Source organism: Rhamphochromis sp. 'chilingali' (genome assembly GCF_963969265.1).
Source record: "Rhamphochromis sp. 'chilingali' genome assembly, chromosome: 3".
In the NCBI taxonomy this organism is placed as follows: domain Eukaryota; kingdom Metazoa; phylum Chordata; class Actinopteri; order Cichliformes; family Cichlidae; genus Rhamphochromis; species Rhamphochromis sp. 'chilingali'.
In genome coordinates this window covers 35,255,391-35,327,479 of record NC_137931.1, presented here as the reverse complement: position 1 = coordinate 35,327,479, position 72,089 = coordinate 35,255,391, and the positions used below count along the sequence as shown (strand labels likewise).

Below are 72,089 nucleotides of genomic sequence, written 5' to 3'. Positions count from 1 at the left end.
CATTCAGCGTTTCTTCCACTAACTGCAGTGTTTAATATTCAATCGCTGTGGGCTGCAAACGTTTAAGTTAAAGGTGCGGGCTTTAGTCACCACAGGCAAGATAATCATTGTTTCGTGCATTCACTGCAAAATGATCTACATCCCAAACCAAAAAAGAATTGATTAATGGCGACTAGTGGTGACTGTACCTCATATTTGTTGTCATTTCCTCTGTGCATATGAAACACATCAGTCACTCTGAGCAGCTGAGCTTTGTGGGTCCAAGTAGAAGTACTGAAGCTATGTTTTAGTCCGCATTCTGCATAAACACCTCCTCACCCCATGCTTCTCTTTTCTTAGCAAAGGAGATGAAGACGAGACATACAGAGAGAGGAACGGAGGCAACGTGACCATCATGTTTTGGCGTGTCAGAGGTGTTACGCTAATAGCAGCGCATCCAATCATCGAGCTGCCATAGGATCAATGCTTGTGTAACATGGCTGAAGACTGATTTTGTCCTTCAAGGGTAAAAACACCTGTGCATCCATGATCATAGCTAGCTTCTTCTCTCCTCATTCCTCTCTCCTGCTGATGCGGGAGAGGAGCTGAGTCATCCTTTAAGGTGGCAGACTGAGATTGATTTCAGGGTCACAGACAGGAGGATGGAGAACACAGGAAGTGTGGAACGCTAAACGTCAGAAAAGCCCAAGGAACGCCGTCGAAGGGAGCTTCCCTCAAAACCAAGGCCGACATCATCTATATCTTGCTGCCATGGCAACATAAACACCTTGGATACCTGTTTCCGCAACTGCTAAAATTTTACACCGGCCTAATCTAATAAAATATTGAATACACACTGAAACAGAAACCGATAACACTGCAACACTGCATACAGTACTGTATGCTGCTTCTAAATATTAATGTGCAATATACAGTGGGGCAAAAAAGTATTTAGTCAGCCACCGACTGTGCAAGTTCCCCCACCTAAAATGATGACAGAGGTCAGTAATTTGCACCAGAGGTACACTTCAACTGTGAGACAGAATGTGAAAAAAAAATCCATGAATCCACATGGTAGGATTTGTAAAGAACTTATTCGTAAATCAGGGTGGAAAATAAGTATTTGGTCAATAACAAAAATACAACTCAATACTTTGTAACATAACCTTTGTTGGCAATAACAGAGGTCAAACGTTTACTATAGGTCTTTACCAGGTTTGCACACACAGTAGCTGGTATTTTGGCCCATTCCTCCATGCAGATCTTCTCGAGAGCAGTGATGTTTTGGGGCTGTCGCCGAGCAACACGGACTTTCAACTCCCGCCACAGATTTTCTATGGGGTTGAGGTCTGGAGACTGGCTAGGCCACTCCAGGACTTTCAAATGCTTCTTACGGAGCCACTCCTTTGTTGCCCGGGCGGTGTGTTTTGGATCATTGTCATGTTGGAAGACCCAGCCTCGTTTCATCTTCAAAGTTCTCACTGATGGAAGGAGGTTTTGGCTCAAAATCTCACGATACATGGCCCCATTCATTCTGTCCTTAACACGGATCAGTCGTCCTGTCCCCTTGGCAGAAAAACAGCCCCATAACATGATGTTTCCACCCCCATGCTTCACAGTAGGTATGGTGTTCTTGGGATGCAACTCAGTATTCTTCTTCCTCCAAACACGACGAGTTGAGTTTATACCAAAAAGTTCTACTTTGGTTTCATCTGACCACATGACATTCTCCCAATCCTCTGCTGTATCATCCATGTGCTCTCTGGCAAACTTCAGACGGGCCTGGACATGCACTGGCTTCAGCAGCGGAACACGTCTGGCACTGCGGGATTTGATTCCCTGCCGTTGTAGTGTGTTACTGATGGTGACCTTTGTTACTTTGGTCCCAGCTCTCTGCAGGTCATTCACCAGGTCCCCCCGTGTGGTTCTGGGATCTTTGCTCACCGTTCTCATGATCATTTTGACCCCACGGGATGAGATCTTGCGTGGAGCCCCAGATCGAGGGAGATTATCAGTGGTCTTGTATGTCTTCCATTTTCTGATGATTGCTCCCACAGTTGATTTTTTCACACCAAGCTGCTTGCCTATTGTAGATTCACTCTTCCCAGTCTGGTGCAGGTCTACAATACTTTTCCTGGTGTCCTTCGAAAGCTCTTTGGTCTTGGCCATGGCGGAGTTTGGAGTCTGACTGTTTGAGGCTGTGGACAGGTGTCTTTTATACAGATGATGAGTTCAAACAGGTGCCATTCATACAGGTAACGAGTGGGGGACAGAAAAGCTTCTTACAGAAGACGTTACAGGTCTGTGAGAGCCAGAGATTTTCCTTGTTTGAGGTGACCAAATACTTATTTTCCACCCTAATTTACGAATAAATTCTTTACAAATCCTACCATGTGGATTCATGGATTTTTTTTTCACATTCTGTCTCTCACAGTTGAAGTGTACCTCTGGTGCAAATTACTGACCTCTGTCATCATTTTAGGTGGGGGAACTTGCACAATGGGTGGCTGACTAAATACTTTTTTGCCCCACTGTAACTTAATTAACTGTTGCTGCTCTACATGACGGATGTACAGTGTCATTCCCCAAGTGTTGCAAGCGATTTTAACATGGCTGCAAACTAGCAATGCTTCCAGGTGGACTTTGGCTCCAGTCTTTTGATTAAATATAATCCACGATATTATACCTTTGCAGTAATCTGAGCCTGTTTTCACACAGACAAATGTCTCCACTGTCTGCTCAGACTTGTGTGTGTGTGTGTGTGTGTGGGTGAGCAAGAGATGAGAGCGCAACAAGGATGATGATGACCTCGAGCTGCCAGTCTGTCACAGCGCTGGACAAATGTTTTTTGACATCTTATAATTAAGTATAAGTCAGTGCGCTGTTTGCTCAGGCTGTTTAATCTGTTGCTTCCCTGGTCTTAACGTTCCTGTGATTACTTCATGTTCCTTCGGTCCTCTCTGCTGCAGCTGCCCTCTTTACTCGCTCGCATTTCTGCAGAGCTCAGCTTTACTGAGATCTGTGACTGATTTTCACCTGCACCGTCCTTTGCTGCCTCAGCTCGTTCTGTGCTAAAAGCTTTCATTTGATGGATGATCTCAGCTGTTGCGTGCTATCCTTGAGCTGCCACCGAGTTCTGTGTACTGTTTAATTTCATTTATGTTACTGTCGCCTGCAACACCGAGGCCTTTCATCGCTGTTTTTCTAATCAGGATGAGAAAATATTTTATTCTCTGTGACGCCCTCCTTTCTAACACTGCAGTGTTGTACTTCTCTTGTTGTCTTATACACACACATACACACACACCTCCCCACTTAAAATTAAACATTAATTTAACTTTATGACTGCACTATAAATAATTACTGTGATTTAATTAGCTAACCTAGCAGGGGAATTTGTACTCGTCTACAGGGTTTGGTTTAGCCCTGATTTAATTAATGAATTCATTCACAGCCTGAGCTGGAATCATATAGTGCGAGCAACATTCACGCACACATACACAGACCTGCTACTTCCTTTCTTTTTTCTTTTTCTGTTCCACAGCCCTTTTTGGAGGCGCTGACCCTCAACACTAAAAGGTTAGGGTCTCTTTAGTTCAGAGGTAACTTCACACTGCGATTGACACTGACACAGAAACACGCAGCCTGCACTCAGTTCAATCTCACTATTTTTATCTGTTTTTTGTAGTAATAAAACAAAACGTGAGGTCAAACTTCATCCTTGAAGGTTTGTGACTAACTGGGTTAGGCAGATGTCTCATAAAGACGGATTTCTTGTAAATGCTACATAGATTGATTTTTGTCCTTGAATCTGACTACAATATAAATACACTGCTTAAAAAACCTACAGGAGCACTTGTCAGTGTGAGTGGTCACTGATCTGGTCAGTGAACTAACAGAGGGCGTTGTTAATCAGTTTCACCTGCTTTGGTGTTTATTACATTAACAACAGCTGCACTAGAGGGTCATCAATGAGATAACCATAACAAAACTGGACAAATAAAGACGAGGAGGCCACTGACATTTACTTCTCCTCATCTTTTCAGACTGTTTTTCACTAGTTTTGAATTTAGCTGTAGGACCAGTGTCACTAGTGGTAGCATTAGGCCAAACCTGGATCCTACAGAGATTGCACTGGTAGTTCAACTCCTCCAGGATGGCCTGTCAATGCTATTGACAGAAGGTTTGCTGTGTCTCCCAGCACAGTCTCAGGAACATGGAGGATATTTCAGGGGACAGGCATTTATTCTAGGAGAGCTAGACAGGGCCGTAGAAGACCCTTAACTTATTAGCAGAACCGGTATCTGCTCCTCTGTGCAAGGAGGAACAGCATGAGCATTACCAGAGCTGCAAAAGGACTTCCAGCAGATCATTGGTGTGTACATCTCAGCACAGCAGAGCCGACTGGCCGTTGTCACAGAACATCAAATTGCCAGATCCACCACTCCAGATCCTTTTACTGATGCGATAGGCTCTGGAGAAACTGTGACAGTGTTATGCTGCCTATATCAACCTGACTGATTTGGTGGTGGGTCTGTGAGGGTTTGGGACGCTTATCCACAGAGGGACGCAGAGACCACTGCACCCTGACTGCTAGGTATCAGGATGAAATCCTTGGACCCACTGTCAGACCCTACGCTGATGCAGTGGGTCCTAGGTTCCTCCTCCTGCGCGGCAATGCACTGCCTTATATGGTGAGAGTATGCAGGCAGTTCCTGGAGGATGAAGGAATTGATACTATTGACTGGCCCCCATGCTTGTCTGACCTAAATCCAATAGAAGACCTCTGGGACATTATGTTTCAGGCTATCCAATGCTGCCACCTTGCACCTCAGACTGTCCCATAGCTTATTGACCTTCACCTTACTTTGCCTTGTTTTTGTCATGGTTGGCTGTGTGGCAGGCAGGCAAGCAGGAGTGGTGGATCCAAAATGCAGGACTCAGACACAGAAGTTCAACTTAAAGCGCAGCTTTATTGCTGGGAAAACCTCTTACTAAACTAAACTCACCAAAGGACAACAAAAACGCTGGTGGACTAAAACACTGAAGCAGAAATACTGAACTAGAGCTGGAAACAAAACACTGGTAACACGGAGGCAAAACACACACAGCTTGTTGAGGGTACGACGCAACACTGACTCAGAGAAACACAGGGACTAAATACACTGGGAAGTAACGAGGAGAATGAGACACAGAAGGAGAGCACAGCTGGGGGAAATTAGAACTGATGAGACAAGCAAAGCAGGACACATTCACATAAGACACGGACCTACAAAGTAAAACAGGAAGGATCACACAGAGACGCAAACTTGACACAGTGGAGACAGCAACTAGGAAACACAGAGACATAAACCATATGTCTCTGTGTGACTCTAAGAACCGAGAGGCACAGAGGGGAACTCAAACATGCAGACACAGACTTACACAGAACAGAGGGGACATAGAGAAACATGAAGGGCAAGGGATCGAAACTAGAAATTCACACCAAGTACAATAATACAAAAATCACAAAGAACTAAAACGCTGGGTCAGGAGACCCAGGACCCTGACAGTTTTGCACTCTTTATAATGTCTCTGTGAAACGTTCCTTCGTTTGGTTGGGATCAATTTCAGCCTTGAATATAAATTTAAGATTATAAGCAGTTCTAAAGTTTTTTTTTCCCATCAGCAGAAGCTAAAGTTTTAAGTCTCACTGATCAGATTTCAAGCGCACAGACATAATAAGAGGTTTTTTAAATAAAATGAAAAGAAATATGTGCCGCAAGAGAGGACTGTGATCAGCATTTCAGGCCCGGCCCTCATTAAAGATCTTGACTTATCTCCCTCAAACCTTTTAAATAGAGCAGAATTAAACAAGCATCTTTGTCTAGATCAGGCATGAAAGTCGCCTTTGTTCTCACCCAGCACAATACAAACATCTTCAGATGAGATAAAAGCGTCACGATTAAACACAACAGTTTGTGCATTCACACCATATTAATGACATGTAGGATAAAAGAACCTTTGCAGAGCTTTTTCTTTAAAAGGGTTGTTCTTTAGCATCACCCTAAAGGGCGAAACTTAAGCTCATGGTGGAGGAGATGTTTCGTGTGATTAATAATTAACAGGGCTTTCCTGTCTCGACCCAGAGCCGCACTGTAAAGGTCATTTGGTGGCCGACTATCTTCCCTGCTGTCAGCTTTTTTCTTTTCACCAAAGTCAAGTACCCATACTGATATTAAAACCAAGGACGCTCTCCATCCATTTTCCCTCCAATACCTTCGGTTTCTGAATTCAGTGCAGTCCCTGGCTTGCTTTCCTACACTGTAAATCCATATTATTTGTGTGTGCTGGTTTATAATCTCATTTAAGCACTGAGGTGAATAAGACCAATTTTTTTCCAACTTAGAATTCTGATTAAAATAATCAGAGCCATCATTATTTTCATGGAAAAGCCCCACTAATGTCATGTCATTGTGATATTTGATTAAATATCTGGAAATTACTGGTGTGAAATGAAAAATGTGGGGGGAATAAAAGCCCTGCAGGGGTTTCTGTATTTAAAGGAACCCAATCAGAGAGCACTTCTTTAATGTGGACTCTTTTGTGGGAGGTTAGTTTTAAAGAAAGTCCTTGACCCATTGTCCAAGACCTCCAGTTACGCCTACATCCGGAAGCTGCTGCAGGAGTGCATGAATTTACATCCGATTAAAAGTCAGTTTTATGAGTATTAGCTCCAGTCGCTTTAGTATGAACGAGGTGAGATGGTTAAAAATCCAAATACCTTAGTCTGTTTTGAAATCTTAGAAAATGATACAATCTAGGTATGAAAGCTATGAGATTTTCATGTAGTTTTACTTTTGACAGTTGTAACACACAGATTTTAGTTCTGAGCAACTGTTCCAGCTGTGCACAAACAAGCATTTTAAAATAGAATTTATTAGACAAAAGCATTAAATGCATAAGTGTAAAAATACTCCAAAGTCAGGGGAAGCTGTGCTGCAGGTCAAACTGCTCATCTAAAGTCAAACGCTAGCAGTCAGTGCCGCAGATGTTCCACAAAGATCTGTCATAAGTTTGCAGTGAATTTCTTTCCTTTTTCAAGTAAAACCTTAAGAAATTTTTTAATAAAGAAAAGTGGTTCTTCAGTAAACTGCAGCAGGGACTGACTGACCTCAAACTTTTAACAACAGAACCGGTAAGCATAAAGTAACTCTCCAGAAGTCCGGCCACATAGGATTTTAGAGCCCACATACTAAATATGCTTAAACGCCGCCCCCACCTTCCTCCCTCAAAAGTGGATGATGTATCTCATGGGGTTTGTCCTAGTATACACAAAAGACACTTTCTGAAGTAAACGAGGTTGGACTGATGATATTCTACCAGTTTTTCTAATTGCTGTAACCAGTGAAAGTGCTGTATTTTGTACTGATTATACAATTTCACACCACGGTAGAGGTAAAAATGTACGTAGCACAAAAAACTACTTCAGGTTTTGCAGTGATGTTGAATGTCTTTACAAACTCTTGCACATAACGAACCGCAGCTGCTGATATTTCCTTCCACCGGAGAATGACCCATCAAAACTCTGCTTTAAAAGCACCTCCAGAGGTCAAAAACTCCACATGGTTCCTTTTAAGATGATCTTTTACTGCGAAGAAGAAATCTCTCCTTAATCGCTGGTTATTCTCTGTGGAGGCAGTTAAGCTTCATACCTTTCTACTTCTGGCTGCACTAATTTGCAAAGCAATATGACATAATGCAAGAAGTCAGAAGCTGCTTGAGGCCCACAGTCACTGCAGTCCTGCTTAGATAAACACTGCTGCGCAGTCAGAAACTGTGCAATCACACACACACACACACACACACACACACACACACACACACACACACACACACACACACACACACACACACACACACACACACACACACACACACACACACACTTGTCTCTGTATTTACTGTAGTAAATATGGTCTCCTGCCCACATCCAAAGGGAAGTCTGTGTGTGTGTGTTGGTAGTCTCCAGAGTTCCTCCAAGCTGTCTCCTCTTCCTCCTTGCTGCTCCCCTCAGAGTCCCCATGGGTGCTGTTTATTTTCTCGTAGTCTGTCTATACTTTATTTACTCCTCCGTCCTTCACTCACTCCCCAAAGGTCAGCCTTTAGGGAAAAGCAAATGCCTCCGATGCGCCTCCTCCTCTTTCTGCTCACACGTTTTTTCCCTTTGGGTTTTCAGGCTCCCTCAAGACCTTCATTCCTCCATCCTTTCCCATTCTCCTCTTCTCTCTCATGAGAGCCACCGCTAATCCAGAGCTCTACCTTCTCTCCATTACTTTATTTTTCTTACTGCTTCAGCTGAGCTCTGCTGAGTCACCAACCTTTGTCTGAGCCTGCGGTTGTGGGACTGTCCAGCCTACGCACACGCAAACACTGAAGCACCAACATATTACTCATCCTGCCTCTGCCTGGCTACAGCACGGATATCCTTACTTCTATTCATCACATCAGATTATAAAGAAGAGTTAATAAGCTTGCTTGCATAGACCAACTGCAGAAAGCCATGGTGGAAATAAGATGGGTCAGGCTACAGGTCAAAGATGATGACACAACTTAATGTTAGCACTTAATAAATGTATTCTCACTGTATTTCATGCCATAATGTTTGAAGCTTGTACACAAGAAATCCACGTCTGGCTCTGACTTGTATTCTGTAGCACAATATGTTGCACACGCAGCATTTCCCATCATTTTTTGTCCTGTGCGTCTATTCCGACTGCAGGTGAGACAGATTAGAAAGCTGAAGACTGTTGACCTGTGCAGGGTGTAACCTCCCTCTCGCCCTATAACAGCTGGGATGGGCTCTCAGCAGTTAGGAAAATGGATGGATGGAACCTACAGCTCACATCACCCAGCCGGAGGCTTTTTCTGTCATTTTGTCACACACACACACACAGAGTTACTGTGTGCGGCGTGGTTGCTCTCCTCGTCAGTTTCACGCAGGAAGCGGGTACGTTGATCTCAGCTTGAAAAGCCTGCAGAACAAACTTCCAACACTCGCATGGACTCACTCACTTAATGACATATATTAATTAACAAAGATCCACTTCTCGTCTCGTGTGGCGTATTGCAGCACAAATGCAGTTTTCTGCCTGATCTTCTTACCCACTCAGAGATTATAGGACTCTGTAGAAAGACACAAAATCCTGCTCTCAGCTTTTGGGCTTTTTGCTAATGTGTTTACCAGCCTCTTTAAAGTGTTTCTCAGGTTATCATGAAAATTGTATTGACACTCATGGTTCCCAGAGGAAGAAGCCTTTCGACTGTTCTAATCTGACATTCATGAGGATGAATGGTAAAATCCTTTTGCTGATTGTTTAATCTGTCTATTTATAGGGAATAAATGGTCTGACCTTCAAAGACCCAACAACTCCCAGTTGGAAGGAAACAACAGAACAAGGACAGACCCACCCAGAGCTGAGACTAAGCAGCAGAACAAAAAGGCATCACGTGACACTTTTTTGCCAATCGGCTGGTGGATTTCAGACGAGAGCTCCCAATAATTTAGCACAAAGTCAGTCATCAAAAACAAGTCTAAAGCACCAGGACCTGACATTATGTACCCCTACTGGCCAAAGAAGATATCAGTGGTTAACAACAAACCCTCACCCAAACTGTCAATTCTCACGCCTGCGCTTTGGCTCTCAGGCATTACTGTACGCATTTCTTACTACAGTTTCTATCAAACTGTCATCATCCTGGCTGAGTCAATGGACATATGGACTTGTGTTTGTCTGGTTCCAGATGTAAAAGTCACAGAATGAACCTGCTTAGCTCGAGTTACCTGTTCACATAGTTTATTTAAAAGCTCCGGGACCTTACTAGCTAAAACTCTGCACACTGTAAACATATCACACGTCTGTATTTTGGAAAAACTTTGAGGAATTTTGTACATCTCAGGTGTGTTATTGAAGCTCACTGAAAACTAGAAAGAAATTAAATTTCACCATCATCAACCTGCCTGCACGCACACGGCGACAGAGAAGAGCTGTGTAGCTCATAACTCACAACTCTGTATGTGTGACGATATATGTCGCTGAATGAAAATCACTTGGCGCTGTCACAGGCTTTCCTCTTAGTAATTCTTTTTTCTGAATAGGCCTTTTGCTCCTTTCATGTTTTATTTGGGGAATAAATGCATATATTCAACATTTTTGGGGTTGGGACTGCCTCTCATCATCCCCATATATAGATATTCATACCTATATATATTTATATGTATAAAAACACAATGAGTTGTTTCTTACAGCCATATCAAGGTTGATTTTACTATGTGGGAAGGTAAATGAGGATTAAATACCTTCATCTTTATAAGCAGCAGTTGTTAAAGTGTGTATGACGGTTGTTGTGGATCTTTTAAAAAATATTACAAATTGTCATTTTATGGATTGTTTGCCTCTATAGGATGAACTGATACGCGATAGCCTTGGCAAGAAAAGGCAAAGGGTGATGAGGAGGAAGAGGAAATATTGTGAACAAAGATGCCCCTGAGACAGTCCAGCACATGGCAGCAGGGTGAGTAGGTATACTGTCAGAAACATAGTGAAATGACTGGGAAATGTGCAGAAGTTCCCACTGATGGGATTCACCATTCAAAAAAAACATGAGAACAGCAAAGCTAGGATGATTCTGGGCTTTAGGGTTTAGACAGACAACTAACCAGATGTATATGGGGTTAACGAGGAGCAGGAGAAGGCAGCTGGGATAGAGTGACGGCTGAATATTGCAAAGTATCAGAGGCCAGTATTGTACACCATTAGCTTGTTGTTTCCCTGTGCTAGTTTTAATTAGATCTAACAAAAGTGGATAGTGAGTCAGCTAATGGCCTTGACCCAAGGTGAGCTGAACTGCAGAGAGAAATAAAGTCTTAGTAAATACAGACGGCTTCTTTTTAGTTTGTATAGACAACAAGGTTGAAATAGCATGAAAGTAATTTTAAGGCTGATGTTATTAGCTACATATTCTGTCTTTGTCTCTTTCAGTTATGGTCGATAACTGTTTGAAAAAGGAGGTTTTCACAGTACTCTGAAGTCCTGTGAGAAGTTAAATACACCCTTACTTCAGGAATTAAGGGGGAAACTAGCAGCCAAGTGCTGCTGATCAAATGCACTTGAAGTGTGAGCACCTCTACAAAAGCAGAGGTTTTAACAGTCTGCAGGTCTGAACTATTCAGGTGTGTTAACTTAACACAACAAGCAAAGATATCAGCAATGATGCTAAAGGAGCAGCTTTTGGCCCCCATCAATGTTCAGAGAAACTGCAAAATGTTGGTCCATAATGCACAAAATCTAACACAGCATACAAGCACAAGCACCCTATCAACTGGAATCACTGACAATGGTCTGAGAACAATGAATAAATAAACAATGGGAACAATATAAATAAATAAAATGAGTATGTCTGATACAGGAATAAGCTGTAAATGTGGTTTCTTACATCCATTTTTTTTTTCAGAAAAGCGTGAAGTACAACTAATGAGACACTTCTATTACATCGTAGCTCTCCTTGGGGACCTTATTACCGTATATGAATGTAATACACTTCTGTGACTGAGTGGCATATTTTGGATCTCGGGAACATGGCTGTGATTGTATGACTTTATTTTCGTTGCAAGTGAGCCCTTCACACATGCATAGAGAAAATAAGGGTAAGCAGTCCTTTCAGTTTGACAAATGAGTAGAAAGTCCTAGAGCTGATGTACAGCCGCCTCAGCCTGCACAGAAGGCAGGTGCATTGCATTCATGTTTTATGTATAACATATTTATCAACACTCGCCCCCTCAATACTTTTGTACTGCAAAAACTGTTAAAAATATTCTGCCAGAAAAGCCCTTGATACCCATAGAGCAGACTTAATTTTACCAGGTATGGTGATCGTTGCTCTGCTGCGATTATGGCGAAGCTTTCAGAGGTCACCGTACTACAGGCTACTGCAGTTCAGAAGTTTGGATTTAAAAATGCAACAAGCAGTATTATATATACATCCAGTATTTGTGTGGAGAGCGTCAGCATGCATAGTCCACACATGCAGAGAGAAATCAGCACAGGAAAGCCCCATCGTGTGCGTCTAAGACAGCAAAGCAGACTGCAGATGGGATGAAACGTAGCACAGCTGCCATTTTCACCTGGATATGACACTCCATGACTGCCTCAGGCTTAGATTTATTCCCTGCTAAAACGCAGCAGTGAAATGTAAAAGATGTGTGAGGATGCCCGAAGGAAGACTGCAAGACTTCCAGCTCTTGTTGGCATTTGAGCCCATTTAGGAATTCTAGCATTTGAGTTAGGGATGAGTATAATGGGATAGCTGCAGTCCAGCCTGAAAACTGTAGATGTACAGCCTCTCTTAGTTCAGATCCACAACATATGGTAATGTTATATTGTTATGAATTCCCCGTGATGCATTCTGTTTTGCACATCAGGAGACTGCATGGAGATCACGGTCCACTTAACATCAACGGATCCTCTGTGGAGGTCGTCAAGAGCACCAACTTGGTGTTCACCTGGCGGACAGCCTCTCCCGGTCCCTCAATACCAGCTCCATAACTAAGAAGGCCCAACAGCGTCTCTACTTCCTGCAGAAGCCAAGAAAAAACCATCTCCCAACACCCATTCTCACCACAGAGGGACTATCAAGAGCTTCCTGAGCAGCTGCATCGCTGCCTGGTATGGTAACTGCACCATATCAGATCGCAATACCCTACAACGGATAGTGAGAACAGCTCAGAAGATCATTGGAGCCTCTCTTCCCTCCATCACAGACACTTATCTCTTAAAAAAGAACAAAAATACTTTTGAATTAATATCAGTAGAATAAAGTAGAATAAAGGACAAAAACAACTATCTGGAGTGCTGGCCATCTTCATCTTTGGGGTACCTTCTGGTGCAAGTAAAAAAAAAGATTTTCTTTGTCATTTCTTTTCAGAGATGACAAACATCATCTAAGATTTAAAGAGCACGAGCTTCATTCTGCACTCAGCATGGACTGAAAATTCAAGCTTTGTTGTAGTTTCAGCCACCTGGCACACCATCCCTCTCCCCTCAGTCTCACTGTAGAACAACAGTGTAGCAGCTGTTGCTCAGTTAGGCTGGGCTGGTGGTTGGCTAGAGTTTATGATTTAATGTGCTGCTCATTTGTTTTCTCCTGGAACAAGATACTAAACCCCAAATTGCTTCCCTTTGTTCCTACATGGAGACCTCTGCTCACTGATGGTTGTCATTTTGGGAATACAGGAAGCTGAACTGGAACAGGATAGTTGAGGACCAACATGGATTTAACACTTATTTACCAGGACTATTTATAAACTGTAAGAGAGCCAGAGAGTTAGTTCCCCATTTTCAGAAACTCAGGATCTAATTGAACAAACAGACATAATTTTAAATATAGGAATTATTTGTTATTCTTGAATTCAGTTAGTGACTGAAGTCTAGATCCCATGGACACCAAATACTGTTTCCTCCCTTATCTGCACTGCCAGGCCTTTACAGCAGCTACCTTAGTTACTGCTTGATTGCGTGTCTTTCTTCTGTATTTTATATTTAATAACTGAAAAGCTGCTCTCTCAGCTCCACGTTAGGTTGGGGATTGAAGAACATCACTTTTCTTCACCTTGAGAAACTCTTGGGTTGCATTTGCTTTATGCTTAGGTTCTTTATTTTCTGCACTGTGTCAGATAGTTTTGCAGCGTTTGGTTGAATCTGAGCAGAGAGTACAGCATGGTACACTTCACATTTCATCTTACTACTATTATCACATCATCACTCCATTAAATGGCTGCCTTCTGATGTACCTGGGGTTCTGTTAGATCTCAGAAAAACTGCTTTTATTACTAGACATCTTGGACATGGAATAATTTACAGAAAGACCGAAATTTAAACATGCCTTTAGAAGTATAATGAGGAATGCAATGAAAGATTTGTGGATGTTTCTTTTATAAAATCACTTAATGATTTAACATTTTATGTTATGGGTATATTTATATTGTGTTTTAAGCTGTGGTTTTAATTTTATGTTGCATTTGTAGCATTTTTAGATGCTTTAGGTTGTATGGCTGCAACCTCAGTCAGGGCTATCTTGTAAAAGATAATGTGATCTCAGTGGGACTTCCTGGCAAAATAAAGGTAATAATAATAATAAACAGTAGTGGCTATACATCCTTATAGTATAATATTGGCTCCAGCAATGATATGTTATTGCTTTTCATGTTTCTCTCCTTGCCCAGACTTTTCCCATCACTCTAGTACAAGATTTTTATGTATTTTCAGCAACCTGCAGGCTCTTTTAGATGTCTCCTGGTAAATGTGTAATGGGACCTCCGTGAGTGTAGCTAGTGGTTTGCATTTCATTGTTCTCTGTATTTGAAAAACACCTTTGTAGAACTTTTAGTAAATTATAGAGCTTGACAATGATACACTTGTCTCCTCAGCAGTGATCTTATCTTGGTCAGATAATTGTCAACTATGGAAAAAATTCTGTCTTCATCCACTTTACCTCCTTTGGTTTTTGAGTCTTTTGGTGTTGCTCAGCTCGCCATTCCTTCTTTTACGAATGAACTAAATTATTGATTTGGCCCTCCTAAAGCCTTTTCTATCTCTGATAGCTTCTTGTTCTCGTCAAATTCAGAAATTACAACGAAAAACTGTAAAATACAAACTCGACACTTTAACTTCAGATTTGATTTCTGCTTCATTTGTCATGAAATAAAAAGTGAATGGGCTTCATCTGGCCATGAAACTGCAATCAATGGTCCAATAAATAATGTGCCTCAAAAATGGGAGCCTGTGTATAAAAACTACTGTAATTTTCAAACATTTAATGCACAGTTGTTGTAATAATTAAAGATGAAAACCTGCACTTCAATCACTTCGTGTCTATTTGATTTAAAATCGATTGCAGTGGTGTACAGGGCCAAAACTATGAAAACCGTGTCAAACAAATATAGAACTAGCTGTAGATGCAAGGACGGCCTCGTACAAAAACCACTTGTCTTTGCAGATCTCTACAACTCTGCAGGGTTTTACTGTCCTTCGGCTCATTGTTTTGGCTTTATGGTCAGAAATATTTTCTGCTTTCATTCATTCTCACTGCTAGTTTCAAGTAGCAGCTCTAGCAACTGTTTACAAGTAGGCTTTGGTAAATCCACTGCAGAACACCTGCTTACTGTTTAATGAGAGACCCCTGGCGAGCTGGTGGAGGACAAAAACGGAGCTAAAGGTAGAATTTTTATAGATATTTCTATTAGCTGGGCGGAAATAGCCTACCTTAAATTGGATGTTGTTTACTACATCATAAGAAGTTTAGGGTATTGCCGAGGAAAGCGAGACTATAGTTTAAATACATGAAAATTAAATAAATAAATAAAAATCTTAACCAAACACAAACTGAATAAATCAAAGAGTAAAATATTGTAGTAGAAACGAATAATTTTGAAATGTGCTGAAATGTATTTCATCATTCATACATTTCAATTCAGCTGAGGTGGGCTGAATTTCTAAGCAGGTGACTCTTTTCCGTTTTTATACACGGAACGTGAATGCAGCGCAAAACTGCCCGAGTACGAGAGCGAAAGAGAGAGCAGATGAGCCCCAATGATCAGAAGCCGGGTCTTCTTTCAAACACACACACTCATACACACACTTCGCTCTACATCCCTCACACACAAATGCCAGCACACTCACACAAACGCGATCCAGTAACCACAGCTCCATCAGTCCAACCCGCTCGCTAGTGGCTGCCTTCGCCGACACGCAGAGCTGTGGCAGGAGCTCCTGCTGGCTCTGTAGCACAAAGCAGAGGTGAAGGGGAATCCGGGGACTCAATTTGGGAGGCAAGAGATAATTCCGCGACATTGCTGGGAGGAGCAGAGAACGGTGAGGGAAGGTGAGTGAATGCACTTCGGTCCAGCTGCTGCTGCTGCTGCGGGAAGAGGAGGAGGAAGAAGAAGCCCAGCATCTGGAGAAGCTGGAGGACCAGCACTGTAACATCATCCTGCACAGACTCGGAGGAGACGGCCAGCGGAGACCAGGGTACCTCCAGGCTCAGATGTGGAGGGAGAGCCGGTCAACTTGTACTCCTGGGTGAGTCAAGTGCCATCTTTTCTTGCAATCAAACAAACACTTTTCCACACTCCTCTGTGATCCATTAATGTGCCACGAAACGAGACCGTGCACATGGCGTTTATCATTTGTGTCCCTCTTCTTTTCTGCATGTGTCTTTCACTCGTTCTTCCACTTTGCTATATTCAACTCGCACCTTAACAGACAACCTGATGAGCCCAAGGCTGCACCTGTAATCATCCACACATCCCATCCCCTCAGACACTTCTCACTCTGTTATGGTGCATTCCCGGCTGATTGATTTGCTCTCTAACTCAGTTGGACATCAGGTCTCATTATCTCGTGCTTTTCTATTGTCAACCTCGGGATGGTGTGCTAGTGCAACCATGCAAGCAGAGCCACTGTGTGTGTGTCATTGGTTACCATTTGTCAATTAGGTTTTGATGATCTAAACGAAGGAAGGGGGGAGGCAGCCTTTGATCGATCCCTGCAGTTGTCTCGGTGTGAGAAGCTCGGTGCCTGTCCTCCGCCTGGCATGTCTTAAACCCTCTGTCGGTGTTTGCTCAGCCCTCTCCCAGCTCTGTTTTTACTGCGCCTCTGCTCTGTTCTTAGTGCAGTCTCTGGAAGACGGATGATTATTTTAGGAAAATTCTGAATATAGTTTTGCTTTAATCTCTTTCCTCCTCTGGTCCAGCAGTGCTTGCATACATACTGTAACTGGCTGCTTTGTTGCTGAAATTGCACATTTGATGTGTTTCTGTTTTTAAGATAGTACAGGAGGGAATTGTAATTCCTGTGAGTTTGATCATCTGAGTATTTTGGGGGTGACTTGTTGACAGAGGAGGATAATGAGATGCAACAAAGGTCCCTGAAAGTACTCGAGTCCAAGCCTTTCGGACTACCCTGTTTTTATACCGTGACATTCACATCTCTACATTGATTCAGTCAGTCTGAGACTGGCCCTTTCAATGATTTTTAACTGTAGTGTCACTGCATGCTTGCCCCAGTTAATCGGTCACCGTTAAACCAATAAGAGGCGGGTAGAGAGCCGCAGAGTCGGTAATTTCACCAACATTCAAATGAAAATCATTTAAAACACCATGTTCCCTCTTTTCATGCGCTGTGACTGAAGAATTATGTTTGGTGTCCTGCAGTGGGGTGCCTTAGCTTTTGTTCAGTCACTGGCTGCTTTCGACCTGTTGAAGTGTCCTTGGACACTGGGTTCATGTTCGTCACTGGGTTCATGTTCGTCACTGGGTTCATACAGTAAGGGTCACATTGCAAATGCTTAATCTGCTTAAGGTACTGTAGGTGCAGTTCCTTTAACATCTTACATTCTTATTAATCCCAGGATTATTACTGGATTTATGCTGTGCATTTCGTGCCTCCATGTATCATCTTATAGATCTCTGCTGAGAGCAGTTACTTTAAAAAAACAAAATCAAGAAAAAACAGCAACTAAAGTGAAGGCAATTATGAAACAGCTCTTAATGGTACCCGAGGTGCCACTTAGCCTCCTTATTTGACAGATTTATGTGTCAGTAATGAAATGTCTGCAAAGTTCCTCAGAGTGCGTTATTAAAACAGGCCTGTTAGCCTTGTCCTTTACTACGCCTACACTTACCTTCTCATTTTGAACCTTTCTGTTGCACATAAAGCTGTCATCCAAGCTCAACAGTCACATTGGCTCAGCTTAACAGTGCCTCATTGTTTTCAACTCCACAGTATTTATGAGGGCAATAAAACAGAGATGCATCCACTGTCAGCAAGATGAGGGCATCGCTGCTCTTACAGGGAGGAGAGTGCAGAGGGAGGAAAAGGGAGGAGGAGGCATGCGATGCAGGACTGAAAGGAGAGAGTGCTCCTGCGAGTGGCTGTCCGATACCTGCAGGCAGGCTGGCGTGTCATCTGTCTGCGTTAAGATGTCCAGCTGGAATGATCGTCGGCCTGCGTCCGCTGGCCGGCCTCCCACAGACTACTGTAATGCCATTACAGACATTCAGACGGGGCTGTAACCTTAATGCAGAGCTTAGAGAGCACGTGGGCGTTACAAGTCTTTTTTAAAAATGAGATTTCTTCATTTCGCATTTGTTGTGACATTAGTGCCTGGTTGACCTCGTTACCTTAGAGCAGTAGTCCTATTTTGCCAGATGGACCACAACAGCCCTGTCAGATCAGTCCAATCGCATCCTCGAACTGAGTGCAGTTGGGATAAAATCTGACCAAAAAGATGGATTTTATTCACCTTCTAGTTGAAGGGAATTTTATCAATTTATCTGTTACTATTAGCTAATTCTGTACTCTGTCAGATGGCTAATCCTTTATTTAACATGTTAAACCAAATATTCCAGCTGCCTATCGCCACTTTTAGCTATTTTAAATAATATTTATAGTAGGGATCTAATGATGTAGCTCGGAGATTAGACCTGCTAGTGCTCACAGAGTACTGGCTAGAATTTAATGAAACTTACACGCAATGATCAAGGTCAAGGTCATTCTGCTTGTCACAAAAAACACTCCTCTTAGAGTAATGCTCAGCTTGTAGTTTCCTGTGTGTGACTGTTTGCAATCCTCCTTGACTTTTTAATAGATTTAAATTTTCATTAGTTTATAAAATACCTCCAACCAATGACTGCGAAGCCTATTACTTTCTTTCTGTACCTCACACATTATAATGACCTGTGAATTGTGATGATAATGAGTCGGACGAGCTACTACATCAGTGACGTTCTGGATTAATCATTTATTCATTACTTATAGAGGGTAAGATTTCCTTTATTCATCCCTGTAGGGAAGCTAGTTCTCCTCTTGTAACCCATCCTTATATTAGTAGTAGTTGCCAGCCACCGTGCCTTGTTCGAGAGCACATGACAGGAGAAAAAGTCCTGTATGTTTTTTTGATGCTGGGGGAAACTGGAGCTCCTGGAGCTATGCATTATACTATTTCACTGTTTATATATTACATTCAACTAACTATTTTAAGATTGCTCGAGCAGCTTGACAGTCTTTACGTAACCGTGGTTGCTGCAGAAACACCTGTGTCCCCTGGATGGCAATTACTGATCTCAATATATCACCTTATGAATGTGAACTGATCTTCAAATGGCATCTAGAATAATTTAGTGAAATTAGACTCTTGCATGTGTGTGAGTGTGTGTGTGTGTACCTTTTTCCAGGGCTTAATCAAGGCCAAATGTGAGCGTTTTTATTCAAAATTATGCTCCCTGACCTGCGGAAAATAGGCTGAAGCTTTAGACGAATTAGTACGGCAGTGCAGTCATGAAGTGCCACACGCTGCAGTTTGTCATTGCAGGGCTGCTTATTTATGTGACTCTAATGGAGCCGCTAGTAACTACAGAGGCTTTCGTTAGATTTTTTTAAAAGCCATAGAATCAAAGCCAAAGAAATAAATCAACCCAGAACAATACAGATGCAATTTCTGTCACGGCCCACTCAGAAAATATATCTACCTTCAGTTTAAAACTACATTAGCTAATGTATTTTCTTTTTATTGCACAGCCTATTTATAATACCTCAACTTCTTGTATCATCTGTGTACTTTTGAAATTTTGCTCGTTTAAGCTGATGATGATTTTTCTAGAGTGACTTTGGAGGACACAGGCGAGATCCAGAGAGGAAGCGATGGCAGGAGAGAAGTGGTTTTTGCACTCTGGATGCTGCATATTTTATGTTTTCCGCGGCCTCTGGATGAAAGAATGTGTGATGAGACGGTCTTAGTAGTTACGTAAATAATAAGAGGAATCAAATGAGTCTCACGAGTGTCTGATTTTACACAGTTAAGAGGAGTTCAGAGATCACACTTTGTCTCATGCTTCTTGCATGAAGTCAGTTTGTTTGCCCAGCGCTCCTTAGGATGAGAACGTTTGTGGCGATGAATGCTTGACACCAGGCCAGCTGGATCTAAAAATGAAATCATCTATAAAACAACACAGAACAGAGAGATCAACTATTTAAACCTCTAATGTGTCTGAGCTGATACTGAACGTGTGTGTCAGAGAGCAAAGAGTCTCCATCACTGAGCTGTGCTAGGGCTTGAAGAGGAGGGTTTCTGGGGAGCTTATATACTTGTCAGACTCTCCGCCTCATTTCATTTTATGTATTTCTGCTGCTGCTGGCAGCTTAAAGTGGTGCGACCGGACGGCTATAAAACAAAATTTCTCAATATGGATCGACAATCATGGCTGAGATTGCTGGAGAAAATGGAGTTCAGGGCTCCTGCTCGGTGTCTCATCAGAGATGTTATCCTTAATAGCGTAAGAAATTATTTAAACAGGACTCTGAGGACTGCATATGGCAGTTCCTCAAAAAGAATGTCCTTAAATCAAGAATAATCCATCTGTCCAGTCAAAAATAATACATGATATATCATTAGCATAGCATTAGCAGTCTTGAATAAAGTAATAAGTGACACAGATAACTGTTTATTCAAGTTTTAAATTAGGTTTTAAATTGTATGCCAACTTCGTTCTGCTATTAAAAACGTAAAACATGGGCTCACTGTTGTGCCATCTTTGGGCAGTCTGGTATGAAAACTGTCCTTTTACATCTGAGATATAGATTCTGCATTTGACATCACTTGTTATAAGTTATCAGATGAAATGCTTGCAAAAGGAAACAACTAACCAGAGTAAATGTAAATGTATACTGTAATATTGGTTACCTGTCCTTTCTAACTGCTCAACCACCACCATAACACTTTATTCTCAGTCATAGCACTGAGAATAAAGTCACAGGAGTGATCAGCCTACCAAAATTCTCTCAGGAGGTCACAGAAGAACCAGAACAACATCTAAAGACCTGCAGGCATTGTCTGGCTCTGTTAAGGTCAGATGTCATGACTCAACCATAAAAAAGAGACTTGGCAAAAATGGCATGCAAGGAGAACACCACATCTGCCAACAAACATCTGGATGACCTCAGAGACTCCTGGGAAAATCTTCTGACTGATGAGACAGAAGCTGAACTTTCTGGAAGGTTTGAGTCCCGTTACATCTGCATCAGACTAACAGCGTTTCATAAAGAGAACATCCCAGCAGCAGTCGGTGGTAGTGATGGTGTGATGGTCTGGGCTGCTCGGTTTCTTCAGGACGACTCGCTGTAACTGAGGGAACCATGAATTCTGCTCCATACCAGAAAACCCTGAAGGAGGATTTCCGCTCATTACTTCATGTCCTGAAGCTCAAGGGCACTCAACAGTGACAAGTCCACCTCTGAATGGCTCAAACAACAAATGAATGTTTTGGAGAATCCAAGTCAAAGTCTGGACTTAAATCAGACTGTGCTGCTTCTGCGTGACCTTAAAGACGTTCATGTTGGAAAACCCTCCAATGTGTCTGAAGGTATCACAAACATTGCTGTTCTTGCCGCTAAGGGTGGAATAGCCAGTTATCAGGTTCAGGGGGTAATTACTTTGTACACAGTGCAACGGTAGGCTTGGATAGATTATTCCATAATAAATACATCTTTTTGAATTTTCATTATTTATTTACCTGTGTTATCGTTATGTAATATTAAAATTTGATGATAACCTGAAGAATGCCAGTGTGACAAGTAGGCAAAAAAGTAAGAAATCAAGAAGGGGGCAAACACTTTTTGCAGCACCTTAATTCAGTAGCATGGAAACACTCATCTCTGAAGGGCACCCGGTTGTTTTCATCTCACTGCAGAATCCTAAAGCATTATTTGTCTCCTTTGTTCAGGACGTGTTGAGAAACGTTTTGATTCTTCAAATGAAAAAGTACCCAGACTGTAAGAGATGTTAACTCTCTGAATACAGCTTGTTTTAAAAGCTGCCTTTTATCTATTTTACCCGTAACTCTCACATCATAAATTCACATTTAGCCCAAAGTAGAGTTCATGTTTTCAAAAGGATTTCAGAGTGTTTTTCTAAACACATCAATGGAAAATAACTTGCAGATAAAAATGTAAATTTACCTTTTCTACTTTGTATAAAGCGACTGATAGATTCCAGAAATATTATTACTTCACGCTTCGAGGGGCATCAGTCTTTCCAGCTCTGTCATTAAACTGCATTTGCAGCAGCTGAGCCAGGCGGTCGCGGCTTACTGTATCTGGGACCACTGCGTCAAGCCAGCTGTGTCCTATGGGCTGACTCAAGTTACACATATCTTTCATACCACAGACCCCGCACATGAGATCGCTTCATAATCAGCTCTCTTAAATTATGTAACTACGAGCACGATTAGATTAACGCATGAGTGTTTGCAGTCGCGACGTTTTCCCATTTTTCTTGCCCTCACATGCATTAAAACACATCACGATTAAACTGCAATACCTAATTAAACTTCCGCAGCTTTATCTTCAAGCACACCTGCACACCCTCATCCAGTCAACATCATCCACTAATTAATATTTAAATGCTTAATCAAATGTACCTTTTTTCCCCCCTTTATAGTGTTCCCTCAGTCCAGATACGGTTGATGACTTTGGCTTAATGAGACCTTCATGTGTAGTGGTCAGAGTAGAGTATCAAGGAAGGGATTAATTAATCAGTCTTCAAATAGGTCCTGATGTTCACAATAGTTAAGAGTGTGTTCGATCCAGCTGATCTCTGAAAACACTCAGTTAAGTGTTTGTGCGGTGATGCTTATCTTTATATATTTAAATAGTGGCAATGCACATTAATTAACACGAGTGCTTTGGTACATCATGAAAGATTTGGCCAGAAATGCTTATTTTCATCTACAGTCACATGGCACATAAACATCCATGCATCTGTATTCAGTTCAGTTGCATCTATATAGCACCAAATCACAACAACAGTCATCTCGAGGCGCTTTATATTGTAAGGTAAAGACCCAGCAATAATAATGTTAATGTTAATAATAACGTTCATCCATCCATCCATCCATTCGCTTCCGCTTATCCTTCCCAGGGTCGTGGGGGGCACTGGAGCCTATCCCAGCTGTCATAGGGCGAGAGGCGGGGAACACCTGTACAGGTCGCGAGTCTGTCGCATAACGTTCATACATGTTTATTCAATTCAGGGCTGCTAAATTGGATATATTAATATATCCCAGCCGGCAGTGAGGGAGCTATGAAGAAAGTAGCAAAGAGCTAAATCGAGAAATATAAAAACAAATAAGATACAAAAGCTGAGATGATCAGGAATGGTAAAACTGTGGCATAACCATACGACAGTTAACAATACATTGAAAGAAGGACATAAGCACAATTACTAAAGCAAAGACAAATTATCATCGAGTCACACGGATGTTGGCTTTTGGATAGTATTTCAAGACAGAGTGTACTTTCTGTAAGCAGTATTTACAATTCTCTGTAGAAAATGATAAATGGTTCTTTTCTTCTCGAGCACTCAAAGCTCTTTATACAACACGGCTCATTCACAGGAGCACTTTCTTTCTACGTCCAAGTGATTTCTGTCTAACAGTCACACTCCGATAAGCAACTCTGGGTTCAGCATGTTCCCCAAGGATACTTTGGCATGCAGACTGGAGCGTCCAGGGATCGAACCACCAACCTCCTAATTAGTAGATGACCTGCACTACCGCCTCTCCCGAGCCACAGCCACCTGCTTAAATACTTAGTAGATGTGTTTAATTTTGCTCAAACACTTGGATATCTGCACGTTTGGCAGTGTTTTCCCAGTTTAATGTATTATATTTTGTTGAAATTGTAAAATGATGATGCTCATTCTTATGTAACGAGCCTTTTTGCAGATTTTGATGGGGTCCGACGTTGTTGTTTCCAGCTGGTGAGCCCATAGTGCATGTCGTAGCGTAAAATTGTTCCAGATGTGTATAAAGTTTGCCAAGCTGAACTGGATTCAGTTGACATCTTGTGTTTTTCACAGGAGCTATGAATCTGTTATTATGTCTAAGTGATTGCATCACTGCAATAGATGGCTTTCTCTCTGCTACTTCAACATCTTGGCCCGGATCAGCTAATTTTGCAGTTATATCAAGATCAGTCGAGCAGAATATGAATACTCCGGCGCATCGCTTCCATGTCTACTTTCATCCGTGGAGCTTTTTTAGGTATTGTCTGTTTCTCTTACTCATCCTCATTAAATAATTGTTCTTTGAACCTACTAAAGCTATTTTAAATATCTGACTGAACCGTCTGTATAAATGAAGACTAAACACTCACGCCTCTTTGCATCTTCAGCTCACTCCACGACCTCCAACTCCCCTCTCTGTCTGCTCCGCGGATCACGCTGACAGAACTAAAGCTGACTTTTATCTCCTTTTCAGCTGTTGAACATAAATCAGATAATCAGTTGATCAAATCATTTTCCTGAAGTTGAGATCAGTGGAACAGGGAGATGAGATTGAACTGCGCAGTCAGGCTGCTCCTTCCTTTTATCCTCGCTTCACTTGCCTTATGTGTTGCGTCTTTTGTAGTATATTTTTGCTAGCTTGCGTGCACTTTAGTTGCTCCCTATAGAAACAAGAAATGGGAGCATTCGAACTGTAATTTAAACCTTGTTTATGCATGATTTCAAATCAGTGAACTTCACTTTCGGAATTGAATAACTGTTCATTCACGTGCTCATTGGATGATCCCATTTCCCGAGCTGATGAATCCTTCCTTCCAATGTGGAAACATTTTATTGTCCAGTTTTCGCTTAAATAGTGACTCGGAAATATGTGTAATGTTTCATTTCAGGTTGTATTTTTCAACACCTGCCGAGGACCACATATGCTTTTCTATTATGGCTTTATACGTAAAACCTTAGAACTGAGAGAGGATGTGCTTTCTTTTTACTTGATTACTTCTGGTCTGGGAACAATGAGTCTCCAGCAGTTTGCAGGTTTTGTGACAGCAAATTGGACACAGCAAAGCTAGCGGCCTCCCCCTGTTTTCAGTTAATGTAACCGGATGCTGCCTCCAGCTCAAACAAAATTAAATATAATTCTCAAAAGAACCTAAAAGAAGCTTTCAAGCATTTTTTAAAATTGAAATTTGGATCATAATTAGGAAGTGTCAAATAAAGGAATGGATTCGTGGATACAGCTTTAACTACTGGCTAACTTCTGCTCCCTAAATATATTCAAGAGACTCCTCATTTTTCAGATTTTGATCACCAGAGGTAAAAGAAAATTATTCCTCTTTAATAAATCAAAGGAGGTGACACTGAAGTCAAGTAAGACATATCAGACGTTACTGTGTTCATTAGAGCGTTTGAGCTTGTAGCTCGAAGGTGTTACGGCCGTGTGCCAGTGTAATACATAATTATGGAGATGTTAGTTTGAGCTGGTTTCCTTTTTCAAATAGTTTAACAAGATATAGAAATACCTCCACTTTATGAAAATGCTGAAGCTTTTTATAATGCTGAGAATTAAAGGTTAACTGATTTTTATTTACACATGCCTTGTTAATATTAGTCCACTTAAAACAGCAGCTATAGCAGAGTCCATAAAAGATGACCCTACTTGCCGTGCACTGAGAAGCAAGTGTGTTATTTTCATGCAGTGGTGGAGAGAGGGACAGTATATTTATAGGGGGAAGCTTTTTTCCAGGCTGTCATCTGAAAGGAAGAAAATCTCTCCCTGTTTTCTTCCTGCCTGATTTGAACTAATAAATGTGCAGCTGTAAATGTCCGTGTGTAACCGTGACAGATGGGTGTGATGAGATTGGGCTTAACAGACTGTGGTTCCTCTCATCTTCCCCCCCTTTGTGGGAGTGTACAGATTCGGTTTGCCTGTCAGACGTGTTTGATCAGAAGTAGTCTGCTGAGATTCTTTGCTTTGAACTAAATCACAGCTGTGGCAAGTTTCTTTTCTGTTGTTTAGGTCAATACCTTATGGAGGCTATACTCTACTCACAGAATAGCTGGAACATGGTGGGTACATTTTATATGTGGAGGTGGATTTCATGCTGCTTCTTAGAATTATGGGGTTATGTTTGTTGGTATAGATCACAATCTGTAGATCTGCGTAGCTATAAATATCCGTCCATGCGACTGTGCTGCTGCCTATGTACACAAGTGCATCGTTGCTCATGCTCTGTCACATTTTCGAGCTCTGACAGGTGTACTCTCTGATGTGTGCTGTTTGCCACACTTTCGGGCGAAAAGGACAAGCCGGTTCTGGACATCAGGGGAATGTTATGAATTTATTATGCGAGCCAGACGACTACTGTTGCTTTACCCGTCTTCACGAGCCTGTCGCTCGTCTGTTTTGAATTATTCATCTTTTTTTTTTTTTCTTGGAAAACATTGATCACAGAATCAGGGATCAGCTCGCCTGCCTGACAACACACTGTCACAGCCTCTTTCACCTATTTCAAAGGCAGCCCTGCCTGCTTCCTTTTGCCTCTGTCAGCCTATTGTATGCATGCATACTGTCGCTTTCCTTCAAAGAACTCCTCTGATCTCACTTTTGTCCCACAATCAAATCCTTCACAACCAATCCCTCATCAGAACCACTTTCAGTTTATCTCTCGACTGTCTCAGTGTGAGGAAGGCAGCATCTGCATCCCAGAGTAAACAGTTTCAAAAGAGCCTGTGAATAATTTGTATGTCTGACTGTAGCTGTGGTTCAGTCTGTTTGCACGGGTGAGGTTTTTAGCTTTTTTTTTTCTTCTTCTCCTTCTTTTTTTGGTGTGGCACAGTGTGTGCCTCTTACTCCATCCAGCATGCTGTTTCATCCCGGTACATCCGATGCTGAGTTCCTGCGTGATGCCAGAACAGATTTATGTTTAATGTGCAGGCAGGACCCAATTACTGGGTGCCCAAAGCTATGCCTAGAGACTTTAAAGAGGTCCCTTTGCATGGCAGATAAAAGGCCACGATGCCGTAATCTGCCTTGGACTTGGTGAGATGGCGAGGCATGGTGACCTCCTTTAAGGACACTCATTGCTCATCCTTCGCGCTTGTACCGTGAACAGTTGTTTGTTTGTTTTGGGGGTAAATCCCCCCCAGCTCCCAGCCTTTTCTCTCACTAAGCCTTCATCACAGGTGCTGACAACCTGTGTCATTGTTGACGCCATAGAAAGCCTCATCTGAGAGCCTGTACATGTTTTTTTTTTTTTTGCAGAACTTATGTGTACCTTACAATTTCATTGTCAGTATGTAAGTGTTCAATTGGGTGCTCAGAGCGGTTCTATGGACAACGGCAGCAGCAGCACAGTCAGTGACAGATTCTCTTTTGAGTTCAGATTTACAACAGAGCGATAAGAGAGTGTGGCTGTCAACCACACACACACACACACACACACACACACACACACACACACACACACACACACACGGTTGCAGTCCACGTTCCTCTGAAGTGCCTCACTTTTGACAAATCCATTTCTAAGGCTCTCTTTCTTCTGTGGCTCTGTCAGGATGTATAATCCCTCATCACCTTCCCTAAACCATTTCACATCTCTGCTTTCTGTTTTTATCTGTCACCCTGTAAAAAAAAAAAAAAAAGAAAACTTAAAAGAAGAAGCTCTTTTATTTCTATTTATAATTTCTTCTTGCGCACTCCTCTGCTTTCCTGTGCTCAATAACTGCTTTTCTTTCCTCTCGTTTCTCCTCGTTTTCTTGACTGCTTTGTTTCGTTTCCCTCATTGGTCAGCGCCTTCTTCTCTTTCCTGCCACTTGACTTCTTGAGTCCTTTTATCAGGCAGCTTGCTGCCACATTAGTTAATCTCTCAGAAGACGTGGCACAGATACTGAACATTCTGCTTCTTCTGCTTCAGCTCAAAGCTATAAACAAGAGTTTCTTTCCAGACTAAACATCCCCTCCTAGTGCGCACAAATCAAATAAAGGGATGAGCGAATAAATTTGGGATTTAACTTATGAATGATTATCGCCACAAGTTATGTGCAGGGATTTGTGTGTTAGTGAAGCTTGAAGATTAATCAACAGCTGCTGTGAGACTCTGCGCCATGCAGATTCAGTGCCAGTGTCGATGCTCAAGATCCTCATAATTGCTTCCGAATTCTTACTGCAATTAGCGCTCTCGGATAATTACACCAAAATCCCAGACCACGCTATTCTCAAATTATTAGACCCGGCGCAACAGGAAGGAAGACATGCCACTCGCTCACAGCTCCAAACGGCACACAGTCGTTTTATTTGCTGCTGTTTTCATTCATGCGAAGACTGTAAATTGTGGGCAAAATAACGAGATTTAGTTAAAGTATTTTTTGTTTATCAGAATCAAAAACACACTTTAGCCGAGGCTGCTTTTGACTGTCAGCCATCCCCACTTTGGCGCTCACCATCACCGTCTTAGCCGAAGTGAGATTAAAGCTGAGTGGAGGAGAGATGGGAAGGGGACCAGGCGGCGTGGCAGTTCCCATCGGCACGGGATTAGAGGGTGGGACTGCGAAGTAGGCCATACAAACAGGCTCAGCCGAAATATGGACAACAGGCCATAACATAGACAGAGCTGGATGGCCCAGTACATTTCATCAGCATGTCATTACGCTGTAATCCCGTTCAGGCCAGCGGCTATTCCTGCTGCATGTGTGTCAGACAGGGATAATTACTGGTCAGGAACCTTGTGGATATTTCTGTGTTATTTTCACCTTAATGTAGACTCACACTGATGTCAGAGGTGCCCTATTTTATCAGGAAATGCGTTCTGGAGCAAAATCGCTTTGCTCGTGTCAAATATCTGAAAGAGAAGTGATCAATTCTAGCGTTTGTTTGCATTTAAGGGAACAAAGCACTGACGGATAACAGCTGTGGAGATGTCACCGGTCTTGGTGTATTTTTCTTTTTTAAAACAAGGCTAGCTGTCAACGCTCTGTTTCTGCAGCACTGGTTTGTGTTGTATTCATTACTGAACGTAAGACGAGAGTGAGAGCTGGGTCTGCTCACTGCTGTGGAGTGAGCTGCGTAGAAATTCTTTACAGAAAACGATTTTAATATAGATGAGTGAACTCGTGGTTACTTCGGATAATCTCTCACATTCAAGGAGCGAGACGAGAAAGATATTCAGCTGTATTTTTGTATTCAAATAGGCATATTAAGATGATCTTCCTCAATGTAGTGTGAAACGATAGCAACACTGAAAATATCCAAATTGACAGAAACAGGAACTGAGATTGTGGATCCTTAATTTGAAGCAGATGTTAGTTATGAGCTGTTGATTTGGATGCTGATGACCTTTTATGACCTACCCTGCTGGAGCAGCAGCCTAATGAGACTCGTTACATGGAACAGCAACATCTTACAAAATATCAGTGACAACGATGAGCCGGTGCAGTTTAGAAACAGGGAGGTCAGGAATGCCAGACACATAGAAAAAACCTCCTGGTTGCAAATTATTGTTCACCTATGGTTTTAATGCCGTATTTCACATAAGCCACGTCAGCCTTATGACTAATCTGTAAAAATGCAATTAGGATATCTACAAAGAGCTGACAAAGCACATGGTGTAGTGAGCTTTACTCTGGAGGTAACCTAATATATCACATCTTTAAGTTAGATTTACTCTGGGTCTGTTTTTGCGTTTTCCAACATCTTGTTCCACTCCTGCTTCGGTAGTCCCAAATAAAATGTAAATATATAATAAAATAACATCATAGGAAGCAAGCTCAATGCCACTCTCATGTCTATATGCTAAATAAAACAGTAATGGCAGCAGTCTGTTAGCCTGACTCAGCACAAACATGAGAAACCGTATAGCCATAAAATTATTTATCATTATTATTTATATTTATTTAAATATATTTACATTTTATAGGAAATTTGCAATCGTGACACTTAAGATGTTATTGTCACTGATGACACACTACCTAATTTGAAGTGTGAATTTGGTGCCAGCTCAGTAGAGAGTGGAGTAGAGTGGTTGCCCCCATGATCGGAAGGTCGGAGGTTTGAATCCACTGAATGGCTACCCTGAGGTACCCCTGAACACTGCTCCCCGGTCGCGGGATTGGTGGCTGCCCACTGCTTCACTGAGTGAATGGGTTAAATGCAGAGTAATTTTCCCATGGTATACATTACTACTATTATTATTATTACAACATAAGTCAAATGTAAAAGTATCCTTGGTGCTTACATTTTTACTGTAGCAATAACTAAATTAACCACCTTGTTACTCTTTGGGGCCTGCACATTACTGTCTTAACATTTACTTTTACTACCATGTTACTGCATCTGTAATTTGCATCTACCGTTTGCTCTTCCTGTCATATGGAGTGCAACCATTGAGCGCTCAAGCAGTGCTTGACTGAGTCATTAGTTTAGTTTTGGGTTGCACATCACCAGCTGGCCTCCCTTCGTGGCCTTGTTGTACTCCACAGTGTGTTTTTGTTGTTTGCACCTCTACAAACATACTTTTTGTTTGTATACTTTTTTAAAACATATTTTGCATTGTACTTTATTGATTAGAGGTTGTTGAAATAGTCCTGGGATGCTGACACTGCGCTCGCTCTCAGACATGTCCAGGCTTGTTTTGCTGTTGCGTGCACTATGGAACCTAAGCACAATAACATTCCAATACAACACTTTTTTAGCACACAAAACTTTATGAGAGTATTATCACGACACAGGCACTATATGCCATCTAGTAGTTCACCACATCGCATCTTTTAAAAGTCCTTCCTTCTTTTTCTCACTTCCACCGTGTCCTCAGCATCAGGACCATGTGATGTCAGAACTTTAGGGGGGCAGCCAACATCTCTGACAGCCAAAGTCACCTCCACAGTGTGCAGTAGGCTCAGTGTTGTCACTATGCAAACTGCGCATCTTTGAAGATGAGGACATGTCACTGAACTTCTGTATTCAAGGTGAAGCCTCAACACCCTCTGAGTGTAGCTGTTTTCAGGGTTTCGGCATGTGAATTTGTTTCAACTTTTCCTAATCTCTTTTAGGTAAAGCAGTGCTGAGTGTCTAGGGTCCACAAGCTGTCTGAGTGTCTGTCATATGTATGTCATCATCATCATCAATCATGCTGACTTGCTGTTGCTGTCTTCCAAAAAATGTCAGCATCAAGCTGCTATAATGTCACGGCTGGCGGAGGGAGCCGTGTGGTGTGGAGGAAAAGGAGGACCCAAGATGCAGCAAACTGATGATACGAGTGATGTTTTATTTACAAAGGTGGCGGTGACAAAAACAGGCAACGAGGTATGAGTACTTTACAAACGGAAACCTAAACTGGGAGAAACTAAATAGCAAACCTGAGACCGTACAAAGGGGGTGCGGGGCAGAGGGACGCAGAGACAGGACACCATGGAATGCAGAGATACGCAGAAATACACGGATGAGTGCAGACGAGCCGACAACAAACACAGACCGACACCCACTAAATATACACACACAAGGTAATCAGGTAATCGCACACAGGAGGGAAGAACAGCTGATCTGAATACACATGATGACTGGAGGACACAAGCTGAACACAATGACAACAGACACAGACTTTCAGAACAAAACAGGAAATCTAGAACCCGAACCAGACACAAGGGGGGAGGACACAGAATAACTAGACAGAGGGAAATAATCACAAAACAAAACGCTGGGTCAACGACCCAGGACCATGACATATAAGGATTTATGCATCTGTCCCACGAGTGAATTAAATCCTCAGCTGCAGTTATGCTCATGCGTTAGATACCTAATTTAAAAAGTGATGAATGATTCAATTTATTTCAAAGAGTTTATCACAGAAACAGCCCAGGGAAAAGTGACTTTTTTATATCATTGAAATAAACTCATTTTACCCTGCCGAGTTTACAAGGATAAAAGTGATGAAGCAGCTGTGACTTATGTTTTTACAATAACAAGGGATTAAATCATCTTTTTCTTTTTTTTTTATCAGAAAAGACAAACCCGCAGAGAATTACAGTGTGATTTGGCAGTTCCTCTGAGTCCGAAGTATCCTCATCGTATGTTTTGGATGACTGCATTAAACCTGGAACCTGGGAAAAACTTGTGATTAAACATTATTTATCTAAATGATTTTACAGCAAAGGTTTTTAGATATTTTCATGAATGTTGGAGGAAACTTAAAGAGTCAGAGAAAAGTGAATATTGAACTTACCAACCACAAGTGTCTGCTTAAAATGTTTAAGCTTGTTCTGAAAATGTGCTACCAATTATTCCTTTCTCTCGCCCTCGGGGTTTAGTGTAGCAGTTTGACTCCTTTCTGGTCAGGAAAAACTTGAACGCTCCAACTGGAGGGAAACTGGTGCCTTTTGTGAGTGATGCTTGGGTGCTGTCTAATTAGGCTTTTGACAGTTCATATTAGACTGGCAGAGGCTCAGTCAGCTGCTCTCCTCTTGAAAGTTGCGGATGGATGGCTGTAGGAGCTAACGCGGTGTGACTTGCAGCTATCGTCTCCGTCTGCCTCTCTGCTTATAACAAGCGCGTCCCTCACCTGGGACGTTCAGCAACACAATGGCTGATCTATGTGATTCTGTCAGTGCCTTTCAGAGACGTCTCTTCTTGCTTTATTACACATATAGAACAATCTTCACCCCACTGCTGTTGAGTGATGAATTATGAATAGACGTGAATCCAGCTGCACTGCTGCCCAGGTCTGAGGATTACTTTCAATTTGCACACCGCCCCCCTCGCCGCCTCGCACTGGTAGTCAGACTTCGTTTTCAAGGGACCTCCAGAGTATTAGATGGCCATCTGAAACTCTAACCCAATCACATAAAAACTTTAAGAAATTAATCTCCATTACAGATGAAACTAATTCACTAGTGGGTGAAAAGTAAGAAAACACAACATTGATCTGTGTCTAAGTGTGCGGCACTTGATGCTTCTCATAACACTACAGATGGAAAAATGGCAAATTAGTCTGTTGAAGTGTACAAATATAGAAACCACCTCTGCTTTGCTGAGTAAAGTCCAGGTGTGCTACTCAGCAGTTAATATCTTGCTCCAGGCACGTCGTTACAAGCCAGTTTCAACTGACACAGTTCACAGATTTTTCATTTCCTAACTCAGACTCTCTTCACCAGTCCTGCAGCCCGGGCTAGTAGCAGCTGTCTGCTTAGCATCTACATTTATAAAATATGAACATTAGGCTGCCAACAAAGGACATTACTGTTTAGACAGTTAGCGACTAGCCGTGCACGTGTTCTGTGTATGCTGGATATAGTTACACAATATGCTCCTTATTTTCTACACAAGTGGCATCACTGCTTACACGACATCATTTCAGCCTTTCCGTCTGGAAGTAAGAGGGAGCTGCAGTGCGTATGTGACCCCTTTCAGATAGTTCTTGACTCCTGATCGTGCTTGTAATTGGCCCACTTGATGAGCAGGCGGCAGGCAGTGAAAGGGAAGTTGAGAGGACAGGAATCCTTTTAATGAATCCAATGAGAAGGACATGGAGAGCCTGCAGGCTTCAAGAAGGATTAAAGCAGGCGCCAGCAATTTTTTCCCTTCCATGAGTCTCTCAAACCAAAGGGGAAAAAGAAAAGTGTTGAAGTATGTACGATTTACATCTTTTATAGACACCCCACGTTTGCCACAACTTGATTTTTAGCTGCTTTCTATTCAGCGTTTATGTTGTAAACAGGGTTGTTATAAAGGTCAGCATCCCTTACACACTAGCCTTTTAAGATACAACTCACACACACTCCCCTGCAGATCGAGGACAGTGGGAGCGTGAGTGAATATGCATGCATGTCTGTTTTCGTATCTCTGTGCATTCGACCATTTTCGTGCGTAAATTGGAACACGCAAATCTCTGCGTGTGTGTATGCGAAGTGCAAAGAACTGCAAGCGTGTGATGTGTGATGCCAGCCTAAAATGCCCCATCGTTGCCTCTCGTCTCTGAATGTGGCAGGCAGTGTGAGAGCGACCGAGAGCCGAGCCAACTGGCATGGAAAGAGCCTGGATTGAAGTGATGGCTGGTGACACTGCAGACAGGCCAGCCAGTCAGAAAATGGATGCCAACAGAGACACAGATCACACTCACCTCCACCTTCTAAGAACTTCTGGCTCTTGTCTCTTTGTCCTCTGTAAAAAAACAACAAACCCAAAAACAGGCAATATAGATTATACAGCTTTAGTTTTGCATTTATGGGAGAAATGACCTCAAATTAAGGGTCACAGTTAAAGTCTGCTGCCAACAGAGTAGCTAGTAATAATTTGAGCTTGTGAATATTACTCTTATTAACCTTTGACCTCAAGTTTTATTCATGCACAGAAGGAAAAAAAACCCTCTTTCCTGAGGGACTGGAGTCTGCATCATGATTTATTACTGCTTACTTACTTTTATTTATGGGATGACGGTCCTGAAATTACCCAGGATTTGTTTATTTCGCTGTGAGAATGGAGACCAAGTGATGAATTGTCACTGTTTGTACAAGTTTACAGGCGGAATCTGCTTTATGTGATTTAATTGGTAAAGAGGGGAAAAAACCCCAGCAGTAATGCTCGGCGTTATATTGGCCCAGGTTCTCTATTTCACAGCATAATGGAAACAAGAGAGCGCTATACAGTAATGGGTTGCATGTGTCATGCATACTAAACAGTCAAACTGGAGCAAATGACAACCAGCTATTTACTCTGAAGCTACAGAGAGACAGTGGATGTTTCCAAGTCATTACGTTTAGCATTTGATCAGGGTGCTTTCAAGGACATGAATCTCATAGTTAAATGGCCCGTGACGTCTTATTGTATCAACTTACTAGAAATTGCCAGACACAATCAGGGTGCTGACCAAATTCTACTCATGCATTTTTTTAAAATGTAAAAACAGTCGTGAAAGATCTGGACAAGGACAAATTAACGTTTTTGTTCTCCTCGCTGAGCACAAACTGTTAGTCCTCCCAATTATGTCTTCTCTTTCCTGGTGGTCTGTCACTTCTCATCCCTGCTGAAGTCGTGTAACTAGCCCGAGAGGCTGCTCCAGGAGGGGTACTGCTGGTTGACTGACACAGTCTGATCACGAGGGCTTAAAGAGAGGTTGGCCATTTAATAGGCTAGCTGCCAGTGGCAGCCTGCCTATGCGGAAAGCGGGCCGAAAAGACAGACGGGTGACCGACTAGTGTCGCTCCACTGTGAAACCCATGTCTGTTGCTGGAGAACAGCAGAGCCAGAGGGGTTCCAGATGTCTCCATCATTTTTTTCAGTTGTGTTCATAATCACCTTTGTTGATTAATAACACAATCACGGTTAGAAGAAGATTCAGACAATGGGAGGTTCATTTGTAGATTTTTAAGTAGACTGATATCATGTCTCAAGTTAAGCTAAGCCTGAATTTAAGTAAATTTGAGTTACTAAGCAGAGTTTTATTTATATTTCAAATGATTATTATTTTTGTTTCCAGTTTTCAGTATTAGTTTTAGTTTTTATTAATAATGAGGAGCACATTTTTCAGAATTTGTACAGTAATTGAGTAATTGTACACTTTTTGAAGGTATTCAGTGTTTTGTTGCTATAACAATGTTGATTGTTCAATAAACCTCAGCCAGCTTCATACAGTGTGTGTATTTGACCGTAGCAAAGCATGTCCCTCTGCATTACAGTGATGGCCTGTGGCCTCTCTGAGCTTGGCATCGAATTTAATGTTCTTTGGAGCCACAGATCCCTTTGTGTTAAATCAAAGTGACTGCGCTCGGAGGGCTCAGATTGTGTGGGAGTGTTTGTGTAGGGACCCCAATATTTGTTTTAACCTTCAGCTGTGAACATGCCTCAGTACAAACTGATAAGATAGAAAACCGGGTCAGAGCCTGTCACGATAGTGTGTTTGTAAGGCATCGTGGCCCCCACCTGTTCTCTCATCTAAACTGAAAAACATCACAGAATGAAATCTCCTTCAGTGCAGTTTGAGGTATAATAAAATTAGAAAAAGATGCAAGTCCATTTTGTTCTATGCTATACTTTGTCCTTTGTTATGTAAATAAACGACCAAAACTTTATTATTATGCGTCAGTAGACAAAGGAAATATGGACCGAGAGGCAGGTTGCTATAAGGTATTTCTTTGAAGCTAAGATGTATCATTAAAGTTTAACTATTTTTATATCAGCTGAAGTATAAAACCAGTAACTGACCAATAATAATATTTTTGTTTCTCTATGTCTTTGGTTATGTAGCTATTTTAGCTCCAGGTAAGGTCAAAATTTCCATGTCAGTGGGTCATGACCACGCAGCATAACGTCATCAATTATTTAGCTCCTGGTTGTAGAAGCCTTTACGTCCATAAGCCCTGAAACAGGTCTCTCTTATTAAAGATTCATGGCACACATTCTTAATCACCCCTTTGTGTCCTTCGGTTTCAACGTTCATGCTTTGCATCGAACAGAAATGAAATTTAAGAATCTCCCTGGAACCCATTATAATAATGAGAGTCTTATTTGGCATCTTTAGACAAGCGTTTCATATCAATCTGCATCAGATGCTGAGGTGCAATGGAAATATTCGACATAACCGATCAGTTTGTAATGCAGTGCCCGGGGATGAAATCGCTTTAAATAGCTGTTTGTGTACCATTTCTCTCATCCATTCCTCTTTTAGCCTCAGTGTCCACAGAAAGGCCGTGTGCTCGAACACGAAGAGGCGTTTACTTGCGTAAATAAACAGCAATTCTTCTTCCTAAATTTGGAACTGCTTTTATATGAATGCCACAAATTCTCCACTCCAGCTTTTCTTCTTCGTCCTTGGCTGTGTCGGGTAGCGCGACCCTCCCGGTAACAATGATCCATCACTGTACTGCAAGGTGGAAGTTACAGGAACATTAGAGGGAACAAACAAGTCAGTCACATTTATCCCTGAGCTTGTTCTTGCTTACTAGTGTGTGTTTATTTGTGTGTTCCTTGGAACTTGCACTGCCATGGTCTTCAGGGTTTCCCTGCACAGACTGATGGACACTGACGAAGGCTTCCCTCAGTGTAAATGACTAATGTGTTTTCTCTGGAGGACACTTTCAGCACATACCACACACAGAGAGAGAGAGAGAGAGAGAGAGAGAGAGAGAGAGAGAGATCCGCTTATATAAACCGTAATGAGTGGGCACGGTGAAAATCAGCGAGCGCAGCCATTTGAGGAGCTTTTGTGGATGTTATGCCTCGGCCTGTGTGTCTTTCTGGAGGGTGCCTGCTTACACCTACACACTCCAACACGCTTCCTGCTCATTTGTCAGCTGTGTCCTACACCTGCAGAAAAGTCTGCCAGTCTCATCCTCTGCTCTGCTTCAGCTGGTTCTGATTCAGGGCCTTGCTGTAGGCAACACAAACACACACAGACTCTTCTTCTGCTGCAGCAAGAAGGACAGTGTTTACATAATGCCAATCAGCTTAAGTTGCTAGTTTTCAAGCTCTGATTGCTTTTGTGTAAAGAGAGACCAGGGAGGAGATGAGTTGGCAGTAAAGATAGTAAGTGAAATAAATCATGTAGTGGTTTCTGCAAGAAGAGGTGGTGGTGGGGTTGAGAAGTGGCAGAACATCTCAGCGAGCCTCCCCGCTGCTGTGGCCTCTGCCCACTCTAGTGTCTAATTATGGCGCTGTTGCTAGCTAACCTGCATTTGGTTTTTTTCGAGCTAAAAGCCACACATCTCCTGCTACACCCCCGCTCTCTGGGTATGTGCGATGTCTCAGATGGTAACTGGGCCGGAGTCAAAGAGCACATGAATTCCAGGTCACCTGCTCCGTCATCTGCACTTTAGAGACTCAGAGCTCAGGGGTTATTTACCACAGCTACGCGTACTAGAAGAAAACAACAAAATCTATCAACAAAAGCAAAACAGGCATGATTAATAAGAGCTAATGGATTCCTGGACATAGACTAAAACAGTGTTTTCAGTGCAAACAACACGCTTATTATCATCCTGATATTTGGTAATTTGCACTAAACACATACTAGAAGTGAGCCTGCTGAGGGTCACATCCTGTGATCCACATATCTGGATCAAAATCAAAAAGTTCTTAAACTCCATCCTGTGGTGATGTGTTAATAAGTTTTAAATCATTAATATTTGTTCAAAATGTTGTAAAACATGCACCCGAAAAGATGACATACACCATCAGGATGTCAGACAGCTGGATACCGCACAGTCAAATTTGAAACGTTTAATTAGTTTAATACTAATTAAATTTGAGTTCAGTATAAAAATTAATTAAGTGTGGGAATGATTCACCCTGAGAACTTAGGGGTCTTAGGAAGGTAGAAATGAAATTTTAATAACACCACATTCATTTTTGTCAGCTCCTGACTAAAGTCTGCTTAAAGCTGATTCCATCCCATTAGACAGACATGTCCTGAATATTGTAACGTGGCTCTTACGAGGCTGTGGTTAATTCATGTGTGCATTAGGGTGCCCTGAGTTCCCCCAGAAAGTTTAATATTACATGTACCTTTGGTGCTCTTAAACATCAGAAATTATAGCTAGTTTCTAGAACTATTTTTTATTCAGAGCTTGGAGCCCCTCGTTATTTCGATAGTACGGGCTAAATTAAGTTGAACAACACAGTGCAGAGCAGCACAGGATTAAGCCATCGTCTGATTTTTGCTTGCCTTGTGTATATTCCGCTTTCATGGCAGCAGTTTGACTGTGTACTCATGCTTTTCATCTCCACAGGGACACTGACACGTGTGTTGATCTTGCATAAGCAAACTGCTGGTATTTTTCAGGTAATTTTTAGTCACAATTAACAGATCATTCCTACAGTTTCCCACATTCCTTTAAAAATATTCAAGTATTAGTTAAATTCAGATCCAGGTCGAGGAACACTCTGTGTTTGCCTCTTGAATTATCCATAGTTTGACGTATCACAGTAGAAAAGACATGCATGAATACAAAAGATTTAGCCATCATGTGCAAATTCTAATACAAATTGCACGCTTTTGTAAGCTTAGATGTCCAGAAATATAAAGCTGCTGCAGCTAACAGTGCAGCGTTCTCAGGAAAAAAATAAAATAAAATGAGTCCATCCCCCATGCATTTAAACACTGAGTCAACTCTGGAGTAGAAAATGACTTCAGGCAGTGAAGCTTTTTTTCTAATAGCATGTGCTAAATGTTGCCTGGCAACAAAAATAGTAAAACAAAAGACAACTGACCACTTGTCAGTGCTATGAATGTGTGCACATATTGCACAAGCAATGTGTGAAATGACAGGCAGCTGTGATGGTGGTAAGTAACAGGAAATGGGACCTAAATGCACCTACACCAAGCAGGAAAGGGAGGGGGGGGGGGGCAGAAAATTCTACAGGTATGAAGCAGAAAGGATGTCCTACACATCAGCAACAGCACAGTATAATTGAGCTTAAAATACTTGTTAATAATTAGCAACATTTATCAAAGAGCTAATGAGCAGTGTCTCTGTAAACAGGAACAGCCGCTAGGGGCGGGAAACTTACTGAAGCTATCTGGTGGACAGGTGCATTTGAGCTTGATATGAAAAACAGGAGACTGGGAAGGACAGCGTTTCAAGGATGGGTGGGGGGAGATGGTGCAGCCGTTGCCATGGCAACATTAAACACCTACAGTATTGTCCTTTGGAAGCTTTGCGGTTCATATCAGAGCTGCATATTGATTCTGTCTGCAAGGCGTAGCTGATGTATCTCAGCTTGTTGAACATCCTCTGACTTCACAGATGAGTGTTTACATAACTGAACTTTACTGAGCAGCTCACTGACAGCCCCTGTATCCCATGGACCGGGTATTTTAAACCCTTCAGTTACTTTACTGACTCTAAAATAGTTAAAACTGGGACACGATCACGTTAGCACCGCTGTTCACAAGTTTTTTTTTTCTCTTCCTTTGGCGTCCGCTTTTGGAAGTCCTCCGTCCTCTTTATTTCTGTTTCACTAGTGTCGCTATTAATGACTCACGCCAGTACAATAGTGATCAGTTTTACAACTTGGCTGGTGAGAAACCACAAAATGTTACTCTTTTTAAAAATTCAGGGTGAAGTGAGTTATGAGTAACGAGGAAGAGTTGCTGTCAGTCACAGCTTTGTCAAGAGAAGCCACTCTTTAGCCTGAGCAGCAGCTTCACTGTAGCTCATTGAAATAGCCGAAGGTCAGCGGCAAACATAATAGTGCATAATCAGAGAGATGTGACACTGACTGTGCTCGGTGACTTTATATTTAAAACTCGTGGCATTACACAATTACTGCTATTAAAATAGAATATTTTAAATTATAATATTACCTATAGAAAAAAATAGCCTGTGAGAGTAAGTTTGTGTTAATAAAAGCAAACACTTGTGTGTTTCCTGCTGTTCATTTACATGTGAGTGTAGTAGCTTTACCTCATTGGTTAATAATGATCTCCACCACTGAACAACCATGACAAAATTTCACTTTAGCCACAAAGCTAACCATTGCACCATCCTCATTATACGGAAGGTTTTTAAAAATAGAAAGCAGAGCTCCTTAGCAGCTGACAGGCATATATTATCACCCAGCAGAAAACCATGCTAATACAGCCACAGTGTAAAGGCCATGCTCTCTGCCCCTAAGCTAGCTGGTCTGACTGGCACTCCTATAGGTCTGGGTACTAGTGCTGTGCAATACTGCAAATTTTGATATTGAAAGTAAATACAGAGCCATTATTGCAAATATCAATACCGATACTTTTTTACTTTATATATATATATGTATATGTGTGTATATATATATATATATATATATATATATATATATATATATATATATATATATATATATATATATATATATATATATATATATATATATATATATATATATACACACACACACATATATATATATACATACATACACACACACACACAGTAGAGTGCACACTTCTCTATCCACCTGCTGTTGACTTATGGTGCATTCTCTGGCCAGGGGCCTCTGGGCTTATTAGTGAATGTCTGCTACCAGATATGGGTTCGTAAAGCATGGCTATGTGACTGACAGAGAAACTGGAGACATTTTAAAAGCAGAGGACTGAGGACAGTAGGACTCTAGGGAGGAAGTTTGTGGCTAATACTCTGGTGGTGAATACTGAAAGAAATATTTTTACTTGTGCAGACGAGGTGAGTTTTTACTATTTTACCAGCATGACCCTGGGTCACACAGTCAAAACATGTCAGACCAACTAAAGACATGCTTGGCATGACATAAAGTCCTTGAAATCATGCAGACAAGTTCAGCAATTCAATTTAGAGGTCTATATGATGTATATTTTTTCCCCAAAAAACCAGTCCCCTTCTCATCAGCAATGGAAAGAATGAAATAGGAAATAGAAGCATCCTTCAGTGAGTGCTTTCCAACTTAAAACGTCATATTCTCTTAAGTTTTGTAAAGATCAGAGTCGAATGTTGGACCATCAAATGAAGTAAGATGATTTGCATTACGTTAGCGGTGCTCTATTTTAAAACGGCATTGTTTATGTCTGTGCCTTGGGAACATCTGCTTTGCCAGGCGATTAAATCTCTTAATTCTTTGCCATTTTCTTGCTACCAAACCATCTGCTGCGATTTGTTTTCCATGCACAAAGTCTGAGCCACAATCTAAACACTACCCATGGGTGCAGCGCGAGTTCTTGCTCCAGTGTCTACTGAGCCTCGTTAGATCGCAGTGAATAACACAAAATTTCTGGGTCGACTGCAAAAGGCTATGTGTCAGGCTGTTGCGTGTGGGTGAGAGTGTGTGGGATGTTTGGTATATCGCTTTCTGTCACAGCGTCTTTGATGGTGGCTCTCGAAAAATCAGTGTCATTAAGTCAATTTTAAAAACAATGTGCTCATTTAGCCCTGTCTCTTATTAGAGCTTTCTATACACATTTTCAGGTGTGTAACTGTATTTAGTGGCAGGTGGGGTATTGGGAATAATCATCTGTCAGCTAAGACGCATTGTAAATTTTCCAAGAGGAAATAGGTATAAATAATAGGTATTGTTTAAATATGCAATTGATAGCGTGGCAAACTAACGGTGGCTTTTGATCGTCTCTTAACACACAGTTAGCGTCATAATCAGGTACTAAAACAAGGTGAAATATGGAGTTACTTTCCATCCTACTTGTTAGTCTTTCACAATGGGTTTAAAAAGGATTGCCAATCTGCTGTCAAAGCATCAGCAGATAAAGACGTTAGGTGGGAGAGAGGGATTGTGCACGTGCATGTGTGTGTGTCATATGAAAACACTAGCAGATCAGCCTAGACAAGCTCCTCTCATGATAAGCCTCATGCCTCAGAGACTCGTGCAGATGATGTGATGGGAGTTATACTGAAGCACCCAGTCGTGGCCTCCTTCTGCAGTGCGAGACAGTGTCGGGCTTGTACTCAAAGACTCTGGGGTGGATGTACTGTGCTTTATGTCTATTGATTATTCAGTGTCGCTTTGATGTTTTAGTCACTCTGTTCACTTGCTTGTGTTTTCTTCTACAAAGTGTTAAGTATAGCTGTTAGTGTTCTGTTTCACAACATACGCTTTATGTGCACCATTTCAGGTATTTGCTGTTAAAGACTTTTGAGAGCCCACAATCACTTTAGCTTTTCATGCATTTTAAGATTTCTCACATGGGGTGCTTTTAATACAATAGGTTCTCCATTTCCCCGTTTTCATTTACAATGCATGAGTTTCATACAGACAGGCTGGGGAGCAATATACCCTAACCATCATATATCAAATTGAGTCATGGCTATTAGAGGTTTTGTGCCACGGCAAGTGATTATAAAACCAGTAAGCTTACAATGCACAGTCGGCCATTGTAAGCCAAACTGTTTCAACTCAATGCCGAATCAGTCCTTTGAGGATTATCTTGGCGCCCTGGCTTTAATTTCACTGCTGTGTCGGGTCAATTAGAGTTTGTAATTGTAATTCCGCTCATTTAGAGTGTTTGATTGCTGCTGTTTAAAGAGAGCTGACGCTAATGAATTTCTCTCACTATCTGTCTTTTTGTCTTCCCTCTCTTTCTGTTCTTGCCTTATTGGTTTTTTTTCTGTCTAACTCTTTCTATCCCTTCTTCTCGTTTTGCAGGTGTCTGGCCCAGTGATTCGACCCCAGACAGGAAACAAAGGAAGAGGAAGAAAGGATGGCCACGAGGGCGAGCCTGGGTCAGGATGTAGGCTGGCTGGTGCCTTTCCTTTTCTTGTTACTAATGATCACAGTGTCACCTGCCCAAAGCCAAGGATGTCCCCAGCGCTGTGAGTGCATTGCTAAGCTCAAGACTGTGTCTTGTTATGGTAAACGCTTGTCTGCACTGCCCGATGGAATCCCACTGGACACCAAGATCCTGGACTTGAGTGGGAATAAACTGCGTTGGGTAGAACACGGAGACCTGCTTCCATATTCACGTCTCGAAAAGCTAGACCTGAGTGAGAACATGATCAGTGTCCTGGAACCAAATGCTTTTTCTAGCCTTCAGAACCTTAAGTCGCTTTCACTGAGAGGTAACCAACTGAAGCTGGTCCCTATGGGAGCTTTCTCACGTCTCTCCAACCTAACTTCATTGGACCTTAGTGGGAATAAGATTGTAATTCTTTTGGACTTCACTTTCCAAGACTTGAGAAGTTTAAAGAACTTGGAGGTCGGCGACAATGATTTAGTTTATATCTCTAACAAGGCCTTTCTGGGTTTGGTGGGACTGAAGGAGCTGACAATTGAGAGGTGTAACCTGACTTCGGTGTCCAGTCAGTCTTTGTCTTACCTGCATAACTTGGTGACTCTGCGGCTCCGCTACCTCAGTATCTCTGCCTTAGAGGACCAAAACTTCCGGAAGCTGGGAAACCTGAGGGGCCTGGAGATCGATCACTGGCCCTTTTTGGAGTACATCTCTCCTCACAGCCTGCAGGGTCTCAACTTGTCCTGGCTGTCTATCACACACACCAACATCACCTCTGTGCCCACCTCTGCCCTGCGTAGTTTGGCTCACCTCACCAGCCTCAACCTATCTTACAACCCCATCACTGTGTTGGAGTCCTGGGCATTGCGGGATCTCGTAAGGCTGAAGGAGCTGCATCTAGTCAAAACCAACCTGGCAGTAGTGCAGCCCTATGCGCTCGGTGGTCTAAGGCAAATCCGCCTTCTTAACCTTTCCTCTAACAGCCTGGTGACCCTGGAGGAGGGAGCCTTTCAGTCTGTCAACACTCTGGAGACGCTGCGTTTGGATGGAAACCCTCTGGCCTGCGACTGCCGCTTGCTTTGGATCCTTCAGCGCAGGAAGACCCTGAACTTTGATGGTGCCTCCCCGGTGTGTATGACACCTGTTGAAGTGCAAGGACGTGCTCTCAATGCTTTCTCTGATTCAGCTCTCTTTGACCACTTTACTTGTCAAAAGCCCAAAATCCGCAACCGGAAACTGCAGCAGATATCTGCCCGCGAGGGACAGGTAGTGTCATTTATTTGCAGAGCAGAAGGTGAACCCACACCGGTGATATTCTGGATTTCTCCTCAGCGCCGCCGCATCACCACAAAGAGCAGCGGCCGCCTTACCGTGTTACCAGAAGGCACGCTAGAAATCCGCTATGCCCAGGTCACAGATAGTGGGACGTACATTTGCATAGCCAGCAATGCCGGTGGAAATGACACATATTTTGCCACACTTACAGTGAGTGGGCTGCCGCTGGATGCAGCGCTCATGGCCAACCGCACCTACTATGCTGGGGATCTTAATGACACAAATCTGAATGATACCAGAGTCTTCTTGAAGTTTACTCTGGACCTCAAGACGATCCTCATATCTACAGCCATGGGCTGTATCATGTTTCTGGGGGTAGTCCTTTTCTGTTTCATTCTGCTGTTTGTGTGGAGTCGAGGGCGAGGGCAGCACAAAAACAACTTCTCTGTAGAATATTCTTTTAGAAAAGTGGACGGGCCTGCAGCCAGTGGAGGACAAGGTGGAGCACGGAAGTTCAACATGAAAATGATTTGATATGTTTTAGTGTTCTCTCCTCAGTGCTGATTATAAGCACACATCAAAGTGGACTGCTGTGCTTGAAGAGCATCAACGTCAAATCTTTGCGAGACCTTGATATATTTCTATAGCTCTTTCTTGTGTATTCACATTATTGTGCAGAGAAAAGCTATATTATCATCGAATATGTTTTAAACTCTTGAACAGACTGTTAAAAGACCAATCGGCAAAGTCCCATCTACACTATCTTCATGCTCCGACCAGCTCAGTTCGAGGAATTCTCCCCCGTTTATCTCAAAAAGAATACACCCTTCTCCTCCGTCTGCTCTGTCTACAAACCGGTGAATACATAATATTAGGGTGGTGCTCAATAAATGCCAAGGACATGCCAATATGTATTTTAGTAGTTCCAGCTATATACTGCATATTTAGACTTATTCACAGTCATAAGTTGAGCGCAACAATATATTCGCTCTGCTTGAAGACATTTTGCTGATGGTGGGTTCGTACAGAATATATTACACTTAGAATACACTCTACAACACTGCCAATTCGACCGGAAAGCACCAAGTAATATCACTGTCAGTCCAAAGGGACGGCAAAAAGAAGTTTCACATCAATAGTTACGGCTGGAAGTTGTTTAAAATAACATTCTACAGATTTTTAGCTACAGTGGGGCCTGGTGCACAGTAATGTGGTGACAAATCAGCACATGCCAATACACGTTTGCTAGTCAGATTTCCCATTGTTGTTCAGTAAAGAACTACAGCTTCCTCCTAATCTGCAAACATGTGTATAAAATGAAATGCATGTACAGAGTTGGCTTCTTACTTTGAATAACTTGTATTATTTGTAAAGGAAAGACTCATAGGGGTGCATAAGATGTATTATATATTTTGTAATTACTGACCTTGAAGTTCTTGTGGTCGTTTATAGTACTGTTGAGTGATTAATAAGGTTTTAATGTTATGCTGTTATTAAAGTGTTAAAGTCCTATTTGGAATGACTCATAACAGTTCAGTTAGAAGCGTTTTTATTTTTATTTCGTTTCGACTGAAACACAACCCACTCCCTGAGCTCACTGACTCAGCAAATCATGAAGGGCATTTGCATCAAGTTTCACTTCGTTTACCTATTTGTAGCTGTACAAATAACACGAAGGCTTGTCTGACCTGTGGCTGAAGAAACTCTAATTGCGTTTGAGGCATTCAGTGTGAATGTTTTTTAAAAACAATCTTTGCAAAACTCTAAATGACACCAGCCAAAGTCATTTGAGGAAAGCTTCATGATACAATCAACAACAAAAAGCTGCATGATAACTGTGACTAACATTGATGCCTAGATGCTGATAACAGAGGTCACCCGCATGCCGTTCTGCCCTCAAGCTCTATCTCATGATCTGTGGGTTTAGGGCTGGGACCCAATGTCATTATCACAAACCATTTATTTCTGTTTGGCTTTGACTGCTGATTTCTAACAGTGTTGTTCTGCTGCCCTCTGTTGACTAAGACGAGTATTGTACTTTTCACTATTAGATTAGATAGAACTTTATTAATCCCTCGGGTGGGTTCCTCTGGGAAATTCGATATTTCTATAGTGCAAGCAGGGTTTTACTTAATATTAAGTAATTTTTTTGAATTTCTCAAAAGGCAAATGTGGAATTCAGCAATGGTCGACCTAAATCAGCGCTGGAATTAAAAATGAATTTATTGTTGCTCAACAGTATACCCTGCCTCTTCAAACACACAAAACTGAGTCCCGTGTTTCAACAACATAGACACCGCACAACTAATTTTACAAACAAAGTTATTAATACTGAACTTTGAATACATCCGTGGACCGATCTCAAATCAGTTAGCCTTCCTGTTTGTATTTTTCAATATGTAAACACTTTGGTTTCAGTTGTAATTTTCTTTTCCTCCCCCCGATCCCTCCTGTAAATATGGAAACCATTGTGTATGGAAATTGTGCTATACTGTTTTGTACTTTACTGTTTTATAAATAATGAAGTCCACTGTTTATAAAGCATGTGATATTATCTGCTACAATCATGTCTTGTCCCCTGTTCCATTTTAATAGCAGCTGGCCAGCGAATCAGTCTGTATGGTGGTGGTCTCAGGAGCGTATCGATAGACCTGTGACCCACCCCCCCAAACCCCCATGGAAATTTTGTTTAGAAGATTTTGTGCTTTTATTTGCTTCTCTTTCCCCAGGAAGTGCTCATATTTTAATTTCAAAAGAAAGTTGCATCAGAAGGATTGATGTGCTATCAGCACCACAAGTAAAGATATAGAGCTCAGCAGAAAGCATTCTTGTCCGGACTTGATGAATGAGTAAGCATGATATAGTGTCTGGGGAGGGTTATTACTGTTCATTTTCTATGCATTCATCAAAAGTTACAAAAAATAAATTCATTTTTGTGAGCAGATAAAGTCAACTCTGCATTCACACTTTCAGATGTGTCTGTTGTGGGCTTTCAAGATTGTTACTCCTTAATCGTGTGGGTATGATGACTTAATCCATGGCAGTGAGTTTAATATAAAACAAAATCAAGCCCTGTTAGTGTTCACTGGGTAAATGAATTAATTTTGTACTGATATGACCAGTTATCTGACTGATAACTGGTCATATAAATGACACTTAAAGTTCTCAGCATTTTAACACTCAGTATACAGCTTCATACTCATTAAGAGTCCCATCCATTTTCTTCTCCTTATCCAGTTCAGGGTCATGGAGTGGAGGGATCAGGGGCTGAGAGGCATGGTACACCCTGAATAGAAAGCTAATCTGTTGGAGGGTTGAGAAAGAGACAGTCTCATATTCACATCTGCAGCCAATTTAGAATCGCAGGTTAGCCTAGCCTGTGCATGTTTTTGGACTGTGGGAGGAAGCCGCAATGTTTGGAGAGTACCCACGTAGGCACGGGTGAGAACACTGAAACTCCACACAGGACCGTGTGAGGCAACAGTGTGAACCACTGCCCCATTAAAATCCCCGTGCATTAAAAGTTTGTTTGAGTTATTTAGTTAAATTGCTTCCTCATCCAGGAATATTTTAACATTAAATTTCAATGTTACTTTATTTATTTCTATAGTACCAAATCAGAAGAACAGCTGTCTCAAGTTGCTTTATATTGTAAGGCGAAGACCCTACAGTAAGACAGAGAAAGCCCCAGCAAATAGACAAACCCCTATATATATAAGCACTTTTTAACAGGAAAAAACTCTGGGCATAACCAGGCTCAGGGAGGGGAGGCCATCTGCTGAGACCAGTTGGGAGGGAAGGGAGGAAGATAGGGGAGCCAGAGATTAATATTAAATAAAGAATAAATGCAGAGAGGTGTATAAACACATGGTGAGTGAAAAAGAAACACTCAGTGCATCATGGGAATTCCCCGGCAACTTAGACCTACTGCAGCATAACTAAGGGTCACCTGATCCAGCCCTAACTATATGCTTTAGCAAAAGGAAAATTTTAAGCCTAATCTTGAAAGTAGAGATAGTGTCTGTCTCCTGAATCCATACTGGAAGCTGGTTCCACAGAAGAGGGGCCTGAAAACTGAAGGCTCTGCCTCCCGTTCTACTTTTAAATACTGTAGGAACAACAAGTATATTTATAAATTTGATTTTAACACGTTTATGTTCAAGATCTGTGGTATCATTGCTAGTCTGGAAGCCATGAGGGTTTCAGTATTTAAATTACACTGATGTCACGTGGAAAGCTGAAGCCTGCAGTACACATATACTGAAACTTTCAGTGATGTAAGACACATTTTGCTTTTACTCATAGGCCTGTATTATTTTCTATCAAATTTTCCTCCTTTTTAAAAAAAATAGGGTCTCAAAATATATCTGGAGTTCATCTGCAAAACAACAACAACAACAAAACTGTAGATTTTATTTTGTATAAAGGTGAGCAAACAGGTCATAAGATCCCACATTTGCAAACGTGTTGACAAAAACACGCCACACGTTTACTGCCCCTTAGCCCAGATGACATCAAGGTGAGCATTATCTTTCAAAAGCTTTTCCCATAAACGTGAGTCCAAAATCACCCACAGGTATTTATCATAATCGCACCATGTTTGTGCCCCCAACTGTTGAAACCACTCAAACCACCACAAAATGTTTGAAAACGTGCAGAGAAGAGAAGCGTTCCTCAGAACTAGATGTATAAGCAATTTACCCCCAATGCATATCAGACATATCCATCCCCTGGAGGGGGGGAGGGGGTGTCATTCACACTTTAAGAATTTTTCTGTGTTTACCAGTCTAACACTTGGCTACTTATCAAGAATACAGACTAGAGTGACTCATCTCGCCTTATAAGGTTTTTTTTTTCATACCTCTGAAGGCACATGTGAAAGTGAATGGTTTTTGCACCTACAATGACTCTACAATGAGTCACCTCTGATCGTTACGTTCTTGTTAAATTTTGATCATCACATCTCATCCGTTTTTATACTAGGAATGAGAATACCTTTACCGCTCATCTGTGTCACACGTGTGGAAGCCTGTGCATTTGTTATGACTGTCCCCTCTTTCTCTCAGGTCTTTCTAGTGATGTCTCACCTATATATACCTCTTAGCCTGACGCAGGGGAAGATATCTGAAAAAAGTGACCATGAACAAGAATTTTGGTATTTAATAACATTTGTTTTTCTTTTTTTAGATATCGAGTAGCTGATTATGTAGGTACTGTATGTAAAAGAGAAAGGACTTATTGATAATTAGCTTTTTATTCTTCAAGACACCTGCTGCAATCGAATCAATAGCGTTTATGCGAATAGATAAAAACAGGCTTCCGTGTTAAATATTATTCTGCTATTTACAGTCAAGATAGGATTTCAACAAAACCTTTTTGAAATTGAATTTTAAATTGTTAAATTTTCTTTGAAAACAAATTATTATGACAGTTTTTTTTTTCATTTGTAACTTCAAAGTAATATACCTGAAACTCCTTCCGCCTTTGCTGAGCACTGACTGTGGCTACCTATGCAGATTTCGGCGGTCTCTGAAGAGACATAACGAACATGTCAGATGTGTCATCACCTGCTTTAGATGCCAGAATTAGTGTGAAATGACATCAATACTCATTGGGTCTGCCTTGCATTTATACCATTTATTAATTTATTTGGAGTAGACAAAAGTGGCAAAATACAGAGCGTGTTAAAACCCTGCCCTGAACTACCTTCTTCATTTGGCTGCCAGAGGAAATGATGTCAGAATGCACTTTAACACAGAGATACCCAGCTTCTGCTTCAGCAAGGTTATTTCCATCCGTACCATGGGAACAAGCATAAAGTGGCTGAAATGATGTAACACAGTGGGTGTGTGCATGTGTGTGTGTGTGTGTGGGGGGTTCGTAATCACACGTTTTTTTGCTACCATGTTGTTGAGGTGTGGTGGTCTAAATGGGAATGCAGTGGTTAGCAGTTGTTAAAAAAAACAATTCACCTGCTGCGACATGTGCGCCGCTTTTCATTTGCTTGCAGCGCTTCTGATAAGTTTTTCAAAAAGCACACCTGCACTATGCACCTGTCAATTTGTGCATAATAAATATGTATTTGCATTCATTATCCAAATCCTGTGCCCCACAAAAAGTTTCAAAGGTTGCATTTCACACAAGTTTAAGGCAAGATCTTACATCTGAATCATTAGTTTGAACAAAGACTGCCGATGTACAGTGTCTCCTGCCACAGCTGCTCGTTGGTGAGGGTGAGGGTGAAAAAGAGGAAAGTAACAATTTGCAAGCGCAGGTTCTAGTTTAAGTAGAGAACAAATGCAGGGCAGCTAAACTGAGCCTAGTTTCTTGCTTCAAAATCCCCAAACCTTCCCACATGTTCTGATAAAGAGTTTCTCAAAAGTTTAATAGATTACTGTTGATTACTGAGCTAGCATATGACTGAGAGTTGAACAAGAAAAGTGTGCAAATCAGTACTAGTTAGTGTTTGCAATGTGTCATCTCAGAGTGGTGATTTGTCTTGGGAATTGTCATTTTTGTACTGGTTTAGATTTTAACTAGTAGTGAGATGACATTTATTGATACCTGTGTTTGTCAGTGTTATGATTTAGTTTGCTACTGTGACTGGAATAAAAAGTCTACGATCAAGTTCAAACAGTTCAAATTGTTTTCAGTTATATCACAACATAAAGTGGTTAAAGTAGTTGTAGATTAGCACGCTCTTTCACGCCAGCAGGTCGCACAAAGAATTACCAGCAACCACCGATGGCTGCATGTCAAAAACTGTGGTTCTAATATGAATAATACAGAAATAAATCAATAAAGGCAACGTGGAAAAATACACACTGAGATGCAAATAAAAGAACACACTTAGATGCATATCATTCATATTGTAGTCATACTACAAAAACAACACAGCTGAAACATTTCCAATGTGTTTTGAAAAATATGTGTTCATTTCCAGAAATTTAGAACTGTGACGCCAAAAGGGAGGGAAAGTTGTGTAATACTTCAAAAAACATCCTCTGGAATATCTCACTACTAACTGAAGTTAACTGTCAGTGTCAGAGGGATGGAGTTTCTGAGAACTAAAAGGATTTCCCCGTGCTGCAAAAACACTGTGTGGGCATGAGTTCAGCAATGTATGACAAGGCCTTGTCAACATAAAATTGGTGAATTTATCATTTGTGATGCTTAAACGACTCAAAGATTCTAGAAAAACTTCTGAACACAATAGACAAGGTCAAAAACCAATAAAGGAAAAGATACGTGTGTATAACATGACGCGCGACTAATTGATTCTGTACCACACGGGCTCGGGAACGTCAATCATCTGACCACAGAACAGCTTTCCACTGAAGCCCAGCCTTAGTTCTGGTCCAGAGGAGACAGCAGCGTTTCTGGAAGTGTTCACGAGCCCGTGCACTCATTCAGAATGACAGAATCATCCTTGTTTTTATGTAGTGCTGCACGAGGGCCCAAATATGACAGTGATCCAGTGCAGACTTTCAGCCGTGTGCCTCCTGCACAGAGATTTCTCTAGATTCTCAGAATCGTTTGAAGATGTTATGTACTATAGATAATCAGATTTTCATTATTTTAGCTGTAAAATTTCACTTTGAATTTGTACATAGAGAAACATCCCTCTAAAATAGTTCTGTGTTTTTTCCAGATTGCTAAACTTTTGCCGATCTTTATACCCAATCATGTTGTTGACCTGCTGCCACTTAAACTAAATAGCTGCAAAATGCTCACCCAGTTTTCTCTTCACTTAGTTTTCTATTTTTAGTTAGATATGAAGTTGAAATGATGGTTGCTCATCCAGCACTGTTTTACTTTTAGGCTACAGTCTAATATGTTACCTTTAAAAAATAATAAAAATGTAACATGCACAAATATGAAGACCAAAAGCCGTTTTCTCTAAAGCTATTGGAAAATGTATTTCAGGCTATGAATATGGTATCACTAACTGCTGGATCAGCACCTAAATGTGAGACTCAAAATTTACGCTAAAGAACAAATAAAGATAAATAAGGTCGAATGCAGAGAATATAAAAATCCAAAATGGGGTAACTAAGCAGGAACACACAATGGCACATTGACAGACACCCGGAAGAAGGAAAAAGGGAAACTGAGGCTACGCATAAACACAAAGTAATCAAGAAGAGTACAAGCAGCAGGGTAACAACGCACAGCTGAAACAAATTAAGACAATAACAAGGAAAGACAAACCAACGGTGAGGCACAAGAGGCTAATAACTAACAGAAGAAAACAGGAAGTCACTAAAAGGGGAATCACATAACATACAAGAGGGTACTAAACACAAGGAGTCGAACAGTAATAAAACTCCAGTCCAACGAAAATACTAAACAAGACACAAAATGTCAAACAGAAGCTAAACCAAAGAGCATAAACTAAAACTCGATGTGAGAAAAATCTACAGACAAATGGAAACTAATAGGCAGCAAATATGCTTATAAAATATAGCCTACAGCATTTCAGTATGTCTCTGCTAATTTTATATGCAGTGGTTCTGTACATGATAATTATAGAAGTTACTAAATAGAAAATAAACAGTGTCTGCTCTTTATGTTTGAGAGGCATGAAGTCTCACGGGAGCCTGTCTGCCACTGAATAAAAACAAACAACATAACCCAAATATAATTCTGCACTGTTTTTATATGTAGTAGTATTTCAGTATGCCTGACTGTGATGACAGTGTGCAAATGGAAAATTCTGGGCCTTTGAGTTATTGTGTTGGACCAGTCTAATGATAATATACTGATTACTATATTGATATGTAACCAGTACAGAGAGGAGAAATAATCATGATTCATTCATTGCTCATTATTCTTTTCAAAAGATCAAACTGTCATACAGCAACCAGATCTCTGTTTAGAGCACTTGCTCTGGCTGGGCTGACCCAGCGAGGCTGTGATTGAGGTCACAGCTCGGACTTTGTCTGCAGTTGTGGTGACACGTATGATGCTATATGTTGCTTTACTGTAACTTGCTTGCTTTCATTTGATGTAACTGAAGTCACCAGTATATCTCAATCAGGGTTTCACCAAATATAAACTTAGGCCACCCCCACCTCCCTCCAGCCCTTGAAATTGAACTTGCTGTTCTGGTCCCTTGACCACTATAGCAGTGCAGCTTTGCTGTAATAGTTTTGTGTTCATACAAAACTATTTTTAGAAAGCCAAGTTTTATTTAGTGTTTTTTCTGATCACTTCAATTTCACCACTACAAAAAAGAAAACAATATATCATAAACTAGTCTTAATAACAGATCTCATAGATCAGAACCACTGGTGATCAGCTAAAACATAACCCTGGCTGTGTGTAGCCCAGAGGTAAAACAAAGTTATTTAGGAAAAAAAAATCCCTCCGGTGCTTTATTTTTTATTTTATTTGTTTAATCTAATGTCCACAAATGCTTAAAGAGCACCACGAGTACTTCGGCAGCTTTAAAAACCTGTAAGTGCATCTCACTCTGAAATTACCACATTTTCTCTGTTTTAACTACATGGAAGTTTTGTTTAGCCACCAGATCAGTAGCTTCCTGCGCTGCTTAAGCTCACTGGGATGAGTCGGCGACCACAATGCCGTATGGCTGAGGGCGCGTAAAAATAATTTGCGGCATGCCTCCCCCCTCTTTCTGTCCACTGTTCCTATTTGAAAAAGGCTAAAAAAAATAGCTTATAGCTTGCTAGCTGTCCGTCAGACTCCTGTTGGCTGTACTCTTGATGAGAAATATAACCCAGCTAATAGCTTAAGGGGAATAACAGCTGCCTGTTATTTCAGTTGGATGTCTGCTGATAACAAAGTTAGGCGTTACCCGTGAGAGACAATTATGACAAATAAGAAGCAAGCAAACAGGTGGGATTTCTATTGCTCACTCTTTATTGAATGCAAATTGTTTCCGAACATAGTCCAAGTTCCAATTTACTTTTGCTTATCTGATGTTGCTTCGTAATTGATGTTAAATAGCTGGTTAAGTTATTTTAAAGTAGTGTGATATTATAAAAAGAGTTCATCTGCAGTCAGCTGCTGTCTCTCTGTTGACACTGAATGTTTCTTTGAGTTTGTCTTTGAGCCACTGGGACTGGCTGCCTGCCTGGCCAGCAGCACTGTCAATGAGCCAGCAACCCGCTACAGCCGGGGTGGCTGGCTGCTGACTCAAAAACACACTGAAACACAAGCCAAATCCAAGAAAGGGGTCACAGCTACTGTTTTTGTAAATCCTATGCAATAGTTCTGTTTTTATCTCTATGAGGTTAGACTGTCACACTTTATTAGCAAAGCCCCAAAAAACCTTAAGCATGGACACAGAGGCCCAGGGGTGGGCAATCTTCATGGTTCAAGTCAGAGAAGTGTTTTTTATCTTTGTGAGCACTGTGTCAAAGAATAAAGCAAAGACTTTGTTCAAAATGCTGTTATTCATCTGTTTTAATCAATTTTACGTGTAAAAATATTAAAAACAATGTCAGGGTTCTGAAGGTTAATGGAACAATAAAAACAAATTGTGGGCACAGTATGGAAGAACATGACTACATCTGCTCACACGGCAAAACAGATCATCTTATACTTCACTCTTTCCGTTTGGAGGCAGACTGTGGCCTACAGTTTGTAAAGGCAGTGTGTGATATGATGACAGAGAAGTTTAATTGTAAATTCTGCATTAACACCAGTGAAACATCGAGACACCGGACACACATCTGTAGCTCAGTCACAGTTTTGCATAACATTAACAGATTTCTGAACTGAGAGTGGTGGGCAAAGGTGAGCGTGTGTTGTTATCGTCACTGACCCACATGTGGCTACCCGCCCAATTCTGTGTGCGTTTTATTCTTTGTATACTTTCTCAGGAAAGTACCAAACAGCGAACTGCACAAACACCACAGCATCGTGTTCTGTGAAGTTAAACAGCATGAATGGACTGTATGGAAAAAATTGTACTCCTACTTTAGAATGTTCTTTATGTGGCTGCAATGGGAATGGTCAGCAACTTAGAGCTGACAGCTGATTCTGTAGGAACAAAAAGTGGAGAGGGGGGGAGGTTTGCATGCTGCACACACTTGAAAAGTTCTCATTTTGAAAGGGCTGCGCACCTTGAGCCGTTAGTTCCCAGCAATAACGTTACATCGTCAGCAGGCATGTATGACAGTACTGAAAAAGAAATAACACATTTGTTTCTTGGTCGATGAAGCTGTACGCTAGATTCGTCCTTCTGTGTTTCACAGTCAGTCAGACATGTATTGTCTTTGTGGAGAATGGGCTCTGCCTGCTCTGGCGATGATTTTATGAGGCGGAGGTGGGCAAGACATGGACAGCAGCCCTGGAACCTGCTGCTCCTCCTCTTCATCTGAGGGGGTTCTTGTTGCCATGGGCTTCAGTAGAGGACCTATGGGATGAGGGGAATGGGTTGGCAGGAGATTTCGAGGAAGCACAAGGGGCTTGAGGATGCCAGAGCCGCTAGTAGCTGGTCTGTTGAAATACGAATAGCCTCTCATCGTATGAAGGGCGTATGCAGGGATCAGAAAGGAGTTAGAAGGCTGGTGACTGGGCAGGACAGAAGAGTCTCTACCACCCCAGTAGTAGTTTCTCTGCAGGGATTGTTGGTGGGTGCTGGTGGTGCTTACAGGCTGGCTGCTGCTGTTGAAATGGCATTGCAGTGGATTACTTTGTTGGCCTGTGTACGCTGCAGGGTGAACCAAGCCAAAGTGAAGCTTGATGGCCATTAACTCAGCACTGAGCCTGGCGTTTTCTTCTTTCAGAGCCATGAGATGAGTCTCCAGCACATAGTCATTCATCCTTCTCTTCTCCCGTGACCGCTTGGCAGCTTCGTTGTTCTTGCGACGTTTCTCCCAGTAGAGCTCATCCTTCTTTTCTTCAGGTATGAACTCCCTCTTGCGACGGGGTCCTTTACGTACCAGATCGTTTTCCATGTGTAAAACATGGTTTTCTTGGCCCCCGTGAAAAGCTAGCGGTAGGGACTCCATGCTAAATGAAGAGCGAGTCACAACAGAGACCTGAAATCGAATAGAGGAGAGCAGTTAGTGGAGCTGAAGCGAGCAGCTGAGTAAGCAATGAGTTCTTTATCAGGAAACTACTCTGCAGTTTTTTAATGAATAATGAGACAAATTTTAACAAACTGTCAATGTGACACCGCTCTACACTCCTGCAAAGGTTGGTCAGAATTCAATAAAGACGTTTTGAAATATCACGTTTACAGAATGACGCACGTGCAAACGCTACCAAAAACGTCCTTGGTGGAGGTAATTATAGATATAGCTTTACATTAAACAAACAGGAACCACAAAATATTTATGCTTTGAGGTTCTTTTCAAATAACATGACGATTTCCTGTATCCTTACAGCTGTACTGTGCGCTGTCAACATATAGAAAGTACCGTGTGAAGATTTAAAATATGTCACATTTGACCTCTGACCTCTCCTTCAAGGTCAATAGATAAGTCGACGTGATAATAGTGCTGCGTTGAGCTGTTTAAAACTGTTTCTAATTACCGTTGTTTATATTGACAGCATAAGGGAATATGAGAAATGATATAGGGGGATTCAAAATATTACTTTGGACTTCTGACCTCTTCTTCAAGGTCAAACTTCAGTAAAATGTCTTATGTTTAAAATTCTGCTGCCTGTTTGTCCTGACAACATTTAGGAGATGATTGTGGTATTTGAGGATTCTGAGTATCGTTTGCATCCAAATATCACGTCACATTTGACCTCTGATCTCACTTTTAATTTCATATCTGCCTTTCTTTCAAGATGATCCTCAAATATGTTAAATATTTAAAGAAAGTATCGTCAAGAGAGAGAATGAGCTAATCAGAGATATGCTGCAGAATATAGTTAGTTATTTACAAATCAGTACCCGTTATCCATTACATATTTTAAATGCACTTTAAAGGAACGAGGAAAACAAGGTGAACATACACCAAATGCAATCCTAGTCCCTTAAAAGGAAGTCGCGCGCACAGAGCGAGCTGCCTCGGTGAAGGTTTGAACGCTCTGAGTGATTCTTGTCATTAAACACATTTATAATCTGAATATGTCTTACATTTGGATTCTTACACTTACGGATGCAGTTTCAGGGTCTGGTTAAAGAAAACAGCAGACACTTCTCCATATTTTTGTCACATTGTTAGGGCAAGCTGTTTAATCGCACCACTGAGAAAACAGATTAGCCGCTGATGACAACGGCATGCTGTTGCAGTGCTAGTCCCTAATCTTATAATGTGTTGAGTAATAGAGGCACATATACTTTGTGTATTTGCAACTTTGTGTTTGTTTGTCTCGCTTTAAGCATATAAATGGCTAATGTTCAGATATAAAGGGCTTTTTAAAAAATCGGATATAATTGTATAAAATGCTGCACGTGCCTGTAGAAGCTGTCCATCTATGGCAGACCATTTTCATACCATTATGTTTTTTTTCCTCTCCAAAAATATTTAGAGGCTATTACAGTTCAGTACTTTATTACACTCTGTCTAGCACCTCGAGACCCACAACCCCCTTTCCTGAACTAGCCTCACCACCTACCTGTCTCAATATGAAACGTATGAAAATAATAAGGCTGGAAACAATACATAGAATGGCAAGATTGTGGCTTTGTGTGTTAGCTCCATATTCCATACTGAGTCATCAGTGTGCTTTGTCTGCATCATGGCTGATGAGGAGCCAAATTAGAGGAGTTTGCATTTGTGATTTTACAGATCTGTGTTGTCAAAACCAAATAAAAATACTCGTCGAGCCTTTCTCTTTTTACTTTTATATCTGTGAAACCAAATAAAACGCTTCTTAACGGAAACTTTTCACGCGAGGTTTTACGCGACCGAGAAGATGCTGTCGCACCAAGCGGCTTTTAGTTCAGCTGAGGTGACCTAAGCTCGGCGTATGCAAATTACGCATAGGTATCTTTAGTTAACGTGAAGTCAAACAATGCTTCATGTTTCTCACTTTGTCTCCCCCTCATCTTCCTCTTTGATCGCCTTGTCCTTCTAGTCACTGCTTCCCCTCTCCAGCACTTTCATCTTTGTGCGTCACTTTGTTGCGTGAACAAACGTGCAGCCAGTAAGAGTTTGTCCATTTTGCTGTACATCTACCTCGAATCCTTCTTTAAATGAATAGAATAGGAGGAATACTGACTGCTGCTAATGAATTATCTTTTATTCACGTGGGTTTGTGGGTGGTTTTTATGGGAAGCTGTGCAAGATGGGTGAACAATGTGTTAAAAACCACAGCCAGCCTCCTGTACGTGCAATCAGAAACACACATAGACTCATACAGGCTAGGCTTACACTTATCTCTTTTAACTCATTGATGTTTCATTCACACCTTATTCTTGCTCACAATATAATACCTGATAAGTGTTTTTTTTAAATCATACACTGCACAGTACTTTATGATAGTAGTCAATTGTGACACCTCATAGAAGAGCTGCAAAAAAAGCTGTCACTCAGGATGTCACACATATAGCATGCTCTTAAATGCAAACAATAAATTCACAGCTTATTACTTACCGTGCAATGCCCTGCAAGGCTGTAGAATGGCCTTTTTTTTTATTTCAGTTGTACAAAATGAAAGTACTTTCTTAGCATGTCGAGTGACCGTACAGTCAGACTTTGCCAGAGGCAACAAAACTGTAGTTTCAAAGAGGCCATGTACCGTGTGTGTAGTGGTGAGAGTACACATTGGTTAAAAATATTCAAACCTTTGCCCAGAGAAACCCCGTGTGTTTCTGTGTGAGAACGTGCACACCTGCAAACTGGTGTCTGACACAAAAACTACTTGTTGTACATTAAAAAAAAAAAGAAAAGCAACAGCAGGAAGAGAGAAAACAATAATCACAAAGGAAGACACAGACAAAGAGAAAATAAAAAAAGAGAGGGTTCCTGAGTGAAATCTCTCTTGAGGCCAACCCCGCTCTCTACTCTGCTGCACATTTGCACCTGTTTCTTATCGACTAATTATAGCCCGCCTGCTTTTTAGTAAGGAACTCTCAGACTTCTTCTTTTGGTGTCTATCCGTTTTCTCACACTCTAACATCTGTTGTTGTGTTGCTCTGTACCCTGCCAAGCTTTGTTAAAATAAGTGCTCATAGGAAAAGTTGGTCAGTCCATATTCTGTGGCTTTCCACCTCAATGTACTCTATTCACATCACCTTGAAACTGCCATTAGTATGAGAGAATTCCCTGTTGGGTGGATAAAGAACTCGCCTCCGTTCTTGCTTTTAACCGTCTTGTAATGCAATGCATTTCTTGATGAGCAGATAAAATACAAACTACCATCCTCACAATGCTTTGCATGCAGTAAATATGTTCCGAAACATCAGGCGTTCTGCCTTTTTTGTAATTTTCCTGACTTTACGTGAAAAATATTTTTTCCTCATTGTTTAGTCAGCCATACCGACATAAACATTTTATTATTCAAGTGTCACAAATTATGATTCGTATCACAAAATAAACATTTAGCTTCATGACTGGCTATAACATTTGCATAAATGTGCTAGACTTGTGATCGCACTACTTTTTGAAACCTTTTGGATTTATACTTGAAGTCTTCCGGTCGCTCATAGCGAGCGTTACTAGCAACCGCTGCTACCAAAGTGCTTGACCTTTATTTACTTCTGAGTGGACAGTGAACCTTCACTTACTAGTAAAATCATTTTATGCTTTCATAAAACACACTTTCACTTTCTGCAAACTTGTGATGTTTGCAGCTCCGATCAAACTCAGGCTTCATACGGGCAAAATGTCCCAACTATATCACGTGTAAAATATTACTAAGTGACCAAGACGCGGGTATCGTCATTGCAGTAAGTAGAATTTTATTAAAAATGTTCAGCTTTGGGTGAGACCACTTCTTAGTCTGAGAAGTATGCACGATGATGGATTGGTAACTTATGAATTAATAAATGTTTAAAAACTCCCACTTTCTCATATCTACAGCACAGCGCAGCATCTAAGAGCGGGCCAAGACATTTTCCTCCACATCATGGTCGAATTGATTGGATCAGAAGCGATTCATTCGTGACATTGTTTTTGAGAACATCACGATTAGTTGTCCCATTTTTTAAGACTTCAGTTGTATACGGATTTGCTAAAATTGCACGAAGTATCCAGTTTCGCCTTCCCTCGCAATGGTAAAGAATCCCTCCAAAAATGGGGATCTGCATGCGGGGCTAGCTCGGCTTCAAAAGTCAACGATCTCTGAGTTGGGCCGAGCCCCACGTTTGGTCATTTTCATGCAAATCCATCCCGGACTTTTTGAATAATTCCACTAGCAAATAGAGAAACATACAGATACAAACTGAATTACTCACGTAAACACAACTGCAGGGATGACATACAACAATTCACATGAGCTATAGATCATCCAACATCATATCTTACTGTTGTTCTGTGCTCTATTCTAACTTTGTATATCTTTTCACCTTTCATGAAACAAACGTTCGTTTTTTCTGAGATAGCTAAATAACCTCCAGAGCGTTCGTATTCTGATATAACTGTGAGGTCATTGCAGAACATCAAAAAGTATTTTTTATTCCTAACCTTGGTAGATTATTTAAAAAAATACAGCTAACAGAAATACGTCGTTTGCTGTAGAGAAGCTCCATGTACACAACTGTGCTCCTCTTGCGCATAGTTACACAGTGCAAACACTTCCTCTTCCTCAAACAACTGTCACCAGATAATAGAATATAGAATAAATACCTGATTTCATTTTGAATTAAGAAAATGACACTTTACAAGTCTGGCTGCTTAATTCTGCTTTTGGTCGCGAGTGAAGTGAAACGATTCAAAGGTTTGCTGAGCTGACAATTTCACAGAATACACAGTTATGTTTTGCTGTGATCACAGCAAGACCAGTTGTGCACGCGTTGATAAATGTCCGTCCCTTGGTCACTAACACCTCAACCATTTCCTTCATTCGGTCTTTTTACTTTTAACATACATGGTCAGTGCCAGTATATGTGAGAAAATGTGCTTCAGGCCTTACCTTCTGCAAGCGTATCCACAAGATCTGCTGCCGTCGAGCTGCCAGTGAACTGTTTCAGAGAGGTCTCGCTCTTGCCCTAATGTACAACTTAGAGTGCCGAACTCTTCTGTTAGACACTGTCAAGCAATTAATGCACAGATGAGTCGAGTGGGGATCATAATACTTTGTTGCTTTCAGTCCTACCCACTCACCTCTCTCTTTTTTGCTTTGCTCTCAGCCTTTTTTAACGCGCTGTTTTCCTGTCTTTAACTCTGGCTGTCCACCTCTGTTGTCGCATGAAAAGTGTCTGACTGCTTTCCTTGATGTCGATCATATTGTGGTGGTAGTGGCTTGCCCACACAGGGGTCTCCCCTGTATGATGCTGCTTTCAATTTTAGGCATATTTGGTCGATAGCATGCCAAAACTAAATGAAAACATGCATCTAATGCCCTAGAGTTTAGTAAAGCTATATGATTTTTTTTTTAAATCTCTAGAGTAAATGCATTGTTAGCGTCTTTACAGCATTTTGTTCGTACTGCAGCTGTACTATGATACTTTGCTCAGTGAAATGTTTTAACCACATGTTAAAATTCAGTCACATACCTGATGTCTCGTTCCAGAAAAGCTTGGGCGCAGCAGTAGTTGCGGCAGTCTTAGTAATATGAGACGTTTTAGAGATAAAAGCCACAACAGCCAGGTAATGATATGACCATCAGTTCTGTGTTGTTCAGATATTTAGCGTAAAGCATAAGTGTGAGGAGACGTGACTAAAACTTTATGTGTGACTTTTAAATAAATCTTTGGCACCTCAGATTCGCAGAAAATGCAGAAGTGTTTGTGACTTATGAGAGTGTATTTCAAGCCTCTGCTCAGTTAATCTTCTTCTTGTCCAAATTTAGAATCTTTTGTTATAATATAATAATTCCTGTGTCAAAATGACTTTGACACAGGAATTAAAATGCATGCTTTTGTCGTGACTGGAAATTTTACTTCAACGCCCATTTCTATGTATAGCCAGTGTCACATGTAGACAGATTTTTGGCTTCCTGTTGTGATGCGTGTAAGTCCTTAATGTTAGAAAAATAAGCACGAGAGGTCCACGTGGAGGCAAAAATGCTTTCTTTTTCAAAGGGCTGAAAGAGAGTTCCTTTTATGCTAAAATGTTATTTTCTAAACTCGCACGTAAACTTATTTTCAGTCCATCTCTCTGTGTCGGATGGACGAACACTGAGACGCACTCAGTTTGTCAAAGCTGGAACGTGTCTTACACAAAGACATGAATTTGACATCACGAGCCATGACGGACGAGTTCCAGTACGTTAAACAGGACATTCAGTCATCGTTTTTTTTCTGTTTTTAACTTTAACACCTGGGATGCCTTAATTTAGGCCGTCCTTTTTCAAGAAAGGAGGTCAAGCATTTATTCAGAGGAGAGTAAAGTTCAAATCCATGATTGAATTGGGTTGACCAGATCCAAACAAATTAAATCTGGGTCAAAGGATATGATTTTGTCTGACAATATAGGTCATGTCACCAGTTTGTCATTTATGACATATCCCATGAAAAGAATTTAACCCATGACACACAAACGCACAAACTATACAGGTCACAGTTTGGGCACTGGTCACAGGAAGGTTAAAAGTTTGTTTTAATGATGAGCTTGTCTTCTTACATTTTTTTTTAGATGTGACTAACAATAAAAAACCTTATTGCTATTTCAGCTGCTGCTGTGCCTGATACTAATCTTTGGGTTTTAATAGGGATGCATCGGCACGTCTCTTTTTTAACCACAAGTTTCTTCAAAGACTTATGTGTACTGACTTTTGTAAACTAAAACCACTCAAAATGTGGAACAGTGTCTGAGTGTGTTGAGTTTCAGGAGAAGGCATACAAATGTCACATAAGCTCACGTAAAATAGAACATCCGGTCTCCTTAATTTAAAATAATATTCTTTCTTTGAAGTCTGAATAAAAATATGCGATGTGAATATATTGGTAGCATTAATATTAGTTTACGTTTACTTTATTTAGTTATTTACTCTAAAACCGGTGTATGTGTGAAAAATGCATACATACTACTGGAGAGGCAGAAATTATTCCACAAAACGAAATCCATCTGCCACACCGTTTGTGTTGTAGCGCCCTCTGCTGGAGGCTTCGGGATCGTGCATGGGTATTTAAGAGCCGATTGCGATGGCACTGCGTAGCAGGTCAGAGATGACATGATGCTCCATTCGCCTAACAAGTGAAAGATCCTGTTGCGAGAGGATACCCGGATCTTTCTTTTTTTTTTGGTGGGTGGGGGGGGGGGGGGGGGGGGGGGGGATTACATCAAGAAGGGCATAAAAAGGGATTAAAAAATAAGAATACATATATATATATATATATATATATATATATATATATATATATATATATATATATATATATATACACACACTAAGTATATTTTGTACTTTATACTTAGACAAGTATAAAAGTAATACTTTTTATACTTAGAGTATATTCTAAGTATATTCTTAGAGTTTTATACTTACTTTTCGACTTAAAGCATTACTTTTATACTTGATTGTAAAATGACTAACAGGACTATTCGAATGCATGGATATACATTCATATATTAAAGACCCTATTCTAACAAAAGCATAGCATTTAAAGATTTAAACATTACCCAGATGTGGTGTCTCACTGAAATGTGGTGGATTGTGTCTCACTGAGCTGCTGACCCACAAATAAACGGTTCAACGTTCAGTTTTCCATCGAGTCGAATTGTGCTGGGAAATCACGCAGTGGGGATAAAGGGGAATACCGAGTCAGCACGCACAGTTTCACTGGTGCAGTCGCTGTGTTTTTCTTTTTGTTTGTTTGTTTTTCATCACTGGCAAAGGGTAAAAATGTACAAGAAATACCTGTACTGCAATGAAATTAAATAATCTGAATGAAAAAGAAAAGTCCGGAATAACATTAAAAAACAAAAACGAAAAAACAGCTTGTGTGTTTATTATACATTAATATTTCATTGTATGAAACAAATTCAGACAAAGAGCGGGAGCGCAAAAGCTTCATTCAAACAGAATAAAACCACAGAAAATCGTGCCGTGTAGCTCGTGGTAAAATACATTGTTCATGGCTGATCTTTCGGGGAACATAGGCCACGTGAAGGCTGTTTATTTCGTTTTTTAATTGTTCGTATTTTCATTATGACCCACTGCACACGTTTCATTCTTTTTGGACTGCATATTTACTGGCAAACAAAAAAAAAAAAAAAAAACAGCTGAAAAAGCCTTCACCTCACATCTCATTTGGACGCATATGGAATCACGTTAAGTTTGGGGATTTTTTAAAAACTTCTTGTAAGTTACACCTTAACAGTTAAACTGTCCAGTCAGCGTCCCCCAGAACTGAGATGCATCCCGAGCTGAGACAAACCAGGCGTTGCACTGCTGAACCGACTCTTCAGCCCCCTCTGAATGTGCGCCTCCACACCGACACCCTGGCTTTGCCTTTCTTGTAAGTGGAGAGGCAGGCCGGAGTAGACGGCCGACGGAGCCAGGTAGGAGGACCTCCAGGGCAGAAGAAGATTATTACACACAGCCGAGTGGTTCAGCTGGGGCACCAGCCAGTTTTGGGGTGGGTACGAGAGCGCAGAGGCATGGTGGAGAGTGTCAGGAGAGGACATGATTGCTGAGAAGGAAGAGACGGGTGGGGAAGATACACTGGGAGAGATGGGGATTACATCGACGGAGGAGACCTGGCGCTGGGCATCCACTCCTACCTCCCCTGACCTTCCGCTCCCTAAACTATCTCGGAGCGAAAGGACACCGGAGCCGGTGAGAGGAAGGATGCCTGGCTGTGTCCCACAATTGCGATGGCTTAGTGGATTAAAAAGACCTCTAGTTGAGCCAAAACAAGGGAGCTTGGACTCATACTGGTTCAGTGCAGTTTCCTGTTGTCGCACAGCCCTGATCCCTGCCTGGAAGAGAGAAGGGGTGTGGGGAGGTATGGGCGACAAGGGCAGAGTGGGCGCTAGGACAGGCGCAGTTGATGTCGCAGAGGGAGAGGGTGCTTTGGTTTTTTCTATGCTCAGGGTACTGATGTACTGCAGGTTAAGGACTTGAGCCCGCAGCTGGGCGTTCTCCTCGCTCAGAGCCAGTAGCTGGCCCTCTATCATCAGGTCATTCAGCCTCCTCTTCTCCCTGGACCGCTTGGCCGCCTCGTTGTTCTTGCGTCGCTTGTCCCAGTAGCTGGCATCTTTCTTATCGTCTGGGATCATCTCCCTCTTCCGGCGCGTAACGGGGGTGAAGTGGCTACTGTAGGCCTGTAAGCGCATGAGACGTCGAGCCAGGAGGGAGGACCGAGTCCCAGCCAGGAGCCGAGGCTCCGTGTCCGTGTACCCACTGCTCTCAACTGAGGAGGAGGGCTGGCAAGGAGCATCTGTCCCGGCACCGTCAGGGCTTTTCGGGGAGCTCATGACACTAGTGGAGGGAAACAAGTGTCAGTCAAGCAGCATGCATACATCCATGCATCAAGCATAAATCTGACCCCGTTAGCTGCACCTGAATCACCTAAAGCAATGATTGCTGCATAAGTTTCGATTCATAACTAATGCTGAGAAAAATCTGCGTGAATGAAACTCGTTTACGTTTATTTTGAGCATTTTTGAGTTGAATGTACTTCAGACATTTGACGAAACGCGTAGTTTACTGACGTTGAAAAGCGAGTTAATAATCTGTAAATTCAATGTGCATTAATCTAAACAGCCTTACTCCACCACAACGTTAAATGATGTCGGCACATACGACAGTGTCGGTGCCTTTTCATTTAAAACAGTTTCTAACCTTCTTAAGATTAAGACAGATACATTAAAAGTTAGCCTCGAGGGAACTTTACGCGAGCATACTGAATGTGAGCGTTCACGTTTTAAAGCCTTAGAATTAGACAGCGTCGTAAAGTTGAACTGACACTGACCTGATTGGAAGGATGACACCTGTGGGACTGTTAGAAGCCGGGACTTTGAGCGTCTCTTGCAGCTCTGCAAACACACACACACACAAGAAGAGCGACATACAGTTTTACGCGCAGCACTTGGAAAAGTGACTTAATCTTTTTTAAGTTTGTGGGTGTTACATGGGGTGAAACAGAGAAAGGGCTGAACTTACCATTCACTCACAATCAGCGGTGATGTGGAGAGCAGAGCTGCTGGGCGGTGCGCACATATAGGCCACACGGATAGCCAATCACACTGTGCTGTCTGTTTCATTCTGTGGAAACCGATCTGGCAACTTTAACTTGGAGTGCGGAAGTCCAAGAGAGCTGTGTGTGGCCACGATCTAACCAACAGGTGTTACTGAAATGAGTCGATTTGGATCAACCGTCCTACTTATTACTTTTGTAAAATTACAGCACATCGGTCGACGTGTCTAGAACAGTCGCACTGTGACACCACTGTTCAGTAAGCTTTACTCATTAGTAGAAAACATGGTTTGGTTTACGACATGATTATGTTTGACTTTGAGATTTGTTTGACATGTATTTATCTATTTGTTTTGAATGACGTGATGAAATGAAATAAAACACTGAAACAAATCCCAGAAAGCACGAGCTATATTTAGAGAGATTTAGAGATTTTTTTTTCTTTTTTTTTCTTCTTTTTTTTTTTTTTCCATTAAAAAGTTCGCTCCACATCACGGTGTTGCTCAGCATGTGGCGCATCTTCTCAAATGGAGACTGCGGGAACTGTAACAAAAGTTTTAACTTCTCATGGATTTTGCACCTGTAACTCCTCCTTAAATGAAGGTTATGGCGCACATAACTGCTAATCACGTGCTCACAGTTAAATTTCAGGACGGACTTTGAATGGGTCCAGTCATCCACTAGTCCAGCCCCAGGAAGGATGCAGGGAATCACTAAAGTCCAGATTTGTAATTTAGCGTTCCCTGTAATTTTTTTTTTTTAATTAGACAAATCACATTGAAGGATAAATTGCCGGTCAGTTTAAATTCCTTTTTGCTATATTAAAAGGAAAATTTCAAGAGGCAATTCCTGCTGAATGCTTCAGATTGTGGGAATTTCTTTTCCCATTGCTGGATTTGCTCATTCCAGCCATCTGATAAAGCAGGACTTTAGAATCTGTAAGCACCATCTGTGCCTTGCAGTGTTAATGTTTTATTCTAAAATGTCAGGACGTTGTGGTCATGTTAACATGACCACAATACACACACAACTCTTGTTCACTTCCACACGTGTCTACAAAAATAGGTAGCTGTACAGTGAGTATTTTACACATACAAATCTACTTTAATAAATGTGATTCGTTAAACCCTTTTTTGTGCCTTTGGCGAGTCTCTCCCCAGTATTCATCTATCCATATTTAATTTAGTCACATGGTGTGGAATTCCATTTAGTTATGCGCCTGATTTTTATTCTAGCTTTTTCAATGTCACTAATCTTCACTGGTGCAGACAGACGTGATTCCCCACATCTCTCATTCTTCTCCAGTTGTTCGTTTGTGTTGTATTTTTCCATTTAAGAGTGGCAAATCCACCTGTCCGTCTATTGGTGAAAAAAACAAAATGTTTCATAACACAACCAAGAAGGCTGTTGTTTGAATCCTGCCTCACCCGAGCTGCCAGAGATGAATCACTGTCTGCAGGGGACAGGGGCAAAGTGCACCAGGGTACATTAGGTTGTCTGCGGAGAGCACTGAAATCTCCAGCCTGGCAGCTGCCTAAGCATTAAAAAGTTTGAGAAGCACAGGTGAAACCTAATGATCCACCTCTCCTTTTCTGTTCACATTCTAATTGTAGTCTGGGTATTCTTTTGAAAGGCTGCAAAAGAGCAGCTTCTCGCGAGAAGACACAGAAGCCGAACAGCAACCAGAATGGAAAACCACACTGTACAACATCACTCTTCTGCAGTTGGTGCTGAAGACTTCTTTGTAGCGTGCAGAGTGAGGGGGCTGTCCATATCACAGGGGGTGTCCTATCAGATGTGTGTTTGTTAAAAACTCCAGTAGAGTTTTCTGTCTGACTCATCATAACCGCATCAGCCACAGTCGCTCATGTTCCAACAGTCTTCTTTTAGTAAGAACGTTGTCTCCAGATTTTTAAAGACATAGTACCTGTCAGGTTGTATTGGTTCCCGGATATTAGTTTGATGGCTTTGAAAAGAGACAAACTATCATGCACAGAAAACACAGAAACAAACATGCGCACACACATATACATATATGCAGGTGAAGACTACAGTGTAGCCTCAACTTGTAGCAGTAACAGGAAGCAGGTGTTATAAATATGATAGCATCCAAATTATTAATAAATACAGGGCTGATTTCTTTTTAGACAGACAGCGATCCAATTTACTCGACTGTGTCTCTCAGCACTGTGTGAATCTGGACCTTTTCGAGGATAGTTTATTATCACTGTTAAAAAAAAAAATGCATGCTTAGAAAACATTGTGATATGAAGGGCCTGCATAATTTGTTGCACTCCCACGTTTGTGTGTGGCAACACCCACATCCTGACTGCATGTTGCAGATGATTCTTTTATGTGGATTACTCAGCGCCAGCAGTATAAGTCCTGTTGGCTTTATAATGCTTCAGTGTCTAATTGAGAGAACACTTCTGAACGTTTGACCATTATCTGTATTTCTTTCGTACCAGTGATTGCTCGACTGACATCATGCTGCCGGCAGCTTTGATTTTTATCGAAAATATGGATGCGGAGGGCCTTCAAACATTTGTTAAAGGCTGTATTCCTTTTACCAATAAATCTTTTGAAAAAGCTAATGATTTAGTCATTTCCAGGTTTTAATTACCCAGCCTGTGCACCACTAGTACATTTATCCTCACAGACAGGATTTCTAATTAATTTCGTAAAGGATTCATGAATTGTTTAGACAGCTGGCTGCAGGCTAAGAAAGAAGGATTCTCAAACAGATGTTGATCACATCCGATGATTGTGACAAAGAACACCAGTTGACCTCTATTCCTTATTCTTCTTCTTTCAGCTGCTCGCTTTAGGGTTTACCAAAGCAGATCATCTGCCTCCATTTCCTCCTGTCCCAGCATCCTCCTCAATCACACCCACCCTCTGCACGTCCTCCTTTACTACATCCATGAATCTTCTCTGAGGTCTTTCTTTTTTCCTCCTGCGTGGCAGCTCAATCTTTATCATCCTTTGTCCAATATATCCACTCTCCCTCTTCTGCACATGTACAAAACATCTCAGCCTTGCTCAGCTTTTCTTATTTTGTCTCCAAACTGCTCAGCCTGAGCTATCTCTCCTGATCGCTTCCAACAAAAATCTTCAGCTCTGCCACCTCCAGCTCAGCCTCCTGTCTTTGTGTCACCGTCACCATCTCCAAACCATACATCACTGCAGGTCTCACTACTATCTCCTAAACCTTCCCTTTCCTATTCAACCCTGCCGGCACTCCTTTCTTGATCTCTCTCATACTCTCTCTGTTGCTTTGGATGGTTGACCTCCGCCAACATTCCCAAAACAAGAATCTGTAGGGCTCCTTCTTTCCTATAACATGGTGTGACGCATCAGCTTTATCCATCTGTCCAGCTCTGCACATCACCTTTGTTCTCGAAAATCTGTGCTCACTCTCTAAGATTGTGTTAAGCAGTCTGGTTAAAATGTCCACTGCCCTCTCTCCAAAACACCTCCATACCTGCAGAGGTATGTCATCTGCACCAACTGCCTTTCCACTCTTCCATCTCCTCATAGCTGTCCTCACTTCCTCACTACTAATCCTCTGCACTTCTTGATTCACTAACTGTCCTCTATTCATCCATCCTACTTTCTCATGTTCTCCATCTATCAGCTCCTCAAAGTGCTATCTGCACGCATATGTTTCGTTTTCATCATGGCACAAATCTGAACACATGCGCTAATGTTAATATGCATGCACAAGAATATGACAGCCCAGTCTGCGTTCAACTTTGTGAGTTGTTCAGCTCACTAGAGAATTCCAGTCTTACCAAATCTGTTTTTAATGCCTTGTAGATTAGAATTTTGGGGTACCACTCACTACAAAGCCCTGTAAATCACAAATGCACTGTGGACAGATAGAGATTATGATCTTAGTGACTAAGAAAGAAAGAGAAGTAAATGTTCTAAAAGTGTGTTTACACTTTGCTAGTGTTCACCAGGTGCCAAATGCATCTTTCCACAAGTGCAACAAGTGTTTTGCACATACGTGCCTCCCCATCACTCTCCTCGTCATATGTCTAAATGAGGTTGTGAAAAACACAAAGACAAGTGACCTACTGTCTAAATAAAAGAATCAGTGAATTTGAGCTTTACTACACTGGCCATGCACACAGCAAAAAAGGAAGTGTGATAACTGATGTCTCTTTTGTTGTTTTTGGCACATTACGCCACAAAGAGAAAGTTATTCTGCTTGTTTTTGTCTTTGTCTTTACCTTGTGCATTAAAAGTGTATATATGTATATATTCTTTCTTCCTCATACCCACTTTAAGTGTTACCATGACCTTTCTAAATGCCTCAGACAGTTGTACATAGACATTAGTTTTGTTGGGAGAGCTTGAGTTGTGTTTTCATCTTCATGGTAAATGAACTGACTCTTATATAGCACTTTTCTACTTGACCTAAGCACTCAGGGCACTTTAAACTTGCGTCAAAATCCTCACTCCTACAGAACCAGCTCCTTAATCACAGCGTTGCCTCATCTGAAAGCATACTCTGCCTCATTGTCCTTTGTTTTTTACACTATTTACAGAAATGAACATTGTGCTGTAGTTACCAAATCTGTAAGCTGGTTCACTGAGGTCATTAACCCATCAGGAAAAAGATTTACTGAGTCTGGCGCTGTTTTTCTGTAGACTTACACAGTTTACCGGCTAGAAAGAATGCCAGTTTAAAGCACTTCTGTATTGTTTTCTATAATGGAGGTTAGGGGTTCCATTACCCTACTCCTATATCTATATAAATGCAGTGGCTCAGGAGTAGAGCAGGTCAACCACTAATCAAAAGGTTGGCTGGGTTGGGCAAGAGCCCCATGTTACAAAGAAACACTTAAAGATCGGAAAAGGTTCTTGTGTGGATGGAGGTGACCGGGTGCGTGAGGGTTGTAGAAATCAGTCCGTTCCCAATACGATTCATAGCATAAGCTAAAGAAAAATCTACACATTTATTGTTTGCGATTGAGTTTAGTTAATATTTTTAAGCATTATTCAAGCGATACCTGTAGGAGGTGAGGAATCAGAGACGGAGTGGCCATCCTTCCTGTGTTGAAAAGAAAACTTTACCAGAACTGCAAGTTTGTTGTAGACTGTAGTCTTCACCAGTGTGTATGTGTGTGTGTGTTTTTTGTGCATTAATATTAGGAGCTCAGTTACCTCATGGGTAAATTAGCATGAAAGATAAGGAGAATTTAGTCAAGCTATTTTTAATATTTGTAATTACTTAAAGCATACTGCTTCTGATATTGAATTAATTATAGAAATTTGTACAGTGTATATAAATAAATATCTATTGAAGTCACGCTTGTTTAAAAGTATTGTTTCAGCATTGTGTCTCTTAGTTTGAACTCAAAGCGTCTTCCAGTGAAACTGACATCATTACTTTTCAGATCACCACTCTGAGTCTCTCGGGTGCTTTTGGACATGTGTGATATGCGTGTGATAACGTGTGATAAGATATCAAATACATGTGTCCAGGATGACATGAGGAGTGTTTTTAACTGTAACTCGTGGAAGGCTAGTTTTGTGTGGCCAGCGAGTAAAATTTGGTGTTGGAAATGAGCATAAATGGTCTCGCTTATATATCGATG

General features: G+C 41.4%; 2 protein-coding genes across 2 annotated transcripts; one reads left to right on the top strand and one right to left on the bottom strand.

Annotated features, from left to right (window-relative positions):
- Positions 1-15,616: 15,616 nt before the first annotated feature.
- On the top strand, positions 15,617-47,240 carry lingo3a (leucine rich repeat and Ig domain containing 3a). Its single transcript, XM_080878314.1, has 2 exons — positions 15,617-16,094; positions 42,944-47,240. The coding sequence occupies exon 2, from the start codon at positions 42,999-43,001 to the stop codon at positions 44,835-44,837; it is 1,839 nt and encodes a 612-aa protein (XP_080734440.1). The 5' UTR covers positions 15,617-16,094; positions 42,944-42,998; the 3' UTR covers positions 44,838-47,240.
- Positions 47,241-64,388: 17,148 nt separating this feature from the next.
- Positions 64,389-66,317, bottom strand: LOC308394511 (uncharacterized protein). Its single transcript, XM_080878866.1, has 2 exons — positions 66,256-66,317; positions 64,389-65,762 (listed from the first exon to the last, which is right to left on the bottom strand). The coding sequence occupies exon 2, from the start codon at positions 65,756-65,758 to the stop codon at positions 64,673-64,675; it is 1,086 nt and encodes a 361-aa protein (XP_080734992.1). The 5' UTR covers positions 65,759-65,762; positions 66,256-66,317; the 3' UTR covers positions 64,389-64,672.
- Positions 66,318-72,089: the final 5,772 nt, after the last annotated feature.

Coding starts and splice junctions, on each gene's coding strand:
- lingo3a (XM_080878314.1), top strand. CDS start 42,999: ATGGCCACGAGGGCGAGCCTGGGTCAGGATGTAGGCTGGCTGGTGCCT.
- LOC308394511 (XM_080878866.1), bottom strand. CDS start 65,758: ATGAGCTCCCCGAAAAGCCCTGACGGTGCCGGGACAGATGCTCCTTGC.